Raw genomic sequence first — 72,089 nt, 5'->3', positions numbered from 1 at the left:
TTTCCTACCTGGTGCACAGCTTCCATTCACTTTAACCCTTAATGAATTAATCTTTTGAACATCAAGTACGATTTTCTGGACTTAGAATGGAAATTTTTTTTTTTTACGTTTTTGATGTGGCATGCCGGATCTGGCCATAACTTCTAGGCCGGGTTTGGGGTGCTACATGTTGGATGCTGAATCGGCGATCAAATTTAAGTACCTAACCTGCGCACGGAAAACAAAACTGTACACTGAGTATAAACTCAGTGGTATTTCTATAATTCGAATATTTAAAGATAAGAAATTACAAATATACAATTTAAATATAAACACATATTAATATTTAATTATTACAACAACCATGTCATATTTCATTTGTTTCACAAATATCTCAATTCTCATACTTGCTATATAAATAGCTTTTCACAATTTATTTCAGTTTTCATTATACAATTGCAATATCCATTCCATAGTCATTTCATGAGTATATAACTCATATATTCCATATATTTGCAACATATTTCACATTCTATTTTCAATTCACTATTTCACTTCCATTTCTCATACCGTACCATTTCAATATCAATTATAAAACTTTATTATTCATTTACCCCTATTAACACGACTTGGACTCGGACGGATACACGGATTCAACCAAAACACACTAGTTTGGCACCCAGTGTCTCATCGGATAATTCGAAGTAATAATTTGACACCCAGTGTCTCATCGGCTAAACCGAAGTAAATTGGCACCCAGTGCCTCATCGAATTAATCCGAAGTAGTAAATTGACACACAGTGTCTCATTGACTCGAAGTCAAAAAAATCCCTGAACTCTTCTAATCCTATGGCATGGCATCTATATACGACTCAGCCCAATACAGTTAATAGGGTTTAATTTCGCATTTCAAATATAATTAATATCCAATACTAATTTTTCATATAATCACATAATTACACATATAATCATTTCAATTCAAAAATAAATCCATTCAATATATATATATATATCTACCAATTCAATTCATTCAATAAATATAAATTCAATAAATTTATCACATACTAAATCAATCCATTTCAATTGCAAAACACAATAATTCTCACCTCAACACTTACCATGTATATTAAATTAAATTATAACATTAACAACTAAATTCGGATTATAGAAATACAAACTAGAAATTTCGAGCTATTCGATGTCGACTTTATCTTTCCCCTTTTTAGGATGAGTTTGGATGCCCGATGTGTTTACCTGCGGTTAGTGTAAAAACAGCGGTGACGGTGAGATTAGATACTGTAGCGATATTGTAGCGTGAGACAAAAAGTAAGCTAAACGTACCGCACCACACCGCACCGCACTGCTACACCAAACGAAGCCTTAGTCGAGGATTCCGGTAAGATGTTATCTACGGAATTAAAACAATTAAAATTCATTATTATAACATAATTTAATTTCATATTAAAAATTTCAATTTCTACTCAATATTTTCTTAATTTCCAATTTAGTCCCTAAACCAAAACTAATTTCATTTCTTCACAATTTAATTCTTTATTTTCATGCAAATTCCAATTTAGACCAAATTCAACTCCCTATTTTCACATAAATTCCTAAATTTTGAATTTTTCACTATTTAGTCCCTATTACACAAAATTTACTATTTGTTTTACAATTCAATCCTTTTTCATTTCTAGCTTAAAAATCTATCAATTTAGTCCCTAATACTAAAATTATTCAACATTTAAAAACTCAATAATTTCTAAAATTTTGACATGGGTCGGGTATTACTTAATACCAGAATTCCAAAAACATAAAAATTAAAAGAAAAATGGACTAAATAAACTTACCAATTGAGTTTTGAACAATTGAAAACCCTAAGCCTTGCTTTCTCCTTTCTTTCTTTCTCTTTTTCTTTTCTCGTTTTGCTTCTTTGTTTCTTTCTTTCTATTTCTATTTCTATTTCTTTTATTTAACTATTATAATATAATATATAATATACAAGGCCTCATTTATGACCATTGGCATAATTTCTTCTTTAGTCCCTTTAATTTTTCTTTATTCTAGAATTCAACTTTCACCCTATATGCAATTTAGTCCTTATACCTAATTACTTTTAATTCAAGCAAATTCATTTAATCGAAACCTAATTAACTACACAACTAGCTTCATAAATATTTATTAAAAATATTTACGAGTCTGATTTATGGGAACAGAGTCCCGAGAATACACTTTTTTATTTGATTCTTTTTAATTAATTAACCATCGAAACGTTAAAATTTCTCAACGAAACTTTAATACCACCTTAATGACACTCCGTAAATATTTATAAAAATATTTACGGCTCAGTTTATAAAAACAAGGTCCCGATACCTTATTTTCTATAATCACTTGAACTTAATAAATCACTTATATAACATAAATTATCAAATCAAAAACCTTTTTAAAAATCAAATTTGACTCGTAAATATTAAATAATAATATTTACGAACTTACTCGTCGAATTTGGTGGCCCCAAAACCACCGTTTCATACACCACTGAAAAACGGGCTATTACAATCTTACACGGGACCTTTGCCTATAAATACATCTAGGAATGATGAAGAAAATACCGGCTCTCCAAGAATATGAAGCCTACGTTCTGTTAACCAAGATTCAACTCTCAACTTGAATACTATCTTCACCTCCACTCTCCATAACCTTTGGCTCTTCACCCCGACTGGGTGAATCGATATCCATAACAACCACCACTCCATGTTGTATCACTGTATCAACAATTTGTGTTGTGAGCATATTCAATATGGCTTCACAATCTCAAAGTGGCGCCCCTGCTAACCAAACTAACCAAGCCAACGAACTAGCCAATCAGATCAACTCCTCTACTCCACCTAGCACCCCTCATCCCACCTACCTTAGAAACTTCCCACCTAGCATAGGCAACAACTCTACCCAGACTCATTCTCCATCTACTCCTACAAGAACCCCTGTACAGTACACGAGTATTCTTTTTCCCACCTTAGGATAGTTGATGAAAACTCTAAGGCATCCTCTAGTTTCCAACCATGTCACCTTTGTTGCACCAACAGGAGCCATTCCCCTCTACCCTGACTCCATTAGTTATCACCGTGCCTCAATTACAACCTGATGTGTCCCTTTATGCACCCTTAGACCAAATAAACTTGTTGTTTGTAAGAGGACATAACTAGCTTCACAACCACGCCTACTCCACCAACCGTGACTCTCATTCCTTTAAACTAGGGTTTTCACCAACAGACGTAACATCTTCAACCTCATCCTTGTTGCACCAATATGAACCATTCCCTCCAGTTACTCTGTAACACCCCTTACCCATATCCGAAGCCGAAACAGGATTCGAGGCATTACCGGACTTACATCATAACATTTAAACACATTCGAATCATACATTTTGCATACAATTTAAAACCTTTATCATTCACAATCATATTGTCCCTTACTATGCTCATCACAGCCTTAAAACATACTCGAAAGAGGTTCGGGACTAAACCGATGACATTTGAAACCTTTTGGAAACTTAGAAAATTTCCATCTCTGCGGGGTCACACGCCCGTGTACCCCGGCCGTGTGGAAACAGGGCATGCATATTGACTTGGGTCATACGACCGGCCACACGCCCATGTACCAGTTTGTGTACCTTACACGGCCATAAGACACTCCCGTGTGTCTAGGCCGTGTCAAGTCTGTAAGGTATATTGACTTAATTCGAGAAGCTACCTAGGGGACACACGGTCGTGTACTAAGGCTATGTATCACACACGGTCAAGCCACATGCCCGTGTGCTTAGCCGTGTTGAGTGAAAATAGGCTTGGTTAAAGCCACATTTCTCACCCCCCACAAGCATACCTAAATACCACACTTCATGCCATTTTAATACACACATAGGCAATTACAACATGCCAAATTCATATACAAATCAAGACATTATATCACAAACCACATCACTATTCAAAACTCAATCTTTCATCACCTAAATCATGCCTCTCAAACATATCAATTCATTATCTATACTTCATACTAAAATATGCCAACACAAAAGCATTATAAACATCACATATGTCATTTATCAAACACATACTTTAGGCCAACTTAAATGGCCAATACACACCAACATTTATAAGCCAAATCACTTGGCTAAAATCACAACAAAATACACCATCTTAACACTAGCCTATACATGCCATAAACCAAGCCTCAAAGTGTAAAAATATCTTAAATCAATAACCGGATAGTGTGATACGATCTCCGTTGACTTTCAACCGGAGCAAACATCCGAAACAATACAAAACATAGAAAATAACACAAAGTAAGCTTCACATCTTAGTAAGTTTGTATATGAGCCTAAAATGATCATAACATTTATATAACAGTTTCAAATTAGATAAATCTTTAACAATTAAAGCATCAATTCATGAACTAATTCCAAATTATTCATGTCCTCATTCATAAGTTCTCAACTTCATATAACTCGACACTCATATACACAAGTTCAAAAATCGTATTATAACATCACGTACATGAAATATCCATATGACCGAATATACATGGTCTTGTATACACATATTCACAAACCAAATTCTATAATATTCATATCATTTGATCATAAAACTGAATACACATTTCATAATCACATATATACTTCATTTGCATCACACATTATTTGTAATAAATCATCATGTTACTTACTTACCTTATATCAAATAGATAATAAGTTTATTCATACCTAGCCATTTAGCTCGTTTAATGAATTCAAATACCACATTAGCATGAATTCTTCTAAGCATAAACTTTTAATAATTCACTGGCATAAAGCTTGCTGGGCATAAGCCTGTATTACACACCGGCTCAAGGCCTGCTAGACTTAAAGTCTGATTTTATATTCACCGGCAATAAGCCTGCTAGGCATAAAGCCCAATTACATTCACCAGCACAATGCTTGCTAGGCTTAAAGCCTGAATATCACTATTATAAAGTTGTTTCGTACACAATTCATATAACAAAAACTTCATATATTCCATATCGACCATTCAAACTTTCAATGATATAACTTAGTCAAATTAAACTCAAATACAATATTTCTATTTTTAAACACATTTAGCTAGCTCTTTTATCAGTCTAGAATTTCCAAAACAGCATATTAAACTAAGTTATATTCAAGATAAATGATATTTAATTGCTTAAAAACTTAAACTTTCTTTCTCGACTTAACTTTGCCCATTGAACCATTCGGAATTGTTAAGGATAAACGGTAATCACATATAGCTCGTACAATGCCATATCCTAGATATAGTCTTACATGTTATCACATTTCGATGTCACTGTCCCATACAGGGTCTTACACGAAGTCGATTAACGATGCCGATGTCCTATACAAGGTCTTACACGTAATCACAATACAATGTCACTGTCCCATACAGGGTCTTACATGTAATCACATCTCGGTAACCTAATATCATGACATTTGGATCCTATACTATTCCTAAGGTTTGTAGGTCTTTCGGATGTCACAACTTTGTCAATTCTTGCTCGTATTAAATCATTCGATATTCACGAAAATTCAATGATAATAAACAAGTATTTATAACACAATTTAAGTACGTTTATTAGCATACGAACTTACCTCGACCGTCAAAACGTTGAAATGGATCGATTAGTTCGAAACTTTGTTTTTCCCTCGATATAAACTCGTAACAGGCTTAACTTGATCTAATCAATCAAATTCAGCTATTTCAATTCATATTTTATTCATTTTAACTCAATTTCATATTTTGATAAAATTATTATTTTACCCCTGAAGTTTCACACTTTTACAATTTAGTCCTTATCACATAAAATCACAATTTCATGAAATTAAACACAAACCCAAGCTAGCCGAATTTCCATATATTACTATCAGCCCATATTTTCAATTTATTTCACATAATAACCACTAAATTTCCACATTTCACAATTTAATCCAAAATTGACATTTTTACCAAAATTCACTTTACAAAACTTGTACATTTAAGAACAATGATTTATTTTCCAGCATCAACTAACAAAATACTCATGCATTCAACAATGACAACATTCAAGTACTTTAACAGTTTTGAAATCAGAGATACGGACTCGCTAGAACACAAAGCAACAATCCCAAAAACGTAAAAGTTATTAAAAATCGAGCTCAAAAGAACTTACATGCATGAACATCAATGGCCAAACCATTCCAAGCTTACAAACTCTCTTTTTCTTTCTTACAATCGGTTATGGAGAAATATGATAGCATAAAATAGCTTTTGTTTTATTTAATTTAAACATTATTTAACATTTTACCATTTTGCCATTAAAATAAATTCATTTTTACACAAATGCCAAACCATGACAATCCACTATCTCTTTAATGGTTTAATTACCATTCAAGGCCATCATATTAAAAAGCCAAAGCAATTTGACACCTTTAACTAATAGAATGTAACTTTTGTATTTTACGCGATTTAGTCCTTTTTGTCGAATTAACCACTTAAACGATAAAATTTCTTTACGAAAATTTCACACAACTCTAATATCATGCTAAAAATATTAAAATAATAATAAAATAAATTTTTTATGTCAGATTGTGGTCCCGAAACCACTGTTTCGATTAACTCTAAAAACGGGTTGTTACATACTCTGACTCCACTAGTTATCGCAGTGCCTCAAATGCAACTTGGTGTGTCCCCTCCTAAACCCTTAGACCAAATTAATCGTTGTTTGTAAGAGGACATAACTTGTCTCACAACCATGCCTGCTCTACCAACTGTGACTTGCACTCCCTTAAACCAAGGTTTTCACCAACAGATGTAAGGTATTCAACCTTACAGCTTAAAAGCCAAGGAGAAACTGTAACATTTGGAAGAGCAGTTTTCTCAACAAGAACATCGATTCAAGGACGAGTAGCGTATCCTTGACTAAATAAATGCCTAGAATGAATAGCTCATCACTGAGTTAAGGGTTGCACGGGAATTCCCAAGACGAGAGAATCCAACTCGTTGAGAAGATGAAGTTCAATCCGCCTTCTGCAGAGAGTGCGAGTGTAATAATTTAGAGGACCTTTGTAGGAATAGTGTCGACCTTCTAGAAATATCTCAACATTCCTAGAGTAACAATAATATCTCCATGGAAGAACAACTCAGGGCCTTCAAGAAAGAGCTGATGCAAGAAGTAAAGGAGTAAAAACAAACGATTCTGTCAGGAACTACTCCAATGAATCGTTGGCACCCGAGGTTTTAGAAAACCATATCTCAACATTCTTCAAAATTTCAAAGTTTGTGTACAATAGACCGAGGGATTTGGAGGACCATTTAGCTTGGTATAATAATTATACGACCATGCTAGAGCATTTGATAAAGTTAAATGTAGAGCCTTCTCCATGACTCTTTCGCAAACAGCTCAACAGTGGTATACGTAATTGTCTCAGGAATCTATTCACTCCTTCAAGTAATTAGCTAGATAATTCATAAGCCACTTTTTGGCCAACAAGCTGCTCCAACAGTCCTCGACTTATTTGATAACCATCTATCAAGGGGCAAATGAGTCCCTTTATGATTATGTCAAAAGATTTAGTGCGAGTAATATGATCACGAAATGAGTCACCGACAAATGAGCGATCCAAGCATTCATTGTCAGAACAACTCATTAGCATATCAGATACATCATCATTGGAAATACCCCAAGAAAACTCTCTCATCTCTATAAAATAGTTCAACAAAATTTGCTCTAAAAAATATCTAAAGGCACTATATATATGATAAAAAGTGTCATGTTTATACAGATCATAAGAGTTTTAAATACCTCCTCTTCCAAAAAAATTAAATCTGAGACATCGTCGTCAGATCGGTTTGCTAAAATATTATAATTGCACAATTGATTACCATATTAGGAAAAATAAATGTAGTGATTGATAACTTTAAGACAAAAGTCAACTTTTGAGCTGAAAGCACTGTTTGCCTAGTTAAGTATTGGTAATGATGTCATATTGTTAGCTAAATTAAAAATAAAACCTGTGATGATTGATCAAATAATAAAAGCACAATCCGCAAATGCTAAACTGGTAGAGGAATTAAGCTTGCCAGTGAGTAAAGGTTGAACATCATGTTCCCACTGGGTTGTTTCAACCTATTCCGGTTCCTGAATGGAAATGAGAACATTATTTGCCTCTAGTTGAATTTGTTCATAATAATAGTTTCAAATCAAGCATTTGAATTGATTTCTATGAAGCTCTATATGGTCAACAGTGGAAAACAACTTTATGTTGGTCAGAGTTGAGCAAGAGAAAGATGATTGAACCTAAATTGATGCAGGAAGTGGAAAATGTAGTAAAAATAATCAGAGGCAGATTGAAAGCGGCCTTAAATTGGTAAAAAAATATTTTATGCTAATCTGAAAAAAGAAAGATGTTCAATATGTCGTGAGTGATAAAATATTTTTGAAAGCCTCTCTGTGCAAAAGATCTTGTACTGGGGCCACAATGGGAAGCTAAGCCCTAAAAGTATAGGATCATATGAGATTATTAAGGAATTTAGATCAATTGATTAGTGTTTAGCTCTACCATTGGAGTTTTAAAATATTCACAATGTGTTTCATGTATCTATGCTCCAACAATATCGATCTAGCCCTTCTCATATTATATTGACAGAAACAATTGAAGTTCAACTCGATTTACCGTATGTAGAAGAACGGATAAAGATCTTAGCTCTAGAGTTAAATAGCCAATGGCGCAATCATAGTGCAAAAGAACTACCTAGGGTTTAACAGAGAAAATGAGATCTCAGTATCCCCACCTCTTTCTATGTAAAAATTTCAGGGACAAAATTTCTTAAAGGGTAGATCTGTAATGACCCAAAATTCAGGGGTGTCAAAAAATATGATTTTAAAACCCTATTTTCATAAATTTAATCCATAAATATTAAATAAAAATATTTACAAAGTTATTATAAAAATATATTGAAGAATGGTAGAGTAAATTGGTTGATTAATTAGCTAATTAAAGCTCGGGGACTAAATTGTAAAAGTCCAATCACTATAGAGTTTTAATTAACAAAAGGCTTGAGAACCTAAATAGCAATTAACCAATGTCCCAAAATGGCAATTAAACCATTCCTAAATGAGAGTTGGTGGATGATGATGTAATATTTCATTATGAATAAATAATTGTTAATTTAAGTTAATTAAACCAAGCTTGAGGTAATAAAGTTAGATTAATTAAGTTAATTCAATGTATAAATAGAAAGTATGTGGGAAAATATGGAAAGCATTGCCATCATCTTCTTCCCACTGTCTATTTTGTTGAAGAAAACCTAAACCTTTAGCTTGATATTCAATCATCCATAAGGTAAGAAAAATCAAGTCTCTTTCTTGTAATTTTTATAAATTTGTGTTCATGGGAGTTTGATTTAGCTAGCCGATGAACTAATTTGATAAATTGTTAAAGTTTTAAAAAATTTTCATTGTTGATTAATTGATGAATTAGGCTTGAAATTGATAAATCTTAAGCTTAGATTATGAAAAGGACTATATTGTAAATTATTTTAACTTGTTTGTTAACTTTGTTACATTAGGGACCAAATTGTATAAATGTAAAACTTAAAATTAAAATTATGTTATAAATAGAAATTATAAGGTCCCTAATGAAAGTATATGAAATCAGATTTTAATTCGAACCTAAGAATTAAAAGTTATGTTTATCCCGAGTTCGAGGACTAAATTAAATAAAAATGAAAAATATGTAAGACTTTGTATTTGGATGGGGATTGAATGAAATTTGATATTGCTTTATTGATTAAATTAATGATCGTAGCGAATGACAACGTCAAGCCGTCGAGAGGGAAACAAAAAGCGAGAGTTGTCGATGAGTGACGTGATATATCAATTTTGTGCTTTTATTATTCGAGATCAATTTAAATCTCTGCATTTTCATGTCATTGTGTATGATTGAATTTATTATATAGTATAAATTAATTGTGTGTTGATGATGTAACGACCTAGTTTCTAGTGGTGTCGACAAATACAGTTCTAGGACACCGTTTTTGTAAATTTAGTCTATAAATATTTAATAGAGATATTTAAGGAGTTATTGTATTGATGAATTGAAATTTATTTAAGTGACTTAGCCAAAATTGTGAGTAATTAAGGCGTAGGGAATAAATTTTAAAAGTTTAATCACTATACATTTTTAATTCAATTAAGGCTTGGGGACTCAAATAGCAATTATCTAAAGAACTCAAATGGCTAATAAGCCTATTTTAAATGGATGTTAGTGGATGATGATGTAAAAGGGTCATTATTTTATTAATTAAAGGTTTATGCTTAATTAATCGAGCTTAATTAAAATTAATCTTAGTATGTATATAGAATGTTAGTGGAAAAAGACAATAAGTATCATTTTCTTCAACTCTTCATTTCACCCTCCATGGGAGAAAAACTTTAAAACCTTTTCTGATATTCGACCATCAAGTACAAGTTCCTAGCCATTTTCTTTGATTTTTATGGAATTGAATCATGGGAGCCTGATTTAGCTAGCCCATGTACCAAATTGTAAAAATTCTAAAGTTTTTTAAAATTTTCAGTTGTTGAGAATTGAATGAAATTCATGTGAACTTGTTAGAAATTAAGCTCAGTATGTGAAAAGGACTAAATTGTAAAGCTTAATTTTACTTTCATACATTAGGGTCCAACTTGAATAAAATGAAAAATGGTCATGACTTTTTTATAGGAACATAAAATTTAGGGTCCCTAATGAGTTTTAGTGAAATTGAATTTCAATTCGAAGCCCTAAATTGAAAGTTATGTTTGTCCTAGTTTTAGAGACTAAATTGAATAAAGTGAAAAATATGTAAAATTTAGTATTTGGTTATGTTTAACTTGGAAATTGATAATATGGTACGTTTTGTGATTATTCGTAGCTATCAACAACACTGAATCGTCAAGAGGGAAAGGAAAAGCAAAAATCATCGACAAGTGACACTTAAAAATTTGGTTTGTACTTTTATTTTTCGGGATAGAATTATTTTATTTTGTATGTATGTTTATTAACTGATGAGTTATTGAGATGATTCCAATTGCAATAATATGAAATGTTTTGATTGAATTGTTATGTTTGAGATTGTATATCGAAACATATACTAAATTGAATAGAATAGAAAGTGGAATAATTAATATGTGATAATTGGTATGAAATTGAGTTGAAATATTCTATGTTACATGACAGATTGATGACGAATTGTGAATATGGAATATGAATTGAACATTAATAACCTATGAACTAGTTGGGATGAGTCAGATATAATTAGCATGCCATAAGATTGGATTATGTACAAGTTTATGCGCTTATGGGCCAAGATGCACTTTGTGTTCCAGTATGTGATTTGTGCAGTAGGATGCGCTTCGAGCATCAGTATACATGTTTGGTGCCAGTTTTTCTTGGTCAATTATTCTGTTGATGCACTTCGGTGCTAGTTGGTGTGTTGGTTGGATGATCCATGTATCCGTCTGAGTTAGGTTAATAGGGAGGTCATTAATAATAAGTTTGATAACTTATGCTGAAATGAATTAATACTATGTTTGAAAGTTGAGTATATTTGCATATGAATTGAACTGAAAGGTATATATCTTATTATGCAAAGCAAGTGGAATCGAGCCTTAGGGGCCAAAATGAATGTGAACAAGTCGGTAGAGTCCAAAAACGAATTGAATGGTAAGTATAAGTAATGGAATTAATCATGATAAATAGATTGAAGTAATGCCCTTTTCGTGTATGAAATATAAAGATGAGTAGCAAAAGTATAACTTTGAAGATAATGTTGAAACGTTATGGAAATTGGCTTACTTAATAGGATATGTACACTTTTTTGTATATATATGAATTTATGTAAGTTACAATTTGAGTTCACGTGCTTTATGCCATGGTTTTATACTAATTATTAATCTCTTGAATCATGAAAGTGCCACTAAGCCCTATTGCTTAGTGTACGATTTGTTTTCTCTGTGGGCAGTTTTAGGTACCTCTTGAAGGCCCAGGAATTGAAGCTAGCATCCAGACCTCCGTTTTTTACTCAACTGAGTTTGTTGAACTTATCTCATTTTGGTCAAATGGCATGTACCTAGGTCCTATTTGTTTCAAATGTTTCAATGGTCATGTTGAGAACTACTATTGCAAGTAGTTGAAATAGTCAGTAATTATACATGAAAGATATGTTGATGTTTTGATATATGGTTGTTAATAGGTTAAATTTATAGTAAATGAGAAATTTTAGCCTTAAGGGCATCCATGTATTTAATATAGGCTTGTTGAATAATGTCTGAAGTTAGACCTTGTGGAGTACAGGGGTTATGTTGCGACGTAGGTTCTTCAACGTCATGACGAGGGTTGGATAGAGAGTCACGTTGTGACAAAGGACTCCCCATATCATGACGAGTCAAAACAGTATGTTGCATCATGAGAAGGAACCCCCAACATCGAGACGTCAACTCGAAACTTGAAAACTTTACAATTTGGTCATAATCTGACCTTGGTTTAGTCAAAAAGCTTTTGTAGGCTCAATTGAGCGTGAAAATAATTCAATATCTATTTATGCACATTTTATACTTGTGTTTAAATGTTTTAATCTTCTCAAAATCAAATTTTAATGATTGTAGTTGCTCTGGCAATGTGTGTGATACCTTGTAACTCAAATCTAGCAATTGGGTCGAGTATTAGGGTGTTACAGATGATGAATTGGAATGAAATTGTGAAATTGAATGTGAATTTATCTATATATGATATATATATATATATGAAATGGTTTGAATTGAAATCGATGAAATAAATGATTGTTGTGTAATAAGTACAATGTACAAGGTATGAAATACAAATGTGATCAAATACAATGTATGACAAGTAAATGTGAAAGATTAAAGTATATGAAAAAGTGAATATGGATGATCATAGGGTATAAATATGTGAAAACAATTGCTTATAGTGATTGGTAATTAAATATGTGTAATTGATGCCTATGTGAACTTAGTAAAAGGATAGGATACAAATAGCATGCCAATAGAGTCATATGCGCGCTTGTACGGGATATATGTCTCTACAGAGAACCCGGTATAGGTTTAGCTTGGACGAGTAACCTGACCTAGTAAAATTTTAGCTTGGATGAGCAACTTTGTATACTTTTTGCCTGAATTGGAAACCTTGTGAAATTTTTTCTCTAACGAGAAACCTAGTGTGGTGTAGTTTACCCGTGTATCTAAGTTCGTTTTACTAGGTTTCCACGGGCAAAACTTTACAATTGAAATTGAAAACTGGAAAATGTAAGAATATGGATTCAATATACCAACTTAACATAACATTGGAATGAATTATGTGAAATTGGTATAAAATTATGTTGGAAAAAATCCGGTTCTAAAACAATTTTCTTGTATAGCGGAAAAATAAAATTTTGAACATCGAGTTGGATTGTGAAATTTATACCAATAATTTTTTTCCCAAAATAATACTTGTGCTTTGAGCGAGATCCTAGACGTTCCCGATTTTCAACCGGACGACCTTCTCCACTATTCTCATACCACGATCTGCTTTGAGTGTGGGCTTGAACAATTCTGAATCAAACACAAAACTAGAAATAATTTTCTTAGTTTTAGTAAGAAATTAAATCTCTCTCTCTTAAAGTTGTGTGTAACTTATTATATTTTTAGCCCAATCGGTGCCATCTATTTATAAAGAGAGGAAGTGAAACCGTAGTTGAATTAGTAGAATGAAATTAATGCCTACTTCATAATAAAAATAAAAAAAAACTAATCCCCTTTCTGAACTAGGAAAGAGGGGCAGCTAATAGGGTGTGCCTCCCATCATAGGTATTATGATAGAGATTCGAGCCTCTTATGTATTGGGTCATATTATATGTGTTTTCTGAACTTTTAATCAGTACGTGTTTTTCTATTTACCAAAATATACATTATTTATTAAATTAATTTCAATAAATTAATTTTTTCAATTAAATAACTTCCTCAACCCGATTTTAATTTCGTTAAAATCATGGAAACTTTGCCATAAAAGAATCTATGATAAAATATATTTAATTTATACATTCAACGGATTCACAATGACCAATTAATTAAATTCTATTTTCAAACTTCATTTAATTAAATAATAATTAGAAAAACTTAAATTAATTCTCAGATTATTTCCATACTTAGTGAGAAACCACATTCATTTTTGAATGTAACACAATTCTCTAACTTTATCATTTCTATCTATTTCTATTCATTTGATTCAACATGGAATTCATTTATGATTTCTATGAGCTAGCGAAGGGACCAACTGGATATATGTAATTAGGACCCAAATGATTTATAATTAAGTTCTAGATTTTCACATATTAATTATAAACTCATTTAGTCACGAAGTAATTCCACTAGTATTGTAACTGAGCTATTTCTAATAGCATACCATTACAAAAGCTAATAAACCTAATTTAAATGGATGTTAGTGGATGATGATGTAAAAAGGTCATTAGTTTAGTTAATTAAAGGTTTATGCTTAATTAATCATAATTAATCAAATTAGTCAAGCTTAATTAAAATTAGTCTTAGGATATATATAATGTTAGTGGAAAAAGATGATAAGTATTATCTTTTTCAACTCTTCACACCGTCCTCCATAGGAGAAAAACTTTAAAACCCTTTTTGATATTCGACCATCAATTATAAGTAAGTTCCTAGCCATTTCTCTTTGATTTTTAGGGAAATTGAATCATGGGAGCCTGATTTAGACAGCCTATGTACCAATTTGTAGAATTGTTAAAGTTTTTGAAAGTTTTCATTGTTGATAATTGAATGAAATTGGTGTGAAACTGTTAGTAATTAAGCTTAGTATATGAAAATGACTAAATTGTAAAGCTTAATTGTCAATTTCGTACATTAGGGACCAATTTGAATAAAATGAAAATATGTCATAATTTCTTATAGGAATAGAAAATTGAGGGTCCCTAATGAATTTTAATGAAATCGGGTTTTAATCCGAATACCTAAAATGAAAGTTATGTTTGTCCCGATTTGAAGGACTAAATTGAATAAATTGCAAAATATGTTAAATTTAGTATTTGATTCTGTTTAGACTAGAATTTGATAATGTGATGTGTCTTATGATTATTCGTAGCTATCGACAACATTGAACAGTCAAGAGTGAAAGGAAAAGCGAAAATCGTAGACGAGTGAAGCACGAAACTTCAGTTTGTACTTTAATGATTCAGGATAAAATTATTTTATTTTGTGTGTATGCTTATTGACCGATGAGTTATTGGGATGAGTCCATTGTAGTAATATGAAATGTTTTGATTGAATTGTTATGTTTGAGATTGTATATCAAAGTAGGGACTAAATTGAATATAATAGAAAGTAGTACAATTAATTTATATATGATAATTGGTATAAAATTGAGTTGAAATCTACTATTTTACATGATAGGTTGATGATGAATTGTGAATATGGAATATGAATTGAACGTTAATACCATATTAACTACTCAAGCTGAGTTTGATATAGTTGGCATGCCATAGGATTAGATTGTGTACGAGTTTATGAACTTACACGCCAGTATGCACTTCATGTGACAATATGCTGACCTACCACAAATTGTAGTGGTAGATTAAGTATTTTTTGGCGCTTAGTGAACTTGTTTTCTGGGAATTTTGATATATTTTATTGCATTTTTGCATTTCTTAGTTTAGGATTAAAATATTATAAAATAAGCATTTTTACACATTATTTCGAGTTAGTTGACCTAACCGAGCCAACACCTGCTTTAAAGTGGTTTTGATGAGCTAATTGAGTGTGCATGATATCCCTTTGAAGGTGCAAAAGCATTAAGAATTATGGTTGGGTCGTAACATAAGCTTTTGGTGTTGTAACACAATTGAGCTGATCAAGAAATTCACATTTGAAGTTGTGTGTCACGATACACAAAAGGTTGTGTCACGACACAAGTGTGACATGGGGTTAAAAATATGGTAGGGTGTTTCTGTCTGCACAATACATCTTTTTATGTAATTAAGGTTTTAGGACCGCTAAACTCCTTTCTAAATAGTTAAGTTGTGGAAAGCTTTAGGAGCTTTTTGCCAAAGTAGTTTGAGGATTTATTTTAGTAGATTTATGTTAGTTTAGGTTTTACTTTGTTTTTCTTTTATTCTTTTTTTGCAAACAACTAGAACTTGAGCATTGTCAAAGTATTTTGCTATTCTGAGCAGTCCAGGATATCCTACAGACAATTTCTATCTTTTATCTTTTATATTACTTTTTGTTCTTTGCATGATTGAATTAATTGTAGAAAATATGGTTTTTAAAACAATGAGTGGCTAGATCTTTAGGAAGATTAACGAACGGATGAGGGAGTGATTAATGAAAGAGTAAGGATTTTTCCAATAGGATTAGTTGGTGTGAATGCATGTGTTTTTAAACCCTATGCTTGACGACCTTAAGAAGTAATATAGGTAAACGTATCGAGAGAAGAGATTACCGAGTAAATCATGTATTTATCCCAATTAGGAAAGTGAAGCCGAGAGGTAAGCGTGTACTAGTTGATTAGTTAGGTAGCCAAGAGGTAATACTGTCTAGGTAATAACTAATTCTCTAATAAAAACCCAAGTTCTGAAGTAAATTATAAACACGAAAACAAGTTAATCTTCTGCCTGTTATTCAAGAGATTTTCGTTTCTTAATTTTGTTTCCGTAGTTTTGATTTTAATTTTTTTTTCTCACATTAATTTTTAATATTGATTGTCGTAATATGATTTTTACTAAATACTATTTAGAACTGCTTCTGTAGATAATAATATTTTTAGATTTTATTCAACCTCCTTTGGGTACGATCCTTGAAATACTTCCTTATATTTCGTTGTAACACTAACTATATTACAATTTGCCATGTTCACTTGTAGATATTGTACTAATTTGATATATTTTTATTTGAATGATTGTAACTCTAAACATTCGCACGTTTCGAGACGGTCAAGTTATTGGCGCCGTTGCCGAGGAGGTTTCAGCATTGAATCTAAATTTATTTTTCTGCAGTCAGTAAGATAAATAAGAACATTAAAAATTATAGATACGATTCTTGTTTTATTTATTAATTTTAAATTACTAAAAATACAAAAAAATATTTTTCTCTGATTTCAATTTATGACCCGAAGTGGTGGAAGCACTCCAATCGAGCCATACCCTGAGATGCAGCCATCAATCTATGCAAAACGATCCACCTATGGTAACTGATTTGCCTCAGGATAATCTTTTATTTGATGATCCGCTCAAACCGCAAGTCTAGATCTGTAGAGAGCCACTGATGGCTCAAAGAACATTGCGTGAGTATGAACTACCACACTCAATGTTGTACGAGGAAGAATTGAACGACTAGTTATCAATGCCAATAATTTTGAGAATAAGATTACAATGATCCAAACGATCCAAAACACCTTGCAGTTCCGCGGGAGTATGATGGAAGATCCAAACAAGCACCTGACATGATTCCATTAGTTATGTGACACTTTCAAATACAACGGGGTAATCAATGAAGCGGTATGTCTTTGATTATTTCCCTTTTCTTTATGTGACCATGCTGTTGATTTGTTAAACTCATTGGAACCAGGTTTCATCATTACATGGGATGAATTAGCGGGAAAATTTTTACATAATTTTTTCCTAACTAGTAGATCAATTTAGCTTCGCCGGAAGATCGTCAACTTAAAGCAATTCAAAAGAGAAAATTTATATGAAGCTCAAGATCGATTCAAATCACTGTTGAGGAAGTGGCCCTCCCTATCACGGAATGCAAAAGTGACTCCAAATACAAATATTCTATAACAATTTAGACAACAATCTGAGACCCGCTTTGGATGGTGCATTTGGAGGAGCTTTAATTAACCATAGATATGAGCAAGGCTGTCAAATTATTGACGACATAGATATGAACTCGTATATGTGGCCCAATGAGAGGTTCACTTACAACCCAAAACCATAAGTGACTAATGCCACCCAAAAAGTGGATGTTTATTAAATAATTTTGGAAAAGTTGAACCAGTTGGAAGTGGTAGCTAAACCGACAATTACGAAGTCGGGCCAACACTACGAGAAAAATTTGAATCATCAACCAAATTATGTTAACTACATGGGTAATAGGGGTGGAAATCTCTATTTGAATATATATAACCCCGGTTCAAAGGATCAACCAAACCTAAACTTGGGAGGAAATCAATGAGCAGAAAATCAACTGCAAACCTGAGCAACTCCTCCTTACCAACCTTCACACATACAAAGATCTCAAGGTAGATCCATGGGGAATGACTTTATTGTATGTGGTCAATGATTCGATTGAATAGAGGGAAAGATTCAATTATCAAAAATGGACATCTCACAAATGAATCAAATGATGGAGATAATTAGCAACATGCAAAGGAAAATTGGTCCTAGAATCCCGAGCAATATGGAGAACAATCCTCAGAAGGATGGAAAGGAGCATGTAAATGCTATCGTCTTACGGTTTGGTAAGACTCTTAAAGATATTAAAGCTCCTATTCAAACAGGCGAGGATTTGCAAGAATTCGTTGATGAACCCATGGACAAAAATAAGCTTGACAAGTCGATCGAACAAGTGATTGAATTAGTGGCTGAGTTGGTAATCATGAATTTCGCAACCAAAAATATACTGTAACAACCTACACCCAGTTCGGTCACCAAACCCGAGCTATAATATGTTACATCACTTGTTGACAATAATCACCTATGAGTTCAACATAATTATTCAGTCAAACAAGCATTCAATAATATAAGTATAGTATGTTTTACAACCAAAACTGAGTCTCAATTAAGATTACGAAGCTTTTAAAGCAACTTAGAATCAATTTAGGACTAGTTTGAAGCTTTTACAAATAGATAGGTAAAAAGGAAAAACAGGGGCCACATAGCCTTGTGGCCAGGCCATGTGATAGGCTGATTCTATGTAGAGCTAGATAACATGATCATGTATCTAAACCGTGCAACAAATTGAAGTCGTGTATAAAAGGGTCACACGACCGTGTCGCTAGGCCATGTAACAGACTGAAGCTATGTGGACCTAAATGCAAAATTACTAACAAAAGTCACACAACCATGTCCTGGATCGTGTAATAGGTTAAGGCCATGTAAGCTGGAGTCGCACGACCGTGTATCCTGATCGTGTAACTCATTGAAGCTGTGTACATCAATAACCTCTCAAAACATAAAAACTGCACGTTTGTGCCACATAGAAATATGTGTCACATGGTTGTGCCACATGGCCATGTGTGTCACACGATCGTGTGTCAAACCATGTGTATAAAAAAGATACCTTACAAGGCAAGTTACAACTCCAAACACTCAAATACACTATGACCATGCAACTTGCCATTCATTAACCTATTCAAATACACCAAAAACATGCCAAAATACAACTTAAATCATTCATCTTAAGTGCCTAACCAATATGCCACAATTGACACCTCAGTTCAACAATTAATCATTTATCATTCATTTGTAAACATACCAAAGTTTCATACCTATTTATTCACCAAGAACAACATCAATCCAAAGTGTCAAATTCAAAAAGTAAAGCATAAAACTAACAAATGCAAATGTGCATCTTCTTGATGCCAACCAACACAACAACATCACATTTATACCAAACCTTATAATCACATTAAAATTATCAACTTAAAAAGGTTCAACCACATATATGTATAATTTCATAACACCTATTTACACCCCGCTTATTACCGGGCCAAAATGAACAAAAGTCTAACAAAAAGTTGGTGGGTAGTGTGAGCTCCAAAGATGACCCAATCGACGACACAATTTTCGACAATCTACAAGGAAGAAAAATGAAACATGGTAAACTTACTTAAAGCTTAGTAAGTTTGTATAAACTTAAACACGACATACCTATCATTTCAAAAACTTACTAATTGAAATTTACATAGTAACATAGTATACCTTGACATCTTACACATTTCCTATCATGCCAAAATGGTTAGTCATGATCATTTAAGGAACATCAACACCTTTAGGTAACATAACACATATAACATTCATATTTACCTCATGATTAACAACTTCTATCATTGGCTTTCATTTCAATTCATTTCCATATCTTGTATTGCCCAGAGAACTATAGTAAATTAACTTTAGATACTCAGGATAAGTTTCATACGACAATCTAATAACCTTGTAAATATTAAATAAATAATATTTATAGACTCACACATCAGAATTAGGGTCCCGAAACTATTGTTTCCAACACCACTGAAATTGAATTGTTGCAAATACCATGCTCATCGAGGATTGAGGACAAACAGAAGAGGGATGAAGCTGATTTTGTAAGTTTTCTGAACTTATTTAAATCCCTTAATGTTAATTTGCCCTTGTTAGAATTAATCGATAAAATACTGAAATATGTCTAGTACTTAAAAGAAATTATGTATAGGCATAAAAAGATTAAACAGGGAGAACAAATTGACATCGAAACCTCATGTAGTGCTATTAATGCCAAAAAGATACCCCCTAAATTGAAAGATTCAGGCAATTTTACAATTCTCATAGAAATGAGGGACATTTATTTTAGTAAGGCCTTTTGTGATTTAGGGGCTAGTACTAGTTTAATGTCCCTATTGATTTATAGAAACTTGTATTAGGGAGTTAAAGAACACTTTAATAACATTAAAATTAGTCAATAGGTTATTAGTATGCCCAAAAGGTGTACTTGGTGACGTATAGATTAAAGTGAGGAATTTTATCGTCCCGATCGATTTTGTCGTCCTTGAATTCGAGGAAGATCAAGAGATCCCCATACTATTAAGTAGGTCGTTTTTGGCAAATTTTAGATCAGCCATTGATCTCGAGAAAAACAAATTAACAATGAAAATTGATGGTGAACTAGAAGTGTTTAAATGCAACAAATATTCCCAAGATGAATGATTAGAAAAATAATTAGGGAATGAATGTTTTGCATTATTCTATGTAACCCCTAATTGCCTTCACCAAAGGTATGTTTCGAGTGTTCCGTGTGTAGGAAAAAATGGTACGAGGGAACAAGACAAGTGAAAGGATCTGGACATATAGAACTCCCATGGATAGGGTGCGATGATTGACAAAGGAACAAAAAGTCAACGTAGGATAATAACGGGTTACCAAACGTGTCTAGTAGCCATAATTGATTTCAACATCACATTTGATAATTTTTGTAAATATTGTAATTTTGGATTTCTAAAGATTTTTTATTACGAATTTTTAATTTTACTAGGTCAGGGATTAGGATAGTTAGGCGTTGAAGTGAGCTTAGATGTGTTTCGAAGTGATTAGACACGACCTGAGTAGTCTGAAACATCTAAAAACAATGATTTTACAAAACCCAATGCGTGTTGTGAGACAATACCCCCTGTGTTACGACACGTTACTTCAAACCTAAAAATGTTGAAAAACCCTGTGCATATTGTGACTTAGCACCCCTTGTGTTGCGACACATTAATTCAAAGCAAAAGACATGGAAATCCCCAGGTCGTGTTGCAACACCACACTACTTTGAATCGAAATTGTTGAAAATTTCAAGCTCGTGTTGCGATATGCATAGGCTCGTGACGCGACACACCACTAACCAAAATCTTGAGAAATTAGGGCGGCGTATTACAACACGTATACCCTTGTGTCGTGACACGACATCATTTTTCTGTAATTTTTGACCCATTTCCACTCGCAACCCATTGGATTTCCTATATAAGCCATACAGTTTCAAACCTAAAACACCATATTCCAAACATTCTAAACTTTATTCTTAGCCTTGGTAGCCACCACATGCCTCTTCGATCACACCTACTTCGGTTTTGTGCATCCAAACTACATTTTCATCAATAAACTTCTTCTTTATCTTCCTCTTTGAATTTGTTTGCTGGTATTTTCTATTTTCGTTTAGAAGAACAATGAATTCAAAAACAACTCCAAAGCTACAAAATCGCGAATTAAAGTTAGGGCGTTCCATTCTTGTCAGCTGTTACGCGATTTTGTGTTATTTCGTTATTATTGTTAAATCTAATTGCACCACGTAAGACATGTCGTATTCAAGCAGTGTCAGTCGATTTTGATGCTACTTGGTTTCATAACCCAGAAGTGGAACGTTATTACTTGCAAATGAACGACCGTGCGTTCATTCAGGAATGAAGATTTGATCCATCATTAACCGATTGTGATACAATTTGGTATTAGCTGAACTTCCACCATTAGCACAATTTCTACTTGACCCCAATCGAGCCAGCAGTCGATGCTATCGTTTATGAATTTTACACATCCTTTAAGGAGCAAAAAATCCACAGAAATCTAAGCAATAATTGTAGCCATGTAACAACCTGAGGTAAGGATGCACTAGTAACACCCTAGGAAATTTGTGCCTATTACGACACACCATATTATACCTACGAATTTTTAGATTTGTTGACTTAAATTTTTATCGAGGTATCGATATGGATGCTATTTTACAATATCTCACCCTCGCCAAACCAATTTTAATTTACTGTTAAGTTTAATCAAGCCATTATGTTTCCAATGGCCAAGATGTGGATGCAATTTATTTGCATTTGCATCTCCTCGACTCAAAATGTCTCTTACGTCACCTTGGGATTAGTGTTATCATCATTACTAGAAGAGTTAGAAGTATCCTCACTAGCAGCACTATTAGTAGTTTTCTTCCTGGATGGTCCTGCTTGAGTAATGACATCCTCATGATGAAGAAATGGATTCCTATGAAAGCATCCATAATACAGTAGCCTCCTGAAATAAGTCTGGAACTTCTCTCATTCAGACCCATGGGGGGCAGTATACATCAAAACCGAGATAATGACCCTTTTGGAGCATGTCAAAAAATGGTTGAAAGTTTAGTCCAACAAGGTTTAATGGCCGCCCAAAAGCTACTTGCATGGCAACAAGTACCCTTTGCACAATAATAATAAGGACAATTGCCTCCACTGTATACATAACCTTTTAAGTTTCCACTCACTTCTCCATTTCCTCACTCCAACGCGCCATTTCTTCCCTCAAAGGTTGAGCCCGCTTATGTAACCTCTTAATGGCAGTATTTAAATTGAGCTCCTAGTGACAAATCTTTCTATCCCACTCGTAGATTCGTGCAAATTTTTCCTTTTTTTTCCACTGTTCCCTCTCGCTTTAAAATACAGCTCTCGTTCGAGGAAGAATTTGTGTAACCTCTAAACTAAGTAGTAACAACTCCTGAAGTTTGAGCTAGAACCTGCATCAAAGATCTAGAAAGAACAACCTTAGGCAAAATTTTAGAAGAGGGTTGAAGCTGCTGACTCACAAAAGTAAGATGTTAGGAGGAAGGATCGAGACCTGTAAGATATTGAATGATCACTCCTACAGCAAAAACTTCCTTTCGGGATGATTTTCCCTAAGACGCTTTCTTTCAAAAGCCTCAGTACTTTCCCTAGACCTCTTAGAGCCTGATAAAGGAACAATACCTACACAATACACCCAACAAAAGGTTAGCCCCAAAACGTAACAACAAAAAAAATAATTACTTGATAGAATCAAAAGGTTCTGACGCATTCAAATGATTATCATTGAAAAGTTGAGGAATAATCTGGCTAGTACCTAGAGGTACCTCATATTCACGACCGGGTAGGTGATAAAACTTACTAATGTAGCAAATAGGTTTCAAAGTCACCCCCCGAAGACACCTAGCTATCCTAGATTTAACATGAAAGGGGAAAGCATATGATGTCAGGGGTACGGTTCCATCGTTTTGGAAACCATTCAATATATCCTAGACAGTGTACTCGCTAACACCTTTCTCCCCAAGATAATATTTGAAGACACTTCTCAAATTAATATCAAAAGGAACCACCAATATCCCCTTTTGATTTTTCATCTTGAAATGGCAAGATCTTCTAAGGATATCTTGAGGTATAGACGGTAATAGCATTTCCCAATGGAAGGACGTGTCTACTCAGTGAGAAGACTCCGTAGGTTAGTTTACCGATTTCCCGAATCTGACTCTTTGGTTTCGTTCATTCGATTCTCCTACCAAACTTCAACCCCACAAGGATGTATTTACTAGAGTCAACATTAATCATTATTTTCTTTCTGTAAACAAGTTCTCCGTTTGGGGAGAAGTTTTTTTAGGGGTGAACTCGAACAATCGAGGAAATCTATCCTCATTCAATTCACACAAGAAATACATATATCGGAACAACTAATTAAAAGGATATACTCCCTTCTTGCAGAAAGAGATAAAAAATCCAACAAGTAACAACCAAGAGAAACCTATTAAATTCCTTGGTGCTACATTAAAGCCATACAAGACATCTCAAATGAAATCTAGGAGGGGAAGAGTGAAACTTGCTTCTAGAAGAAACAATGAAAGGAAGCATTCAGGCCTCCCATTAGTAGAATCTACGCCAGACACTTCGCTGATGTGATGTAACCCTTCTAGAATGTTGATTTCATACTTATGATGTTTCATAAGTAAGCCACGACACTGTAGCAAAATTTCATCTCCCAATAGGTTGTGAAATACAGATAGATAAGAATAATAGTAGGCTTATCACTACCTCTTTCGGACCTCGTCACAGTAGCCCTTTCAAACTTTGTCGAAGTTGTTTTTCGACTCTTCACCGCCTTTTTAGTGAAGCATGGCTGTGAAAATAAAATAATAAAATAAAAAATAAAAATAAAAATAAAGAACACATAAATTTTACGTGGAAAACCCTTTCAGGAAAAAACCACGGGCAGAGGAGAAGAAAATTCTCTATGTCAAAAATTTGAATCAATACAAGAGGAATAGACTATGTCTATTTATAGGTTTGTAAAGCCATATTCTAGTAGGATTGAAACACCTTATCCTAATCAATATAAAATAGATAGAGTTTAATAAGGTTTAAAAAACCTTATTCTAAAATAAAATAAAAGAAGTCTAGTTCTATATGGATTTTACTTTTATTTTATTTTCCATCGTATTTTATTTAAATAAGAATTCGAGTCACTTAGTTCTAACAATCTCCACCTTGATACAAATTCTCAAAGAACAAGTTCTTCATCGCGAACTTTTAATGAACAAGTTCTCCACCTCTTCCATAAAACCCCTTAAGGGTTTAACTTCAATAATGACCACCAACCAAGTCTAAGCAATGCTCAAACTTGGTTATAGGAAGTGACTTAGTCATCATATCTGTAGGATTTTCATGAGTACTAATTTTGCTCACAATAATATCACCACGAGCAATAATATCACAAACAAAATGATACCGAACATCAATGCGTTTTGTTCTCTCATGAAATATTTGATCTTTTGTAAGAAAGATGGCACTCTGATTGTCACAGAATACTGTGCTGATTTTAAGGTCTTCATTGAGTTCACTAAATAGTCCCTTTAACCAAATAGCTTCTTTACAAGCCTCGAGAATCGCCATGTACTCGACGATTGGTAGACAAAGCGATCGTAGTTTGCAAAGTGGCTTTCCAACTAATTGCACAACCTTCGATTGTAAAGACATAACCTGTGAGAGATCTTCTTCTCTCAAGGTCTCCAGCAAAATCAGTATCAACATACCCTATGACTCCATATTTAGTTCTTCCAAACTGTAAGCAAACATTAGTAGTTCCTCGTAAGTATCTTAAAATCCACTGAACTGCTTTCCAATGTTCTTTACCGGGATTTGCCATGTATCTGCTAACTAAACTGACTGCATATGATAAATCTAGACGTGAACAAACCATAGCATACATGAGAGATTCCACTGCACTAGAGTATAAAACATGTGACATGTCTTCAATCTCATCATCTGATTGTGGAGACAAATCCGATGAAAGTCTGAAATGAGATGCTAAAGGAGTACTAACAGGCTTAGCACTCTGCATATTAAACCTGCAAAGAACTTTCTCAATATACCCCTTCTGATTTAGGTACAATTTACTTACTTTTCTATCTCTGAGAATCTCCATACCAAGTATCTTCTTTGCTGGTGGGCTTTGACCTTTCTTATCTCTCATTTATCTTTTGTTGCTATCAACATGTCACCAACATAAAGAAGTAGATACACAAAAGAACCATCACTGTTTTTCTTAAAGTAAACACAACTGTCTAAACTACTTCTTTTGAAATCATGAGAAGTCATAAAGGAATCAAACCTCTTGTACCACTGTCTTGGTGACTGTTTCAAACCGTAAAGGGACTTTCTCAGCAAGCAAACATAGTCTTCTTTTTTTCTGAGACTATAAAACCCTCTGGTTGTTACATGTAAATATCCTCCTCAAGTTCTCCATGTAGAAATGCAGTTTTTACATCTAACTGCTCAAGCTCCAAATCATACATGGCCACAATACCAAGCAAAGCTCGAATCGAACTATGCTTAACAACTGGAGAGAACACATCTGTGAAGTCCACTCCTGGAATTTGACTGTAACCCTTTGCAACAAGCCTTACTTTATATCTAGGTTCTTTAATTTTTGGAGTCCCTTCTTTCTTTTTAAACACCCATTTACAAGGAACAGCCTTTTTACCTTTAGGAAGTTTCACAAGGTCTAATGTTCTGTTTTTGTGGAGTGATTCCATCTCTTCTTGCATAGCAAACATCCACTTTTCTGAGTCTTCACACTAACCGCCTCAGAATAATTAGATGGCTCTTGATTAGCATCTATATCTTCAGCCACATTTAAAGCATAAGCAACTAGATCAGCCTCGGTATACTTCTTTGGAGGTTTAATTTCTCTTCTAGTTCTATTTTTGGTGATAGATTATTGTGGTGAAGAAGCAACTTTATTCTTAATTTTTGTTCTGGCTTGAGGAGTTAACTCTGTATTAATCTGATACTCTACCTGCTTTTGATTTTCTTTATTGGAAGCGTCTTTAAGAGATAAGTTAGGTAGCATAGCAGTTTCATCAAAAACAACATATCTGCTAATCACAACTTTTCTATTTTTAGGACACCATAACTTATACCCTTTTACACCAGCTTTATAACCAAGAAAAACGCATTTAATGGATCTCAGTTCCAATTTTCCATTATCAACATGAGCATACGCAGGACACCCAAAAATCTTTAAATCAAAATAATTAGTAGGATTACTAGACCATACCTCTTATGGAGTCTTTTTCTCAATGGCAATGGATGGAGATCGGTTAATCAAAAAACATGCAGTAGAGGTTGCTTCTACCCAAAATGACTTCGGTAAGTTGGCATTTGACAACATACATCGAACCTTCTCTATGATCGTTCTGTTCATTCGTTCTGCAACGCCGTTTTGCTGTGGAGTATGACGAACTGTCAAATATCTCATGATCCCTTCTGACTTACATAATCTATTAAACTCATCAGAACAGAACTCTAAGCCATTGTCTGTGCGGAGGTATTTTATCTGTTTTCCTGTCTGTTTTCCAATCATAATTTTTCAATACTTAAATGTGAAAAACACATCGCTTTTCTGCTTTAGGAAGAATGCCCAAACTTTTCTGGAAAAATCATCAATAAAGGTTAGCATATAATTAACTCCACCTCTCGAAGGCACTCTAGATGGCCCCCACAGATCAGAATGAATATACTCCAATATTCCTTTCGTGTTATGGATTCCTCTAGTGAATCGAACTCTCTTTTGCTTCCCAAAAAAACAGTGCTCACAGAAATTCAGCTTACAAATTTCTTTCCCATCAAGAAGTCCTCTTTTTCTCAATTCTACCATGCCATTCTTACTCATATGCCCTAGGCGCATATGCCAAAGTTTCGTAATATCATCATCTGACAAAGAAGAGGAAGCAACAGCTGTATCACCAGTAACAGTAGAACCCTGCAAAACATATAACTTGGCAATCTTTCTCTGCCATTTCATCACAACAAGGGACCCTTTGGAAATCTTTAAAATCCTACTTTCAGCTATGTATCTGTACCCTTTTGAATCAAGAGTACTCAACGAAATTAAATTTCTTTTCAATTCTGGAACATGTCGTACGTCACTAAGTGTTCTGACAACTCCATCAAACATCTTAACCTTAATTGTTCCAACACCTTCGATTTTACACGAAGCATTATTTCCCATCAAAACAACACCTTCAGACACTGTTTTGTAAGTTGTAAACCAATCCCGATTGGGACTTATGTGGAAGGTGCTGCCTGAATCAAGTATCCATTCCTCACTTACTTTAGAATCATTGACAGAATCAACTAGAAGTTCACCATCGCTGTAATATTCTACAACATCAGCTTCACCGGAATTTTCTGGTTGTTTTCCCTTTTGATTCGCAGCCTCCCTTTTAATCTTGTTCTGCAGCTTATAGCACTCAGATGTAATGTGCCCTTTCTTCTTACAGAGGTTACAAGTTTTACCTCTTTTTGAAGACTTCGATCTACCCTTAGATTTACCATGAGGATTTCGTTCCTGTGTCCTACCACGATCATCATCAGTATTCCGATCTTATCTCCCACGAACAATGAGACCCTCTCCTTGAGAGTCGGGTTTAACCACAAGATGCTTCATCTTATCATACGAGGTTAAAGAATCATAAACCTCATCAACTGTGAGAGACTCACGGCTATATAAAATCGTGTCTCTAAAGGTTGAATAAGACGGGGGCAACGAACAAAGTAAGATCAACCCTAAATCTTCCTTATCATACTGAACCTCCATGGCCTCCAAGTTTGAGAGAATTTCTTTAAACACTGTTAAGTGTTCGTGTACAGACGCACCTTCCTCCAAACGATGAGCATAAAGACGCTGCTTCATATGCAACTTGCTTGTTAGAGTTTTCGACATACATAATTATTCTAGCCTCTTCCATAATGCAGCGGCGGTCTTCTCTTTCATCACATCCTGCAAAATTTCATTGGACAAATGCAGATGTAATTGTATTAATGCCTTTCAATCCTTACACTTCTTCTCTTCATCTGTTAATGTCGAAGGCATTTTATCTATCTCTAGCAGGGCATCCTCCAGATCCATCTGTGCAATAACTGTTTGCATCTTAATTTGCCACAACGCAAATCTGGTGTTGCGATCCAACAGTGGAATTTCATACTTCAAAGATGCCATTACCGTGATCGAGATGAACAACCCGGAAGCTCGGATGCCAATTTGTGAAAATAAAATAATAAAATAAAAATAAAAATAAAGAACACACAATTTTACGTGGAAAACCCTTTCGGGAAAAAACCACGGGTAGAGGAGAAGAAAATTCACTATGTCGAAAATTTGAATCAATACAAGAGGAATAGACTATGTTTATTTATAGGCTTGTAAAGCCATATTCTAGTAGGATTGAAACACCTTATCCTAATCAATATAAAATAGATGGAGTTTAATAAGGTTTAAAAAACCTTATTCTAAAATAAAATAAAAGAAGTCTAGTTCTATATGTATTTTACTTTTATTTTATTTTCTATCGTATTTTATTTAAATAAGAATTCGAGTCACTTAATTCTAACAATGGCCAATGCTGCCACCACCCCTACCCTGAGTTTTACCAAACTATTCATCTCCCTTAGCCATTTTCTAGAAAAAAAATGTCAAAAATAAATTTAACCAACGGAAAAAAAAAAGCACTACAAGGCGAATCGAAGCAAACAAACACTTGAAATGCCAAAACTATTGTAGAAAACCAACAAAGACAATAAAACTGCCAGAAACAGTTGCAGAAATTTCAAAAAGAAAAAGAGGCAAAACAACTTCGAAAAAAACCAAAATATATAGACCTATTTCCCAAAATGCATTATTTCAAAGGACAAGCATTATTTCAAAGAACAAGCATCATTCAATAGCACCTCACCACTTGTTCCAAAAAGTTGTTGCTCATCATTATCACGACTCCTTAGAAATGCAATCCTCAGAGTGAATTTATGACATAATCTTAAAGGTTTTAATATAACATTTCACCAATAAACAACCATTATCTAAATCAATCTATAGAAGAATCGAATTAACAAATCAAAACGTCTTGAAGAAGGTCACTTTATAACCCCCTGACTCGAATAAGGGGATCTTTTTATGCCCTCCTCTACGTAAAGACACATGGCAAACTAGAATGGTGCCCAAATAATAAGCTTGACACTAGCGAACCAGGAGATCACTTGTGAGTTTTCCCTTTTGGGGTGACCATTCAGACAAATGCAAAGCACCCATTGTTCGAGTCTTAAAGTCTTCACCAGGAATGTGAAGTCGTTGGTTACCAAACCCCACATGGGCTCAACTACCCTATTCTATCAAGTCAAGATGAATGGCAGGATTTGTCCCATCATAGACATCCTTGTCCCGTCATAAACATCCTTACACATTCCGTAATTATGACTAAATGGCAAGTTCGACACATTAAAATCATCTTACACGTGACCCTTACTTATAAATACTTCTAGGAACAATGAAGAAAAGATTGACTCTCCAAGAATACCAAGCCTACGTTTTGTCAACCTAGTTGTAACTCTTAGCCTGAATACTCTCTTAACCTCCACTCTCCATAACCTTCAGCTCTATGTCTCGATTGGGTGAACTGACCTCCATCACAACCACCACTCTCCTCTATACCACCTCTCTATTGTATCACTGTATCAACATGGATATAAAAAAACTTTTAAATTATTGTAATATATAATATATATAATACAAATTTAAAGAAACTTTTAAATTAACAAAAATACCTTTTATTGTTCATATATTACTAAATTGACATTAAAATAATTTATTAACATATTACTAATGATAATAAAAAATAATATTAATTAACTATTAAATCATTAAATGTAATTGGATAAATTTCAAACAATTAAAACATTTAAATAATTAGTATATGATAATAACAAAAGTGATATAATCTTACATATGGTATTTTATTTCATTTTTCTTTTTAAATAAATATGATAAAAATATTGTAAATAAAAATAATTAAAATTAGTTTATTAATAGAGTTTTATATAAAAATTGTATAATTTTAATTATATTTATTTTATTAAAATTTTCATTATTATTCTTATATTTATTAACCCTTAATTAGATTTTGGATACTAGTATATCATACTTATTATTTTAAATTGATTATCATAAGATCTTGTATTAGCACTATAAATAGATGCATTAACAAGGTAGTTTCATTCTAGTAGCATTTAGAGAAATCACCGAAGAAATGTTAAAATAAGTTCTAAGTCCCTATATCTCCTTACTTTTATGTTCAAAAATTTAATCTCTTTACTTTTCGGATTTAAAAATGTAAGTCAAATTGTTAACACTACTAGTATTCTTCTGTTAAATTTAGGTCCAAGTGAGTATTTTTTTTAATTTTGAAATATCACATCAACAAATTTAATAAAAGAATCTTAACGGTGTTAACATTGGACCATAGATTTTAAAGGGTAAACTTCATTAGTAGACACTCAACGATGGTTTTTTTTTTTTGTTACCCAACTATGAAAAGTTACAAAATAGTTACTTAACTATTCAATTTTGTCTTTTTTTTTTATCGTCAACTAGCTAATGTAAAAGTGAAAACACCAAAAAATCCAATATAGTTGGGTGACCAAACAAGATAAAATTGAATAATTAGGTGACCATTTTGTCACTTTTCATAGTTGGGTGGCAAAAAAAAAAACCATAGTTGGGTGTCACTCTATTGTAGTTTAGCCAATTTTAATTCTAAAAAGTAGATGGACTAAATTCTTGGTAATAAAAACAGGGGACTAAATTTCAAATGTACAAAGAGTACAATGGCTTGGAGCATATTTTATCCAAAAATTTAACTTTTTAGTATTATTTAGACACAATGATAAATTTAGCCCTAAATGTTTACATCTTTTGTCAATTTGGTCATTTATTCCTTTTTTGAGTTGAACTTGGCCCTCAACTTTGTAAAAAAGAGTCAAATTAGACTATCAACATTTCAGAAAGAGTAGAATTATTTTTTTAATGGAAATACCGACTAAAACATTAAATTTTTAAATATGGTAGCCTAGATGTCAATCCACGTACACTTCATGCTTTTTTTTTTAATTTTTATAAACTTTATTTTTGAATTTTTGAATTTTAAATATTTTTCTAATTTTAAATTATTTATTGATATGACATATAAGACAAATAGTGTTACGTCAATATGAACATAGGCTGCTATGCAGGTTGTCACACCAACATCGTTAAAAATAATAATGTTTTAGTTAGCTTTTATGTTAAAAAAGTGATTTAACTCTTTTTATAAGATTAACAGTCAAATTTAACTAGAAAGAAAAAAAATATATAGGCCAAACTAATAAAAATAATAAGCATTAAGAGCTAAATTTATCACATCATGCATATTTTTGAGGTTTTGTTTTCATTAAAAAATATTTTTATTATTATTTGACATGTTCGATTTTTATTACTCTATTTTTTATTAAATATTTAATAATTTTATTATAATTTGATATTAGCAATATCTTTTCCTTGTGAAGTTTAATAATTGCATTGAAAATTAAAGAGGTTTGACAAGTAAAGAATATTTGTTGATTGAAGATGATAAGAAGAATGGTACATTAAAGAGGAAGAAGATTATTAAGTTGAGATATTATAATGTTTTTGTAATATTTTTACTTTTTTTTATTTTTGAATTAAATTTTTTTACTGCTTTAAGCGTTGAATGTTTTAATTTGTTTTAATATAATTTTATTTAATTGTTTTCAAGGACTTGAGTTTTTAAATTTATATTTGTTTTTGTTTTTAAACTTAATTATAGTTTTTTATCAATAATTTATTAGAATTAATTAAATGATAATATTTTGACATTAAATATAAAAAGTTTATTATGTATTAGAATGTATTGAATGGTTAAAATCTATAATTTTATTTTTAATATTATTTTAATATAATATAGTAATTAATTTTTATCAAAAGTTATAAGTGATTAAATGAGAATTAAGTTTTTTGTTATCTTAAATACTATTTTATTAATAATATTAATTAACAGTATATACAAAATTACTTTAGATAGTCGATTGAGTCTTAGTTAGATTGACATGGATATTATTGTTAATGCAGGAGGGCATGGGTTTGAGTGCGCTAAAACGTTTTATCCTCTTATTTATGGGTTAGGAATAGATTATGAGTAGCTTTAGTCATTATCTTAAAAAAAAGTTATAATGAGATTGTTCAAAAAATAAAAATTTAGATATGACTCAATCAAACTAACAATATTACTCGGCACTTACAATATACAAATTATTTATTTTAGAACTCAAAATAAAATTATTATTTAATTAATTTATAATATAACTAATTTATTTACATTAATTTTGTAGAACCAATAGAAGTCACTCGGTTGTCTAGTGTTATGGTTTAAGGAATTTGGTTAACGTCTTTGGACAACACAACAACAATCCAAAGGCCCTAACAACTTTATTGGCTTTTGTTTCGAACTGAACAATAGAACTTGGGAGACATGCGAAGAAACGATAGAACCTTAAGCGACTTCCAAGCCTCAGATTCTCTGCTTCATGCATCTTGATTCCAAGATGCAACAAGGTGACTTCCAAGCGTTGAATGTGAACAAGAAGGGCATGGAATCTAGACTAGGGTTGCTTCGCTTCAGATTTGAGATGTTGTTCGCAAATAAGGCTGGTTTCATGGTGATTTGGTGCTTTAAGGGTTTTAGCCTCTCTTATTTTTTGTTGTGTTTTAGTTTACTAGGTATACTTGGTTGTTTCAACTTCTCGTTAAGTATATCTATGCAATATCAATGGTTAAAATAACTGGGAGGTCCCTGTATTATAGGGGGAAGACCAGATTAGTCCTCTTATTATTAAATAGATCAATTTAATCCCTATACTATAAAAAAGAATTAAATAAGTTCAACTTGTAATTGGGTTAACATTTACTATAAAAAAACATTTCGAAAATCCCTTAAATTTTGGAATAAGATTACGGTGTTTGGATTTTTACATTTCTCTCATCCCATAATCTCACATTACGGCCTCTTTCTTAGGCAATCTAAGATTATAGGTGGAATCTGAATTTTAAAACAAAATTACTCTCTATTTTTATTATATTTATCAATATAATCCTTTTTATTATATTTTAAGACAAAAAACCAACATATCTCTTTTTTTCTTCTTTTTTTTTCTCTCATGAGTTTGAAAACCAAAATCCCTAACATTCTCCTCCAAATTTTAATTCCACACCCTCTTAGACATTCACCCTCGTCTCCAGTTAGGTAAGTTTAATATTTTCAATTTTAAATTGAATCTTCATATTGCTTTGTGGTGTATTGCATTGAGAGATTATTTATTTATTTATTTATTTTCAATATCTATTGTAGGCTTCGTGTTTGTTGATTGTTATAGATTTTTTTCAATTTATGTTTTAGGTTTCATGTTTGTTGAATTATTGTGTTTTTCTTATTATTGTTATGGGTTTTCTCTTTTATTTTAGAAAAGTTCTCTCTATTGCTATGAATCCTTATTTAATTAATTAAGAAAAGTATATAGAGAGATAGATAGCAATAGGAGACCTTGTACCATGACCACCATTGCCATCTTTTTCTTTGTGTTCTATTTTTTGTAAGTTCAATTAACTTTCTTAAATTTCTTTTTGCTATGAGTTTAATTTCTTTTATCAAGAGCAGTTGCTAATACTTATCCAATTAATCTAATATTATTGTTATAGATTAAAGTCCGGAGGTTATTTGCTTTGTTGTTTGTAATTTAAATTATTGTTCCGATAGAAATTTTCACTAGAGTCATAGCCTTCACTCAAGTTCTTTTTTTCTCTACGGGATTTTAGGTTTTTTTTCCAACTATCACGATTATATCAATTTGATGGGTACTAACTTGCTTTTTAGCACCTGCTTAGTAGTTGACTTAATTATTTGCTTAATTGATCTATATTTTATAATAAGGACGATAGTAAAATTTATTTTTAAGTAATCTTATATTTTGTCTACCAAACATTTGAATTTTACATTCTAGTCAAATGAACTAAATAAGGTAATTTCACATTCCACTCATAACCTTATTTTCTTATAATTTTATTATGGAACGTAACCTAAAATTCAATGAACCAAATACCTCCTCAATATTAACATCTTTCTTTTAATTTTTTTTCCAAAAGCTAGATGGAAATGCTATTAACCTCCTGATTGGAAAAAGAAAACACTACAAATAAAAATACAAAATTTTGGCCAACGGTAAATAAATTTGAAGTTTTCTAGTAAATTCTTTTAATATTTTTTGGTGAAAAAAAATTAATTACAAAGGTCTACTCAAAACTAGATGAATCTCATCAACTAATTGAAGATCCTTATTTCTGTCAAAGGCTCGCTTTGCAATAAAATCAACTTCTAGGTTCATTTCTCGAGAGATATATTCAAGCTTCCATTTACCAATATCCATCAAGTTCTGATGAATACACCGAATAAGTATAAAGGGAGATGCCAATGAGAAGGATTCATGAATAGCTTGAATAGCTTCCTTGCTGACTGTTTTGATAGACATTCTATCATAATTTTTTATCTTTTACTATCTTCAAGTCATCCAGGATATTCCATAATTTCACATTTACTATAGAACACTAACCTAAATTTCTATTGTACCCTATTATCCAACCCCCATATCAATATCTCAATGCCCTTCTTGCAGAAGCTAACTCAGAGTCTAACTTCATAGCATCATTCGTATTCAGACAAACCCAATTACCTTCTTTATTATCTGATATCCTTATGCTCGGTCTTACAAAACACAAAGACTTTTGTGAATAATTACACTATATGGCCCAACCGTAGGAATTTTTAATTATCTCATCAACGCTCCATTGACTTTCTTGGAAACGAGGAGATTTCGATTCTTCTAAATACACACACCATCAGTCTAAAGAAATACTGCCAATCAACATCTCTTAATAAAAGCCTGTATCGATTCTCCAAATTATTTTAATACTATGAATAAGTAGTAGGTATAATGATAAAATACACTGCACCTCAACGAGAGAACACTACAATAGTATTAAAAAAGAAAGACTGAAATTACACCAAAAGTCGAATTAGATGTTTTAATAAAAGAATATTATTGGGCCAAGCCCAGGTCGCTGAAAATATTCAGTCAAGACCTTTCAATCGTCGGTGCAAGAATCTAAACCCAAACATGTTTCAAATCTTTGTCTGAGTCGAATGTTGACTCAACTTTAAGAGCACTCCTCAACCTCACTAACACCCCACCATTTACACTTAACTTTACAACGAAGCGTATATTCCATTTTTTAAATTTCCAACAGAAAAAAAGAACAGAGTGCTCCAGGAATAAAAAGCAAGAGAGATGGCTTTACAGTGTGTCCATCAGATTCTTGTTGAACTGCGTCGGATTTATACTGAATTTATGTACTAAAACATTAAATTATTTTAATATTTTCTAAAATATTCATTAAGTCTTTAAATAAACATTTTAAGCAGCAGAATATTCCTGGCCACATAAATCTCTCAAAATTTAGACCAATCATTGTAGGTTGAACAAACCGTTAGTTTATTAAATAAATTATATTGTTTTTAAAATATATTTAAATCTAATCAAAATTATGTAGTACTTTTATTTAACAAAAGTTATATATTTTAGTTCTTTAATTATAATAATGTTGATTTTTAGTATTTAATTCAACTTTTGCAGTTGATTTGATAAAAGTTTATTATTAATAATATTGAGTTTGAATTTTATTAATAGAATAAATTTAATTTTAATTGTGAATTTATTTAAAATTTATGTTTAATTTATTAGATATAGTCTAGTAATGACGAAAATTTTATTTTTAAATTTTAAAATTAAATTAAATTAATTTTTAATTATAATTTTTATTAAATCAACCATAAAACTCTAATTAAATATTTAAAAAGTTAACAACATAAGTGTCTTTTGCTAAATATGAATACTTACGTTAAAAATAAATAAATTATTTAGTTGATCACCTAATTTTTAGTGCACTTTCATTTTGATCATTTAAAATAATTTTTTTATAATTTTGTCACTCAACTTTTAAGATACTTTCATTTTAGTCACCCAATAGTTGAATCTCTAACACCAATTAACTATACACGTCATATCATGTTCACACTTTCATTTTGATCACACAAAAAAAAATCTTTTTTTTTAAAGTGTTGATTGAGGTAAAAAAATTAAGGATTAAAGTGAAAAAATGATAGAAACTAAAATAATGCATTAAAATATTGTCAAATTGTACTTGTTTATCACGTTTCGAAAGTTCTATTTTTTTCAATATTGAAAATTTAAATTTCAAAACATAAAACTTAAATTAACTAATTTGTTACTTTAATATTAAAATCAATTAAATTAATCTCCTCGTAAATTTTAAAATTTTATTTTATATTTCTATATTATTCTTAATTAAATCAACTCGATATCTCATAGTTAATAATTGTCTATGAAACATAAATTTCTTTTAATTATATAATCTCTAATTTTTCACTAAAAGCAAAGAAAATCATTGTAATTAATTAAATTAATTGCTTGTTATTCGTTTGGGTAAAAAAGTAATAAAAAATTATGAGTTTTGCTTGGCATGAAATATATAATTAATTAATTTAATTAGTTGTAAAGATTTTTCTTTACTTTTAGCTTAGTATGTAAAACTCGAGACCATATAATCAAAAAAACTTGAGTTTCATGTATAATTATTAAAGATGATTTATTTGAGTTGATTTTAATTTAGAAACATAAAATAAGATTTTAAGATTTAAAAGGATACTAAATTAATTTATAGTAACAAATTGTTTTCCATTTTAAGGAATACAAAATTTTCAATAACTTATTTAATGATTTCGATGTTTTGAAATTTAAAATTTCAATATTGAAAAGAATTAAAACTTCTGGCAATGAGGTAAATAAGTACAATTTGACAATTTTTAAAGTATTATTTTAGTTTGTACCACTTTTTCACGGTAATCCTTAAAGTTTTTTTTTACCTCGATCAATATTTTAAAAAATATATATTTATTGAGTGACCAAAATAAAAGTGTGAACATGATGTGACGTGTACAAGTTAAACATTGTTAGAGATTTAATGGTTAAATAACTAAAATGAAAGTGTCCTAAAAATAAAGTGACGGAATTACAAGAATTTTATTTTGAGTAACAAAAATAAAAACATTCTAAAAAGAGGTGACCTTACCCTTAAAAAACACAAATTTCGGATTAAAAAAAAAATTAAACTCAAATATTTAAGGGTATATTAAGCTTTATTTCCCCCAAAAATTTAACTTCACTAATATCAATTATATTCAAAGTTGAAATGACACCTCATTTATTTAATTCAATATATTTAAATGAAAAGTTTAAATAAATTTTATTTTAAGATTTTATTATAGGTTCTAATTATATTTATTTTTAACACAATATTTAAAACTATTTAAAGTTCTTTACTAACTCATAAATAAAATAATAAAATAATATATTTTAGTGTACTTGAATCCATATCTTCATGTATTGATAATAATACCATGTGAATTGAACTAATATTAGATCCAGAATAATCAACAAATTTGAATTAAGTAAAGTTTTAATTTGATTAATTTAAAATATTGAGACGTAATAATTGTCTGAAATTGAATAAAGTGAATAATCCCATTCTCAATAAATGCTGAATAAAATAAGGATAAAGAAACAGGAGAAAAAAACAGTATCTTTTAGCTTTCGTTTCATTTCGTCTCTCTTTCTTTCTCTCTCTAGTGATTAAAGGATAGGTAGCAGCCACAAATATCCACTATCCCAAAACACCAAACCTTCTTTGAGAAAAAAAGGAAACAAAAAATGGATTGATTAATTCGAATCTTTATCGAATTAGGACACTTTGTTACCCCATTTCCGTTTGAATCAATCAGGTAATTTTCTCTCTCCATCGCTATTTCTTTCTTTTCCCGTCGTTTTCACTCTCTTCTCCGGATCGGCACTTTCTTCCTTTTTTTTCTTTAACCCCTCATAAAAAAAATTAAAAATCCCTCCTTTTTCTCTTCAAATCTGTTTGATTTTCTTCACTTTGGGAAATACGTTTTTGAACTACCAAAATTCGTCTACTTTTGTTCCCTTTTGTCTGCAGCGAAAAATTCGCTGTTCTGATCATGTCCTTTATTTTTGGGTTAGGTGATCTGTGTTTGTTTTGGGTTTACGATCTTTGGGTCGTTGGTATCTTTCTGTGATTTCGGAGCTTGTAAAATCACTGGTGAGAGCGGCTACGTATTACTGGAAAACTGCACCTTTCTGATTAGGCTTTCTAGGGTTAAGTTGGAGCTCTCATTTTTGTTTATTGCCTTGATCGTTTAGTTATAATGTTGTTCTAAAGTTTAACTTGTGGGTTTTCTATTCAAGGAATAAAGGAATGTTTACTTTGAACTTAATGATGCTGAAGTTTTGAGTGATAACTATGGTAATTATATTTGGAAATTTGTTAATCTGTTTTATTATTATTGATGGAACTGAACTTCTTTTAGTGGTCCTTATTAAGTTAGGGTATTTTAGAATTGGGAAATAGATAAAGGTAGGAAAAGCTTTGATTTGCTGAAACTTATTATCTTCCAAAAGGGGGCTTAGATCATTGTGATCTGTTTATGGAAAGTATTTATTACCGTGAGAGGATTACTAGAACTCTTTTTGTGGATTAACATTTATTGTTTGGGGATGAAATTTTGTTCTGATTCAAAGTAAATTTGTTGCTTTTGAATTTCTATTGCTTTATTTGTTTATTAACTTATTACTATTTTCGCAGACAATGTTGAATTCTTTGAAATGAAAAATGTGTTTACTTATATTGAACTTTATCTTCCCTGATATTTAATTAATATTTTTGTTTTCCGTTTACCTTTCCCTTTTGCTACAACAAGATTAGAGTACTCTAGAAAATCTGTTTGGTTCTATATTCTCTCTCTACTGCTGCAGTGGGGGGTTCCAATCCTGGCTGATGTCTTTCTCTTTCAGTTTTTTTGTCATGGAAGATAAGCAGTCGGTTGCAACACTCATAGACTCAACAACTACTAAGATACAGCAACTTCAGAAAGCATTTGCTGAACTTGAAAGTCATCGTGCTGTAACACTTAATCTGAAATGGAAAGAACTTGAAGAACATTTCCATGGGCTTGAGAAGTCCTTGAAGAGACGCTTCCATGAATTGGAAGACCAAGAAAAGGAGTTTGAGACAAAAACTAGGAAATCTCGAGAAATGTTGAAGAAGCGTGAAGCTGCTGTTGTTGCTAAAGAACAAGCTTCACTAGTGAGGTTACAAGAAATGAGAGATGCTGCTGTTTTTGCCATTAGTAATGCTCTAGAGAAGCATAGGAAAGTATCACCTGAGGAGCCTGCTGATAGCTGTGATGGAGACAGCGGTGAACTGTCAGTTGAGGAGAAACCACCTGATTCTGTAGCTTCCGAAAGTAACTCAGAGGATATAAAATGTTCTTCTGAAAATGGAAATTTCAGTGTGAAATCTTATCCCCAATTGGTAAAAATTTGTGAAGAGATGGACTCTGAAGGACTACACAAGTTTATATCAGATAATCGCAAGAACCTTGCTGCCTTAAAGGAGGAAATTCCTTGGGCGTTGAAGGCTGCAGCAAGCCCAGCTTATTTGGTCCTGGAATCTTTGAAAGGCTTTTACCTTTTAGAAGCACCAAATGTGGATCGAAAGAAAGATTCAAATCTACTGGGTCTTAGGCGAACCTGTATTATGTTGATGGAATGTCTTAGCTTTTTGTTAAGGAATATGGATATGGTTTCTGTTTCTGCTTTAATCTCAGAAGATGTTAGGGGGCAGGCAAAGTTAATTGCTGAGGAATGGAAACCAAAGTTGGATGCTCTTGACATGGATGCTAGTAATGGTAATTCATTGGAAGCTCATGCATTCCTGCAACTTCTTGCCACTTTTGGTATTGCTTCTGACTTCAATGAGGAAGAACTCTCAAGGCTGATACCAATGGTCTCTCGTCGTCGTCAAACAGCTGATCTCTGCCGGTCCCTTGGTTTGTCTGAAAAAATGCCAGGTTTGTGTAGTATGAACTTACATAGTAACATTGCATAGAATACTTGTTTGTTTGAAAAAAAAAAAAACGGGTGATTCTGAGCAATGAGCTTGAATCTGTCTCCATTCACCATGGGTTTACCTTATACATCCATTATATTTCTTTCGTTCCATTTTTGTAAGACTGATATGACTAACTATTTCAATTAGGCTTTCAGAATTATTAAAAAAAAAAGGTCAGGTGAGACCTTGTAAATTAACTGACTTTTTCTATTCCCCCTAACTTAGGCAACTTCAAGCCATCAGAACCGGGGAAACTAATCTTAGCTCTTAAACTGATAAGCATCTTCAAGTTCCTAAATGCTTTTTATTTTACATATTTTTTAAACAATATTGTTGTTAAAATGCTATTTTGGAGTTCAGTGGACCATCCTTCATTTTGGATGACCGTTTTCTGGCACTTTCAGATATTTATCCAATTGTGTGGGATGAACACAAGCAATGTTAATCTATTATTTTTCCTCCCTGAATAGTACTTCTAAGTCTTAGAACAAGAACTGTGAATTACACATGGAATACTGTTGTAGAAAATCAATCATTTCTTTCATTTATACTGGTTCTGGTTAATTCGTACTTTACTTTTATTTATCTTTCTATATTTCAGGTGTAATTGAGGTTCTGGTGAATAATGGAAGGCAGATTGATGCAGTTAATCTGGCTTTTGCATTTGATCTTACAGTGCAGTTCTTGCCTGTACCTTTACTGAAGGCCTACTTGAAGGAGGCAAGAAAAGCTTCTTCACCTCTTAAGCCTGGAAATTCCTCTTCTACTGCTCAGGTGTGTTCTTTACTCCTCTACTTCAAGGTGATTGGTTTGCCTAATATTGGTTGAATATAGTTTGGTTGTCAATATCTTAACCAAATGTTTGAGGCACAAGTCCTTATTGCTGTTTTTGTCCACAAGGCCATGTCTGAAGCAGATTGGACCAGCTTTCTGTCCTTTTAGCCGTCTAACATGCTTGGATCTTGTTGGATCATTTAGGATGATTTGGCTAGTTAGTTCTTACTTACAGTACCTTTCATAAACCTGAGACCTTTTGGTAGTTAAATTTTTTAGTAATTATTTGGATGTGGCCCTGAGGGCAATTTGTTCTTGCCATTTGAATGCAGAAGAATATTTTTGCTCTACTTCATGCTAGTGAGGCTTTTTTTAATTTTTTGCTGCATATTGGAAAATGGCTGAAAACTTTCTTCTGTATTTTCAGATTGAGTTTAGTGAGCGAGAGTTGGCAGCTCTGAAGGCTGTAATCAAGTGCATTGAGGAGCATAATATTGAGGAGCAATACCCTGTTGATCCACTTCAGAAGCGGGTTCTCCTATTGGAGAAGGTTAAAGCAGACAAGAAGGGATCAACTGAAGCTGCAAAGCCTCAAACAAAGAGAGCTCGTGCCAATGGTGCAGGATATGGTCCACGAGTCACTAATGTAGCTGCTGACAAACCATTCTATTCTAGAACCACTGATAGGTACCCGCAGTACGTTTATGACAGACCCTATGTTTACTCCGGACCTGCTGACAACCACTGCCCCTCTCTTCTTGGTTCTGCCACCTACAACTTCTCTCCAAGTCATGGTAACTACTTCGGCTACCAGTATCAGGTTCCCTATCTTCACTAATTTCCCAAAAAATGGCAAAAAGGTGACTGTGATCCTCTCACATTAACTATTAGCCTTAACCTTCCATGTTGCAGTGTATGAATGAATTTAGTATTAAAAAACCAACAAAAAAAAGAAAAAGAAAAAAATGCCTTGTTAATTTTAATATGTTGTACAAGAAGATATTTTGATCCTCTAATATATGCACTGTGTTTGTATGTATATCTCCTGTCTCGTTCATTTGTACCTTGTTTCTATTTTGGTATGGGGTTGTTTCAATTCTACTCAAGGCTGTGTTTGGTAACACCATATGAAGTCTTGGAAGTAAAGTACGCAATGGCGTGTTCATTATTTTTATCAAATATTAGTTATGGGCTAACTGATGGAAGATTGGGTTTTGATGAACATGAGCTTGAGACCTGAGAGAAGATAAACAATTTCAGTTCAATGGTGGATTACACTCAAATCATGGCGGAAATTGCTAACTGATATCAAGTCAATTATAGTAGGCATGGTCAGGCCCAGCCAGCTCCTTTTAACAACAAATCAAATTAACTAATAAAATAAAATGATTTGTCCTATTCAAGTTGACCTTTTACGTGATGGGAATTCTTTTTGGGGGATTTTTACTATAATAATATTAAAAAAAAACCAAAATAGGCATTTTCAAAATTATATACGAAAATGGGTTATTCCAAGTGATGGAGGGTGGTGTATAGGTGACACCACCCTCAAATTCTTGACATGTACAAGTAAAAAAAAAAATAATAGGTCAAAAAAAATAATAAATAAGGGTTGAGGGCATCCCATAGGCGACACCGGTTGTGGTGTTGCCTATGGTGCCTTTCTGACAGCCTTGATCCCTCCAGTATGTCTCTCACCACTCCCCCCATTTGGCTCCTACCAAATTGAAAAAAAAATTACAGAAGAAGATAAAGAGAATAGAAGAGAAGAAAGAAAGAAAGGAGAAGAAAGAAAAGAAAAGGTAATTTTTTTATTGTTATTTTTAACTAAAATAGATTATGATAAGAAAAATTATTTTGTTAGTATTATATAGTTTGTTTAGTGTTACTTTTATGTTTTGTTTTAAAATTTATTTTGTTTATTGTGATATGTTAGTAAGTTTTATGTTTAGATTAATTATGTATTTATTGTGAATGTTATGTTTTAAATTTTTAAATATATTTGAAAGTTTTATGTTAGTAAAACTATTATAAAGTAATTGTTAATTAGTGATAACAACTAAAAATATTTTTGTTATACATATTGTTAGAAATGGCAACATATTTGGTATTGCCTGATGAGATAATAAGTTTAGCACAAAGGGAGAAAGTTGATAAGATGATGAGAGAAGTGCAAGATTACAGAATGAAACCAGAAGAGATATTGTTCAACACCTTATTACCGTAAATCGAAAGATACAAAAAGTGTTGTGGAAGGGTCATGAAATGATTAGAAACAATAAAGTGCAATACTTAACCCTTAGAGGGACATTAATAGAACAGGAACATCAAATCATTTTAGACGAACTTTGGAAGACATCGGTACCACGAACCTATTGGAATCTAGTTATAAACTTCGCGAAGTTTATAATTTCTTATGGAGCAAGGAAAATAGCAAGACAAAGTATAGGTTCACGAAAGTTAATTGGGAAGCAAAATGTGTTTGACAAACCATGGATGGATAAATTAGTTGTTAGGAAATTACCAAGAGAACTTGTATATTCAATACCCGTTATAAAGATTGAAAAGCCAGAAGATCTCGAGGAATTTCCAAATTGGATTGTAGAAGATGAATATGAAGAGAATCAAGAATTTCTAAATTGGATTGTAGAGAATTTCCCAGATGAAGATACGGGATCAGATATGGAAGAAAATGTAGAACTGAGTTTAAGTGGTTAAATGTAAAGATAAATGTTGTTTATGTACAAAATGAGAACTGAAAAAGTATGGGCTTATGAATGAAAAAAATTGCATATTGATTAATTAATTTTGTATTTAAGTAATTTATTTATTGTTCGAAATTGTTTTCAGAAATTTTGTTTATTTTTTTAATAAATTGAGTATTGAAGATGGATAATCAGTTTTTCGTATGCATTTATTTCGATGGAATCATCTTAACAACAACCGTTGGATGCATATTTGAATGTCGGCAACAAATAGCAATGAGATTTAATAGAAAGGTTTCGTTGGATGATATGAAGGGAAGGATTAACGCGAAAATTGTTAGACGTTGTGGGAGAAGGATCTCGAAACTTTTCTACAAGTTTCTAGTTTCGACAGATCCTATCAAATTCACCGAAATGGAACTTGTAGACGACAAAGACGTGGAGACAATGATAGCTCTTTACTGTGGGAATGAGAGTGACAAAAATGCACCGATTCACTTATTTGCTGAGTTAGCCGATATGAAGCAGAATGAAGATCTCACTGCATATGGTGAAGAATATGCAGCTCAAGAACCGTGCATGGTGGCTCCAATATCGTACGTTGATAGTGAATCAACTATACGTGGGATCGATATCGATCTTAATGTTACACCTGATATTGATGTGATTGGTGATGATGGATACGATAGTAGTGATCATTGTGATGAAGAGGTCGATAGTGATAGTGATCCCGATGTGGACGATGTCCCCGATGATATTGACGATGAAGACGTGAATAACGATAGAAACATCAACGCGTCTTCGGTGGGGAACCAGATGCGACGTATTGTGATACGCAATAATCCTGGTCCACACATGTCGCTCATAGACCCCGACGCGACGCATGTAGCTGAGTTTCTGGAGTACCCTGAAATACTTCCTGCTTACCGGCTGGCTGTAAATTCTGAGCATGAGGAGTTATTGGTAGGCTAGAGATTCGAAAGTAAAGAAGAGTGCTCATTTGCTATTAAGTGGTATAATATGAATATATCAGTGGATTACAAAGTTGCAGTGTCTAAACCGGCATTATATATTGGAGAGTGTTGAAAGTCGGTGGAAGCCTGCAATTGGCAGGTACGAGCTGCATTTATTCAAAAATCATAGATGTGGGAGATATGCAAATTTTTTGGGCCTCACACATGCACATCAACACGTATGATTTAAGACCATGAAAAACTTGATTCCAAAACTATCTCTACGTTTATCATGCCAATGGTGAAGGACATACCGACCATTAAAGTTTTGATACTGATTATCGAAATGCAGGCACGGTTTCAGTATCAAGTATCATATCGAAAGGTGTGGATAGCTAAACAGATGGCAATGGAGCAATTGTATAGGGATTTCGATGCATCGTATAACGAGCTACAGGGATGGATAGCCGTTATGCGGGAGTACGTATTGGGGACTGTCATTGAGTTACAGACACGACCTTATGAAGGCTCGGATGACCAAATACAGCTCGGAAAAAGAATTTTCCATCGGATGTGTCGAAACCATCCCTTCATTTTAAAATTTTTAAATTTAATGAAAAAAATGGGGGAATCGACTTTTGGAAAACAAATGCATGGAGTCGCCACCGATCTTTTGTTTTGGTGTGATCGGATCACCTAAAAATGAGGTTAGTTTAATAAAACATTATTGGTTTATTAAAACAATGATTTTGGTCTACGAACTTTTGAGAAAACGAGTTCGGGAGTCGGTTACGCATGAGAAAGGATTAGCACCGTCACTACGCCCAAAATTGGTACCGAATCGATTAAATACTATCCTTATGTCTAAAATTAAAAAAAGGTTTTTGAAATGTAGTTCTTTTTTATAACGTTTGAGTAACCCGAGTTGATTGTCAAAAATCTTCTTGTTTCGACGTCCGAAAATTTATAATTCGAGAATTACAAGAGGATGCTCAACTATTTAGTCCAACGAAAAATCGAAGCCCAACACAGTAGGGTACGATTCCTTGAATTTCCAAACATTGACCATTGCCTTACCTTATAAAATATGTGGGAAATTCTGAGGAGATATTCGATTGTTTTGGACAAATGAAAAGTACAACCCAGCACGATAGGGCTCGATTCTCAAATCGTCAAATATCAAACATCGCCTTCATTTTGAAAGATCTTAGAAAATGTGAGTGAAATTCGAAGGGATCTTCAATTATTTTGAACCAATGAAAAAGCGCAACCCAGCACGATAGGGCACGATTCTCAAATCGCCAAACATTGAACATCGTCTTCGTTTTTAAATATTTTTTATAAACATGAGTGAGAATATAAAGGAATGTTCGATCGTTTTGAGCAAACGAGAAATCACAACCCAGCACGATAGGGCATGATTCTTGAATTGTCAAATGCCGAATATTGCCTTCGTTTTAAAAAGTTTTTAGAAAACACGAATGAAATTCTAAAGAGACATTCAATTATTTTGGGCAACCGAGAAATTGCAACCCAGCACGGTAGGGCACGATTCCCCGATATTTCAAAATACAAAACATTGCCTTATTTGGAAAATTTCATTATCGAATAGTAACGAATACAATATTCAAACAACGTGTATTATTAATTTGGGTTAAAATAAAGCGATTTGTTGGATAAATGTATTGGGGTCTAATTTGAGGCAATGATATGAAATGAAGTATAGTGCGACATGGAACAGTAATTCATGCATAAAATATTCTACAAGCGCATGGTAATGATAGGAACACGAGTAAGCAGAAACATACACATAATAGTGATAATTTCACAACATACATTATTTATCATTAAGCTTAATAAACATAGAAATGAAGTAATAGTATAAAACAACTTAAATCAAATAATAAGATAATCTTAAATATAAAAATATATATATGTAAAGGGTTTAAAATAAATACTTGTAAAAGCAACTTAAAGTGAATGATATAGTATAGTTTAAAATCATTAATGAAAAGTCTAAAATAAATGGTACGTAAAAAGAAATTTACAACAAATAATATCGTAGTATATAAAAAACTTCTCATAAAATATATATATATATATATTTATATAAAAATAATGTGTAAAGAGTTTAAGATAAAAACATATGAAAATCTGAAAATAAATAATCCATACAAAAGGAAGTTTAAAATAAACATTCTATAAACTTAAAATAATAAGCTATTCAAAAATAATATATAAAGAGGGTTTAAAATGAAGAAATAAAAAGAAAATGTAAAGTGGTTAACATATATATAATAGTTCAAAATGATTTATGTAAAAAGGGTTAAAAATAAATGATATGTAAGGTAATTTAAGATAAATAATGGAAATAAGTTTAAAATGAATATTATGTAGTGAGAAATTCAAAATAAGTAATACAAAACATCTTAAAAATAAATGGTATATAAAAATAGATAATACATATAAAAATTTGAAATTGATAATATATGGAAAAAGAAAATAAAATTTAAAGTAAATAATAAAACAATTTAAAATGAATAATACATAAAAACAAGTTTAAAATAAATAATGTATAAAGCAACCTAAAGTAAAAAAAAACATAAAAAGTTTCAAATAAAGAATGTATAAAAACTTAAAATAAATAATACTAAAGAAGCTTAAAATAAATAAATACAAAAGAAATTTAAAGGTGAATAACATGCAAAGTAGTTTAAATGGAATGCTATATGTGAAGACTTGAAATGAATAATAATTTAAAATAAGGAGTATGGGAAACATTTTAGAATAAATAAAATGTAGAAAGTTTAGAATAAAAAAATGGAATTGAAAACGACTAACATATAAAATAGTATATCTAAGTAGTCGGTATAAAAAAATTGAGAATGGATAATATGTTTATTAAACAGTTTAAAATAAATAGGCATCTAAAAGTTTTCAAAATAAGTGATATATAATATTTTAAAACAAATAATGTATATGAAAGTTAAAAATGAATAATAGCCCAAAATATGTAAAAACTTAGAATACATGATAATAATACAAATTTAAAATACATAATATAAAAAAACAAGCTTTGAATAAATGAATAATAAAATAGTTTCCTAAAAAAACAAGCTTTGAATAAATAAATAATAAAATAGTTTCCTAAAGAATGAAATAATAGATAAATAAATTAAATAGATTAGGACTAGGCTGAAATTGAATTAAAATTAAGGTAAAATTGTAAATAATGAAAAGAAGGCCATCAAGGATCGAAATGAATCACGCTGAAACAACGAGGGACTAGTTGGGAAATATTCCCAGCCTTTTATGAGCAGTGTTTCAAAGGACCCAAATGTAACCCAAACGAAATCTAAAGGCTAAATTAAAAAAAACAAAAGAAAACAGAAAATGGGGCCTGATCGAACGGAGTTGCAAAGGAGAAGGACTAATCTCGCAAATCTCCCATTTAGGGATAATGCACACCCCCACTCCACCAAACGCGTCGTTTCATCATCCATTTAAACCAAAAAACCTTTCCTTTTTCAATTTCATTACCAGCCCCCAATTTTAAACAAAAGAACAGAGAGCTTCTCTACTCTCTCCCCCTCCCTCTTTCTCTTTTCAGCTAGGGTTTCGGAAACCCATTATCGCCGCCGTTATATCGCCGTAGAGGGCGATCGGAGTCACGAAAATGGGGTTTTCAACCTCTATTTTTAAAGTGTTCGAAAACCGCATTTTTTTAACCCCCAAAAGCACGAGAGAATAGACTCCCCATTTTCCTTTTTTGGGAGCCGATTCCAACGACAGAGTAGGGCTCCGATGTTGCAACTCTGAGGTTCGGGTAAGTCCTCTTCTCTCTTCCTTTTTTATTTTTGTTTCAAAACTGATTTTAGAACCCCAAAAATAAAGAAATAAAAAAATGAAATATAAAGAAACGAAGAAGATAACAGAGAATGAAACTCAACCTTTTGTGTTTTTTTTATTGCTTTCTTTTTGTATATTCTCTGCTCGTAAAAAAAAATGTCCCCTTTTCATTATTTGGCTTTCGCTTTTTGTAGCCGAAAGCAAAAATAAAAAAGGAAAAATAAAATAAAAATAAAAAAATGCTCTTCCTTTCTCTATTTTGCTGTTGTCCCTTTTGTATGTATTTGCTGCTGTGGTTTGTTCTCTTTCGCAGTGCGGGGCGTGAAAGCGTCTTGGTCATCTTTGGCGCAGCAATCTGGAGGTAGCTGGGGTTCGGCTGTAGTGCGAGGAGAGAACCCTATGGTTCCTGTTCTTGAAATGTTTCGGGCCTATCGGGCCTTGGAAGTTTGGGTTAGATTTAGCTATTGGTTTTGGGCTGATGGGGTTGTGTAACTGGGCTTGTTGTTTGGGTTTTGGGTTTTGGGTTATGGGTTTGCTTAGGTTTAGGGTTTAGTTAACTTGTTGGGCTATTGTAATATTTGGACTCTTGTGGACTTTTGGTTTAATAATTGATTATTTATTTTGTATTTATTTTGGGTTTCTAGTGGGCCCGGACGAATTTGGCCCGTTACAGGATGTTCTGGACGTTTGATCCATGTGTACGCACATATTCCCACTGCAAGCAGTTTGTGCAAGTAGATGGGACCTGGCTATATGGAAAATATACACAAATCTTACTTCTTGTGGTTGCTCAAGACGGCTATAGGAACGTGCTCCCGATAGCATTTGCCATCTAGATAAGGAGAACATGGAATCGTGGGAATTCTTCCTTACCAACCTGCGGAGGTATGTTATTAGCAACGATAACATTTGCATCATTTCCGATAGAGGGAAAGGATTAATTGCCACCATTAGGCATTCCAGTGTACCATGGAGATCTGTTTACTATATCCGGTACATCGCGGCTAACTTTCATCGAGATTATAAGAATGCAAATTGGAAGAGACAAGTTGTGAAAATGGGTAAATGATTACCTTATCTTTTCAACATATGTTTTAATGTTTTAGGGCAATACTGTAACTTATCTTTCCTTAATACATATACAGCGCAAGAGCTGGAGCCACATATTTTTCGCCAAGGAATGACTCGACTTGAGAGTGATATGGAGCGTCAAACGAACACATCTTTCTGACAGTGGTTGGGTACTATAGAGTAGTGGCAATGGGCTCAAAGTTTTGAGGAGGGCTTTCGTTATGGTCAAATAACCACAAACTTAGTGGAGGGGGTCAACGCTGTGTTGTTGAAAACACGACATCTTCCGATTTCATTTGTCTTTTCGGCTATATTCTACAGGTTGGCTACCTTGATGCCAAGAATGGGTCAGCAACAAGTCAACCAGATGGAGGCAGGACATATGTTTGTCGAAGATGTCAGGGATGAAATGGTTGCAAATCGTCAGATGGCGAAGTCAATGAATGTAGAAATATATTCACGACACCATGAAACATTTCGTGTTACGGAGACCATTGGTCGTCAACCCGGTATACCACCTAGGTCCTATGGAGTTGATCTCCGGAACAGACATTGTGATTGCAGGAGGTTCTAAACATTTCATTATCCATATGCACATGTCGTGGCAGCGTGTGCTAAGGTGAACCTTAATATTGAACAATTTGTCGATGATGTGTACACACTCGAGCGCACGTTACGTGTCTGGGAAAATGAGTTCCCCATCCTGCCTGACTTGTTTACGTAGGAGGTGCCTCCGACGACTTTCGAGCTTGTCTCAAAGAGAGGGCTACGCAGGAATCCGAGAGGTCATCCGCAATCATCCAGAATCCGTAATGAGATGGACATTAGGGAGAAATCCTATGGTACGCGTTATGGATTATGCAGGTTACCTGGTCATAATCGGAGTAAATGCCTGCAGCGAAACTATCATGTTGGACAATCGTCACGATCGGGTAGGAATTGAGCCTATGTTGTAATGTATTTAATTTATATAAAAAAATTATATTGCAAAGTTTATTCCAATTAGATTAATGTTGTAATGTATTTAATTTATATTACAAGACTAAGTTTGTTAAGTTATAGTGTTTTAATGTTCAAAATGTCCAAATTAATCTAATTTACGTTATGGTCAAATTTTGTTACAATTTTCAAAGTTCCAATTAATCTAATTAAATATATACAAAAAAATACAAACTTTTTAATATCAAAACGCAAGAAACCCCTAAAGTTGATGGTTCGATGGTGTGGTCCTAGGGGTATACCTATTTGGAGGTCGACATTCACGTTGTGGGTGATCGAGACGACCAATATCCTCTTCAGTCGCAGGTGAGGGTGTCTGATACATGGAAGAAAAATCATATGGCTCGAATGGCATCGATGAACTTGAGCAGGGAGGAATGCCATGCTGCAGTGAATACAACCCAGGAGGAGTGAAGTACTGCTGTGGATATGGGCAAGGGGTAGTGCTGTACTGCGGTGGATACAGGCCAAGAGAAGTGCTGTGCTGCGATAGATACGACCCAAAGATATCAAACTCGTAATGGTATCTACCCTCTAACGAGCCAGTGAAATAGTCATTGCCCATCAAATCTGGATGATAAGAAGTATCAGCCGAATGTGAATGCAATCGCTCGGACTCAGCCTCCGACTGTGCCTCGGGCTCCATCTCTCGCTCGGGCTCAAGATCTGGCTGTGGGTCGGGCTCTATATCGGCCACTGGCACGTATGCCCCAGGTCGCTGCACGTGCGGGGGGACTACAGTCGACTGGGCACTAAGTAAATATGGCATTCCCATACTAAAGTACCATTGCATGTACTCTGACGATGGTTGCAAATCGGAAGACATATCCATCCGAAGTCTTCGACCCATCCGATTATCCCACACCACAATATATCTCCGGTGTACAACCCCCCAATGCATTCCATGTTTCCCTCTCTTGTTGATGCCGTGAACCTTCCCCACCTCCATTGGCGGATTTGGGATATACTGGATGCAACCAAACTGTCGTAGTACTCGATCCCTGTGGTACCACTCGACTACATTGAAACTGATAATTGGTGCATTAGTGCACCACAATTGAGAATGAATGTAGGCAGACGATGGTATAACAGCCGCAATTTCTGGTCTACGATATGGCATCCAAATAAACTGCACGATTAATACCATGGTTAAAATTTCACACGGTTTGAGTAAGATATTGTAAAGACTCGAATTTTACCGTTACTGAAAAAGTGTATTTTCGGGTCTCCGTTTCTGAAAAACGGATTCGTAAATATTTATTAAAAATATTTTAAGTAAAATGAGTGGTTAATTAGAGTTTAATTAAGTGAATTTAAATTTAATTAAGAGTAATTAAGTAAAAGGACCAAATTGAATAAAGTGTGAAAGTTGAATTATAGATTAAAAGAAAATAAAAAGGACTAAAAGGAAATTATACAAAAGTATAAATTGAGGCGGTTTATCGTGAAGAAAATCTAAGATTTTTTTATGTTTAGTATATTATTATATTATTATATTATTATATAATAAAGATACTTCATGTTTTAATTATATTATATTATATTATATTATATTATATATATAAACTAAAGAAGCAAATGAAAGGAAATAGAAAGCAGAATGAAAGCGAAGCAGAGAGCGGGGAGAAAAGAAAGAAAGAAGGGAGAAAAGGGAAAATTGAAGGTTTGAAGCTTTAAGCTTTAATAGGTAAGTCAATCAAGCCCTTTTTACTTAATTTTGATGTTTTAGAAGTTTTAGAACAAAGTTTTGATGAAATTAAGTTGATATTTTGAAAGTTATTAGATTTCTAGATATTGTCCATGTTAAATAAAATGATGAATTAAGGGCTAAATTGATAGAAATTCAAGTTAGAAATGATATAAGCATTGAATTGTAAAGTGATTCATAAGTTTTATGCTTTAAGGACTAAATTGAAAGAATTTTGAAATTATGGTTTTATGATGAAAAATAGATAATTATGTCTAAGTTTGGTTAAAAATTGAGTAGAAATAAAGTATGAATTAAGATAGAAAAGTAAGTGAATTTAGTTAGAATTAAATTGAAATTAAAGTAAATTAACATTTTGTACTAAGACTATTTTGGACAACAGCAGTAGTCTAAGTTTGAAAAATCACCAAAAATTGTAGAAATTGAATTAGAGGATGAATAAAATATGAAATTAAAGATGATTGAGTCTAGTTTCTTATAGAAGAAACGATATAAGCAATTGAATTGTAAATTATGAGATATAATGAATTTTGTGAGACAAGGTCAAAATGAATCTATTTTCAGGAAAAATCAACGGGAATATTATCCGAGTTCTGTACTGTGAGATAATTAATTTTTAGTGAAGAAGGGACAAAGCTGTCGGACAGCGAGAATAAGGGTGAATTTAAAGAATAAACTGTACTTAATGGCTAAACCAAAAATTCTGAAAATTTTATTGTAAGAAGATTTGTGAGTCTAGTTTCGAGGAAAAATTAGCGGATCTTAATTTAGAATTCATGGCGAAGATATGAATTAGTAATGTATTAATGATTATGAATTGTATTAATTTCAGTAGTCAATGTGGGACCGAAAATCTCGGCTAAGAAAGGACAAGACAAAGTCAACGGAGTTAGCTCGAAAATTACGGTTTGTATTTCTATAATCCGAACTTATTTATTATTTGTTATATTTATATACATATGGCAATTGTTAGTGTTAGAATTATGATGTTTTACAATTGAATTATGATGTTTTACAATTGGAATGGATAGATTTTGGTATGCGATGAATTTATTGAATTTATATTGATTGAAATTATTTTGATTGAATTTATATTGATTGAATTATATAATATATATGATTTATGTAGAAATTTGAATATTTGAATGAATATTATATTGAAAAATATATTGATTAGAAATATGAGGAAATTGATATGAATATATGAGATTGTGATATTTGAGTATTTGATATTGAAAAGTGAATTGAATTGTATTGAATTATGAATTAATGTGAATAATTGAAATATATTGTTGAATTGAATGAAATTGTATGAATTGTGAAAATGGGTGAATATATGTGATTATCAAAATGGTATATTGATGAAAGAATTATTAAATTGAGAAAGTGAATGAAATACCCTATTAACTAGTCGAAATTTGAGTCGGATATAATTGGCATGCCATAGGATCTGGAAGTGTACGGGAGTTGCCGGCTTTATCGATCGGCACTTTATGTGTCGTATTTCAGGCACCTCGTGTGTCGTATCAGGCACCTCGTGTGTCGTTTTAGGCACTTTATGTATCGTATACTGATCAGGTACTATGTACCGTTTTAGGCACAATGTGCCATACTGGTGTGTTTAGGTTGGAATCCGTGTATCCGTCAAAGTCTGGGTTTGTTAATAGGGGTAAATAAGAGAAAGATAAATCGAATAAATTTAATTGATCAAGCTATTGAAATGAAACGAGAAATTGAATTGAGAATTGAAAATTTAGATATGAAATTGAAAATATGAACCAAAGGTTCATGAAATGATTGGAGTTCGAATTGATGATATATGATGCCACTTGATGAATTGAAATGTGATTTGAGTTATATGAATCGTATGTATATCTTGAAAGCTATCGAGGATAGTAAGTTGATATGATATAAATGAAATTGATGTTATTGAAATGAATTAAAATGGAATATGATTGATAAGTGTATAGTTGAATATAGTTTAATGATATTGAATTGTGAGTAAATTAAGGAAAGCTATACCGAGTAGTAAGTGAAAGAATGGAGTAAATAATAATGGATTTAGTTAAGAATTGAACAATTATGTTATTGTGTTTATTATATGATTTGTATAAAATTTATATGGTAAGTAGTTAAAATTTATCTATGAATAAATAATTGAATAATTGTAATTGTTATTATGATCTTAAGTATTTGTTATATTATTAATTGTTCGGATTGTAGAAATACCACTGAGTATACCATATTCAGCGTACGGTTTGTTTCCGTGCGCAGGTTAAGTAAAGATAGTACGTTGAATCAGCATCCCAAGATGATCCCGAATTCATTAAGGTAAAGTATGTTGAGTATTGATAATGGCATGTACCCAGGATGTTTAATAAGAGTCATTTAGGTTGTAAAAGTATTGATGAAATGAGTAAATTATGGTTGGCAACGGTATGTAGTATGAATTTTGAAATTTACAAAAAATTCGTAATGATTCTAAATTAGTCCCGAATTGAATTTACTGTTCATATTGGACCGCGAGGGCCCATTAAAGGGACAACATCTTAAAACTAGGATGTGTGTGAATATTTATTTTAATTAATGACCGAAATTGGACTGTACTGACTGGTAATGTCTCGTAACCCTGTTCTGGTGACGGTATAGGGTTAGGGGACGTTACAAATTTAGTGATATCAGAGCTATTCAGGTTTAGCCAATTCTCGAACTAAATCGAGCTCGAAATTGAGTCTAGAGCTACATGCCATAATTGAGTCGAAATTGAGTCGAGATCGGATGCTGATATATTTGTTTGGTACTGTTTTATAGTGAAAATGTTAGAGGAAAATATCGATGGTATTGATTATGAAATGTGTCTTGAGACGAATAGTCTCGTGAATTAGATGAAAATGAATCAACAACACGGGTATAAACTCAATGGGTAATTAATTCTTGAATAATGGTGATGAAATAATAGAAAAGAAATGATAAATAATTATTTAGAATTATAAGCGATGTTCTTGAGTGAGTAGAAGAAATTGTATCTGCTACAGTATCTATCCCTCCTGTTTCTTACTCGGTTCCCGAAGTGCTTCAAGGTATAGAGCTTGTCTGAACGGGTAAGTTATCTGCTGTTAATGATCTGTACATGTATATATATAGTGTGGATGAATTGAGAATTACAGTTGAGAATGATCTTGAAAGAACTGAAATCTGGTTAAAGAATATTATCGGGATTGTAAATGAATTGTTTTGTTCACCGATTAAATGTTAGAAGGGTATGATATTTCTATTAAAAGATTTAGGTTATCAGTGGTAGAAAAATTGATTATGTTGTGATTAAGAAAGGGTTATTTGGAAATTTTTTGAGATGAGTTCGAAAGAAATATATATATATCGATCGAGATTTCTTGATCGAAACATCTGAAATTCTTGAAGCTTAAACAGGATCATATAACATAGCTGTGTATGAAGGGAATTTGTTTGATTAAATAAATATATCGGAGGTATATTCCGATAGAAAGCTGTATGATACAAATGGTTTGAAGATGGTTTAAATGAAGATGAAGTGAAGAATATAGAATAAGGAATGAAATATGTGTTAGACATGATTCTCCGATTATTATCTTAGTGATTGCTTGAAGAAAATTGAAAAAACATTATTCGAGTTCAAGACCGATTAATGTAGTTAACAGAGGTAGGTTACCTGTAATCTCGAAATACGAGTGAAAGCGAAGTGTGACAAATGACTTCTTTGTAAAATCTAGAGAATGAACATCACCGGGGTATATGTTAATTGTATATGAGAAGATTTATCTCTACGGATGTCATTACGGTACTTTCTTCTTTATTGACACTAATATGATTATTTTAAATTGATCTTGGTTTGACTATTCCTATGATTACATAAGTTCAGTATCTATTAAAGATTTGTCTGTTGAGTTTGCTGAAATTTTTGGATTGAAGCATTAAATTTTTCAGATTAGTATTTATGGGTGATAAGATCTGCAGGAACTGTTTGATAATGATACTCTTGTTTTCGATCGATTTGATGTTCTTCTTGTTTGATATAATATCAATAATGGAATGGTTAATTCGCATGATATGGTGGTAAATTATAAGCGAAGTATAATATGTTGCAAGATCAAGATGATGAAATGTTTTGTTGAATCAGAGAAGATTGAGCTAATTGTCTATTGTGATATTGAACATGCCAACACAGATATATGCCGGAAAGGGGTCATGGTATTTACCTTGTTTATGTATTGAATATTAAAATATTTAAGTTAAGGTTTAAATCAATGGCAATAGTGCAAGAGAATTCTAATGTGTTTCCAGAAGAGTTGCCCGAACTACTGTTGATTGAAAAAGTTGAATGTGCTATAGAATTTTTATGGAATCTAAGTTGGAATTATCTCTATTTTTGAAAAAGAATATGCGGAGCTGTTTGATTCGTGAAATTGAAGAAAAGTGGAAGTAATTCGAGATAGACTGAAAGCAGTTTTGACAAATAAAAATTATATATAGACTTGAAACGTTGGGATATTGAGTATTTTGTTAGTGATATGGTATTTCTTAGAGATTCACCTTGGAAAAACATTTTGAAGATCGGGTTGAAAGAGAAATTAAGTTCTTGTTCTGTTGAGCTATGTGAAGTTGTAGAAAATTTGGACCGGTAAAATATTGTTTGGTTTTGCTTCTGAAGTTACAGAAAGTTTATGATAATTTTTCATGATTTAAAGCTCAGAAGATTATAGAGATCAAATCTCTTGCATGTTATATCGACAAAGGATATTGAGATTTGATGTAATCTATAGTATGAAAAAGAGCCGATTGAGATACTAGCCTGAGCGGTAATGTCATAATATTGAGGAAGCAATATGGGAACCGAGAGGAACAATGAGATCTTTGTACTTATACCCCACCTCTCTCGGGTAAATTTCGAGGATGAAATTTATAAAGGGGAGAAATGTAACTACCGAATTTTACCGTTCTTGAAAAAGTGTATTTTTGGGTCTCCGTTTCGAAAAGCGGATTAAGTAAATATTTATTAAAAATATTTACTAAGTAAAATGAGTGGTTAATTAGAGTTTAATTAAGTGAATTTAAATTTAATTAAGAGTAATTAAGTAAAAGGACCAAATTGAATAAAGTGTGAAAGTTGAATTATAGATTAAAAGAAAATAAAAAGGACTAAAAGGAAATTATACAAAAGTATAAATTGAGGCGGTTTATCGTGAAGAAAATCTAAGATTTTTTTATGTTTAGTATATTATTATATTATTATATTATTATATAATAAAGATACTTTATGTTTTAATTATATTATATTATATTATATTATATATATAAACTAAAGAAGCAAATGAAAGGAAATAGAAACAGAGCGAAGCGAAAGCAGAGAGGAGGGAGAAAAAGAAAGAAAGAAGGGAGAAAAGGAAAATTGAAGATTTGAAGCTTTAAGCTTTAATAGGTAAGTCAATCAAGCCCTTTTACTTAATTTTGATGTTTTAGAAGTTTTAGAACAAAGTTTTGATGAAATTAAGTTGATATTTTGAAAGTTATTAGATTTCTAGATATTGTCCATGTTAAATAAAATGATGAATTAAGGGCTAAATTGATAGAAATTCAAGTTAGAAATGATATAAGGATTGAATTGTAAAGTGATTCATAAGTTTTATGCTTTAAGGACTAAATTGAAAGAATTTTGAAATTATGGTTTTATGATGAAAAATAGATAATTATGTCTAAGTTTGGTTAAAATTGAGTAGAAATAAAGTATGCATTAAGATAGAAAAGTAAGTGAATTTAGTTAGAATTAAATTGAAATTAAAGTAAATCAACATTTTGTACTAAGACTATTTTGGACAGCAGCAGTAGTCTAAATTTGAAAAATCACCAAAAATTGTAGAAATTGAATTAGAGGATGAATAAAATATGGAATTAAAGATTATTGAGTCTAGTTTCTTATAGAAGAAACGATATAAGCAATTGAATTGTAAATTATGAGATATAATGAATTTTGTGAGACAAGGTCAGAATGAATCTATTTTCAGGAGAAATCAACGGGAATATTATCCGAGTTCTGTACTGTGAGATAATTAATTTTTAGTGAAGAAGGGACGAAACTATTAGACAGCAGAATAAGGGTGAATTTAAAGAATAAACTGTACTTAATGGCTAAACCAAAAATTCTGAAAATTTTATTGTAAGTAGATTTGTGAGTCTAGTTTCAAGAAAAATTAGCGGATCTTAATTTAGAATTTTGTAACTCAAGATATGAATTAGTAATGTATTAATGATTATGAATTGTATTAATTTAGAATTCTGTAACTCAAGGTAAATACATGATATGAACCCTGTTATTGTTCGCATCGGGCATCAATACACCCCCTATAATATGCATAATGTACGCTCGAGCTGCGCACATCAACTCTTCTTCAGTGGCATTAACTGATAAATGCTTAAAATTTGCTTTCAGCCATGTAAATTTCAAACCCAAAAAATTAGACTCATCATCGCCGGGTGAGGCTCATAGTAGGCTTTAACAAAGTGCAGCCGGCTCAGCTATTGCACTTACGCCTGTTACGGCACTCCCGTCAATTGGGAGCCCAAGTTGCAGTGCAACATCCTCCAGAGTGATTGTGTACTCCCCACACGGCAAATGAAAAGTGTGGGTCTCCGGGCGTCAACGTTCGACCAATGCGGATATTAAATCGTACCATAAATCAAACGTCCGGATCAATGCTGCTGACTCGAATCCAGCTAGCTCCAAGTAGGGCATCAGTCGTGCATCTGGAGAATATCCTAAACCATTCACCTTGCCCCTTAATACGCGGTACGATCCCTGACAATGTTAAATCGTAGGAAATAGTTATAATAACATAATTTATTTCCGTAAATTACATAGATCTTTTTTTAATGGAACCCATGAGTAACAAATAAGAATATATTACCATATTATTAACTGTGTCAGCTACGTAAGGATCTTTCTTAATCAATGAAGCCATTGCGATGCCTGCAATTTCAAAATAAATTTCGGTTATTAATTTTAATGTTTGATGGATTTTAAATATTTATCAAAATAACTAAATTTTCTATATTGCTTTTAATTACAAAAAAATACCAAACCATTTTTCCGACAAACAGATTTTTTGCCATACTACTTAAAATAATAAATATATTCAATTCAAATACAAATATTATTATTATTATTTTAAAATGATAATAAGTAAAATATTTTGGTTTAAATTATAATATATATAATATACCCGCATGTAGTTCAATATATTTTGGTATTTATTTTATTTACGGATTTTATTTATTAAAATATACTATTTTAAGTATTTTATTTTTTATATTATTTTAGTACTAATGTTTCAAATATATTATTTTAGTGTTTTTATATTAATTTAGTAAAAACTCTGATTTTGGCCCTTTTTTATTTTATTTTCGAATTTTATTTTTAAAATATACTATTTTAAGTATTTTATTTTTTATAGTATTTTAGTAGATAATGTTTCAAATGCATTATTTTAGTGTTTTTTATATTAATTTAGTAAAAACTCTGGTTTTGGCCTTTTGTTTTTATTATTTATTTTATTTTTAAAATATGCTATTTAAGTATTTTATTTTTTATATTATTTTAGTACATAATGTTTCAAATGTATTATTTTAGTATTTTTTATATTAATTTAGTACAAAACTCTGGTTTTGGCCATTTTTTTTATTTTATTTTAGTATTTTATTTTTAAAATATTCTATTTTCGTATTTTTTTATATTATTTTAGTACATAATGTTTCAAATGTATTATTTTAGTATTTTTATATTAATTTAGTAAAAACTCTGATTTTGGCCCTTTGTTTTTATTATTTATTCTATTTTCGGATTTTATTTTTAAAATATCCTATTTTCGGATTTTATTTTTATATTATTTTAGTATATAATGTTTTCAAATATATAATTTTAGTTTTTTATATTAATTTAGTAAAGAACTCTGGTTTTGGCCCTTTGTTCTTATTTTTTATTTTCGTATTTTATTTTTAAAATAAACTATTTTTGTATTTTATTTTTATATTATTTTAGTAAAAACCCCCAAAGACACCACTTTCTCCAAAAAATTATTATTTTCGTGTTTTATTTCTTTCCATATTTTATTTTTTCGTTAAGATTCTTTTAATATTTTTATACTATTTTTGTAAAAAACCTCATCACATAAAAAATAAAAAAATATAATCAAAATATAACATGCCAAATAAATTTAATAAAAATATATCCAATTAACCTAAAACACACTTAACAAATAAATTAAATAAAATAATAATAAAATATTTTTGTACATAACATAAATAGGATTTTTACTTCAATAAAATTAAAAATAAATTATGAATATATATAAAAAATAAAATAAATACAAACATACCTTAATATCTCTTTTAACCAAATTATACCTTGCAAAAAATAAATTTAAAAATTAAATCAAAATCAATCAACAATATAATAATAATAACAATTAAAATAAATAATTTATTTCCTTAAATTAACAACTAAAATTATTTCCTTAAAAAAAATTACCTTTTTTCCTTCCTCCCTCTTCTTCTCCTTCTCTTTTTCTTTTTCTTTTTCTTTTTTCTTCCCTCACCGATGCTGCCTCCTCCTCCTTCTCATTCTTCTTCTTCTTCTCTTCTCCTTCCCCCTTTCGTCTCCTTCATTCACGTATAGAAACAGATTGGGGCCATTATAAGGTCCCCAAAGACATAAGAAAACAAAACATGGGAGCATTGATGTGTCCCATCAGTACAGGGTGTCGCCCCTGGCAGCCCAACCACTGGTGCCGCCTATAGGATGTCCTCTACCCTTGTTTTATTATTTTTTTGACCTATTATTTTTTTTTTACCTGTACATGTCAGAAAATTGAGGATGGTGCCGCCTATGCACCACCTTCCATCACTTGGAATAGCCCATTTTCGTATATAATTTTGAAGGTAGCCTATTTTGGTTTTTTTTTTAATATTATTATAGTAAAAATCCCTTTTTTTTGGTAAAAAAGAAAGCCAAAAAATGGGACATTTTACCCAAAAAGGCTATTTAAAAAAATATAATTACTGAAATGGACCGTTTATTGGGTTTTTTTACCGAATTAGGCTGTTTTCCACGAAAACGCGTTCACATAAGCGCTATTTCAGAGTACGTGTCAGCAAAACGCTTCCCTGGGAGAGCGTTTTGTCCACGTCAACAAAAAACGCGTCCTTGAGGGCGCGCTTTGCGGACGTGGACAAAGCGTTGCCTTAGGAAAGCGCTTTGCCCTTTTTTAAGGTTATGATTTTAATTGATTTAGGGTTGGGGTTTTTTAGGTTTTAGGGTTAGGTTTTTTTAAGTTAAGGTTTTTTAGGGTTTTAGGGTTTTAAGAAAAAATTAATTGAATTGGGGTATAAATTAACTATTAATTTTAAATACTAAATATTAAATTACAGTTTAGAGTATTAGGGTTAATTGATTAAATTAGGGATTAATTTAGGGTTTAAGGTTAATTAATTAAATTTAAGGTTAATTGATACATAATGGTTTAAACATACTATTTTAATATTTTATTTCTTATAATATTTTAGTAAAAACTCTTAAATAAGCATTATCATATAAACAACAACTTGATAATTCGATTACTTGAGCGTTTAGGTTTTTTTCCCTTATCAATGGCTTAGATCATTTTATTTTTTATCACCAGATAAGTTTATTTTACTTTGTAACAAGCTCATTTCTGATTTTTTTAATTATTAATTTCCAATACACATACACGAAAAAAAATTCTCAAAGATAACATGATTGCAGCATATATACATACTGGTGCTATGCTAAGTTTAGGGTTTCGAGAAAAAAATAATTGAATTAGGATTTAGGATTTTAGGGTTAATTCATTAAATTAACTATTAATTTTAAATACTAAATACTAAATTAGAGTTTAAGGTATTAGGGTTGATTCATTAAATTAGGGTTTATTTTTTTAAAATAAATTTGTTTTAGGGTATTAGAAAAAGCATATAAGCAATATAATTTTTTTTGTCTTAGGGTTTAAGGTTTAGGGTTTCTGTAAGAATAATTCCGATCAGATGTTTCTGAACAAATATTGTCGAATAACGCTTCAAGCAATATGCATTGTCAACAAAATTTCTGGAAAAAGCTCCCACATGGACACTCTTTTGCTACAGTAGTTCGTAGAAAAATAATTTTGAGTAGACATTTCTGAACAAATAGTATTGAAAATGCTTCAAACAGGATGCACTGTCAGCAAAATTTTTAAAAAAAAGCTCTCACGTGGACGCTCTTTTGCTACAGTAGTTCGTAGAAAAATGAGGCTATAAATGAGCCAAATTTTATTCTCATGTTGCATAACTTACAACAAAAAAATTAGAGAGGCTAAGAAGAAAAGAAATTGAAGATGAGTGAACGTATTAGTGCTGTTATTTACTATGATGGTGAGGTCTGTAACACCGAGAACGGTGTTGATTTTTTATCAGAGAACACAGCGAGACTGGTTTTTAACTAGAACATAGATTTGACAGAACTTCGTAAAAGAATTAGGCGCAAAATCTTTGGAACGACGCCAATGAAAGGTTTGTCTATTAAGTATCGATTTTGTGCTTCAGTTGATCCTGTGACATATGACTCATTCGACATCAAAGACACTCGTAGCTTGGACGCAATGGTGTAGACTCATCTCGCCAGTGGATCACCCTATCTTGAGTTATATGTACAATTTTCATCGCCAAATGATGCATTTGCAGCTTTAACATTTACTGCTGGTCAAGAGGAATACACCACCCCTGCCCAACACTCCGTTAGTAGGTGGAAAAACACGGAAGTACTCGTGTTTAGTAGCAGTATATGTAACGCCCCCTTACCCGAGACCGTCGTCGGAGTCGAGCACGAGGCATTACTAAACTTATTTGAGCACTTAAACAAATTCGGACAAGCTGTCCAACTGCGTCATAGTTGCTTAAAAATTCATATCTCAAGTTCCGAAACTCGAAATCAAATTCCGTAAATTTTCTCTTAAACTAGACTCATATATCTATCTACTAAATTTTTTTCTAAAATTTTTGATTGGGCCAATTAGTACAGTTTATTATTTAAAGTCTCCCCTATTTTAGGGTTTGACTGCTCTGACCTCTGTGTATTACGAATCAGATATCTCCCTGTACAGAGTTTCAATGACTATTCTGTTTGTTTCTAATAAAACTAGACTTAATAAGGAATCTGTATATATAAAGCATGGCTTCTAATTATCTTTGTACAATTTATGGTGAATTTCCAAAGTCAGAATAGGGGATCCAGAAATCGCTCCGCCCTGTTTCACAAAAATTTAACTTCTCATAAAATATAACTCATATACTGTTTTGTTCCATCCATATGAAAATAGACTCATAATTCTTCAATTAAATTATATCTCTACTATTTTTAATAATTTTTCAAACTCACGTCCTTCTTTCATGCGAATCTATTTTATGGTAAATTTTGCCTATTTCATGGTTTCCATGGATTAGCTAGCAATTTAGCATACATAACACCAAATATGATCATGATTAGCCATTCCAATGGCTAATCATTACCAAGCATTTCCATACCACTCAATATCCATATCATAAGACCATATATACAAAATGATTATAATGCTATACATGCCATACTCAAAACATACAAGCCATTATGCCAAGATGGTATACGGATAGTGTGAGTAGGCCTCCGACCGTTCGATTTACGAAGTGGCTTGTCAAAACTACAAGGAATGAAAAGGAGGAGTAAGCATAAATGCTTAGTAAGTCCATATGAAATTAATAAGCAACTACCAACATGCTTTTAAGATAAAACACCACAATTGTACAATTATACATACTCAGCTTAAACTGTTTTATCGAGATACATTTACTAAATAATTTATTTCTGGAGCTACGAAACTCTAAATTAAGTTCCGTTAATTTTCCTTGAAACTAGATTCATATACCTTTCTTCCATAAAATTTCCATAATTTTTGGTTTATCCATTTAGCACAGTTTATTCATTAAAGTTTCCCCTGTTTCGCTGTCCAACAGTTCTGACCTCTCTTCACTAAAAATTATTTATCTCATAATTCGGGACTTGGATGATGTTCCCGTCTATCCATATTGAAAATAGACTAGATAAGGATTTTAAATATATAAATTAAAACTCATAATTATTTTTGTACAATTTCTAATGATTTTCTAAAATCAGAACAGGGGATCTCGAAGTCATTCAGACTCTGTCTCACAACAATTTAAATATCTCATAACATAAAGTCCAATTGCATGTACCGTTTCCTCTATATGAAACTAGACTCATCAGGCTTTAATCTCATATTTTATTCAGCCCTTAACTCAATTTCCAAAATTTATGGTGAATTTCAAAAGTTACACTATTGCAGTAACCCAAAACTGCCAAGGCCATATTTATTCATTCACCACTATTATTCACTAAATCCATACAATATCGTTTCATCCATCATGGTAAGAACACATAATTATGCTTCATAAGCATAGATCCATAATCTCAATGTCATCAAGTATCAAGAACTTATTCCAAATCGTGTCATTTTCATAGTATTCACCAATTCTTAATCTTTTCGGGCCATTTTACATTTTCGTTCATAATCAAATTAGGGAACGATTACGGAATTGAGGACCTCATTATCACAATGCCATAGTAAAACTATGGTCTTGCACATAGTCACATATCACATACCGAGGCCATAGCCCAGCCATGGTCTTACACGGATCACATATCACACCGATGCCATATCCCATATATGGTCTTATCTGAGAGCACATATCACACCGATGCCATATCCGGATATGGTCTTTATCTGAAGCACATATCACATTTCTCCGAAGCCATAGCCCAGCTATGGTCTTATCTGAAATCACATTTCACATGCTGCCATGGTCCAACCATGGTCTTTTCAAATCAATTCGTCTTAGCCATTGAATGAAAGTACTCAAGTCCGTTGTTCCATTTAATTTATACTTTTATTCAAATATCATTTTACAATTATCACAATTTAATGACATTTTATATGCAATAATATACTATATCATTCATGAAATTTTCATTTCAAAACATTAAATTACACATTGCATTATTAAAAATCATATGAACTTACCTCGATATAAAATATTAGCAATCGAGCCTATTCCTCGTAAACTTTATTTTTTTCCTCGATCACGACTTGAATCTCGTTTCTCTTGATCTATAATATAAATTATTTCTACTCATTAGCATTTATTTGATTTCTATTTCACTTCACAATTTATGCTGTTCAAATTTCGAAATTACACTTTTACCCTAAAATTTCTGCTTTTACAATTTAGTCCTGCTCAATTCACCCATCAATTGAACTATTTTTTTTCTCAATTAACACTTTATTTTATTATTATAAATTATTTCACAACCCTTGATATTCTCAATTTCAACACCAACATCTAATTCACAACTTTTTTCACAATTAGGTCCTAAATACCATTTTCTATCAAAATGACTTAATAAAACAACCTTAATATGAAATTAGAACTTCAATTTCATAATAATTCATCATATACTGCCCTTTCTCAGCCAGGGTAACTTCCAATTTCACCCACCAAATCAAAAACTAATGAATTAGATGATTGGACCTAATTGTAAAAGTCACAAAAACATAAAAATTACTAAGAAATAGTAAAAATTGAACTTACATGGTGCAAAAATATGAAAAACCAGCATAGGAGACCTGCTACGGCGTTTTGGCTGAGAAGAAGAAATGTCTAGATTTTCAATTACATAATTTTTTAACTATTAACTTTTATGCTAATTCCAATTTTGTCCCTTGTTCACATTGTTTTCTTGCTTATTTCATACCCAAACCGTCCAGCCATTAACCTTTGGGTCTAATTGCTCTTTAAATCCATCTTTTTAAATACTTAAGCTATTTAATCACATCTCACAATTTTGCACTTAGTTCAATTTAGTCCTTTTCACCTAATTAACTCACAGAAATCTTAAAATTTCTTGTGAAACTTTAATACTAACTTATTTACACTCCATAAATATTTGTAAAAATATTTATGGCTCGGTTTATGAATTTGAGGTCTCGATACCTCGTTTTATTCCGTTTATCTACAACTTCCTATACTACATAATTTCATTTAATATCCAAATGACCAAAATGCCCTTACTACTAAACTTTCCAAAAATTCCATCCATGTCCAAATTTTTTTCCATAGACTTAGAAATTGGTCAAATTGCTATTTAAGACCTCCTCATTAATATTCTAAAGCAATTTCATACTAAAAACTTCTAGAATGCAAGTTTTGCAAATTATTCGATTTAGTCCCTAATCTCAACTTAAGCACTTTATGCATAGAATTTCGTCACGAAATTTTCACACAATCATTCAATCATATCATAAACCTCAAAATAATTATAAAATAATTATTTCTATCTCGGATTTGTAGTCACGAAATCACTATTCCGATTAGGCCCTAATTCGGGATATTACAGTATGGAATACCCAACCCCTGCACGACACTCCGTTAGTAGATGGGATATGCACCTCAGTGGGTCGATATTTGATGCTAGAAATACGTACTGGGGAATGACATCAACTTCTAGTGGTTGGCAATCCACATCTGATCGGAGATGTTGTAAAATGTCCATAAGGAGGGATGATGTACTCCCTACGATGTCTACCAGCGAGGGGACCTTCTACGTTGCACATGGTGATGGGTCAGGTAATGAGTGCGATGCGGATCCACCTCGAGAGGCTAGCTCCGATGGTGCAGAAGTTGCATTATTTTCTAAACTAGAGCTTGTTCCAACCATACCTGAAGATGTTGAAGGGGGTACAGATGATGAAGAAGAAGATCCGCGATTCAGGGCGTACACGCCTCTAGCCCACATGCATAATGTCGATATATCTCAAGATGATGCGTTGGAGTTTCCAGATCTACCACACAGAAGGCGTGACTGTACAAGTTCCTCATTGAATTCAGGTGAATTAGAAGTTGGTAAGGAGTTTTCCAATAAAGATAGTTTTCTTGGTACATTAAAACAACATAGCATCATTAATGGGGTTAACTACAACGTAGTTAAATCCAAATCCAATAAGTTTGAGGCCAAGTGTGCAGTGCAAGACGGTACATGTTCATGGAAAATCATGGCCTCGTTGAGGAAAAAGATAGGCTTAAAAAAGTACAAAGGTCCACATACATGTGCTGCCGGTACAATATCACTAACCGTTTAGAGTTTTTTAATAGTACTGTTGTTACATACTGTTGCATTTTTTAATGTACTTCGTTGACAGGTGTTTCAGAAGATCATCCCAAGATGAATTCAGATATGCTAGCTACCTTAATACTACCGATGGTAAAGGCCGATCCTAGAACTTTAGTGCCGGTCTTAATTGCCAATATTTGTAGCCAGTTAAGGTACACGTCCTCTTATCGCAAGGCTTGGATAACTAAGCAGAAGGCGTTGGAAAAAATTCATGGTGGGTGGGACGCTTCATATAATAAAGTGTTGCAGTGGTGTCAGGTGCTAGAGAGATATGTCCCAGGTTGCGTAATAGACGTTGAAACGGAACCTGCGTACTACAACGACCGATTGCTCCATGGATGTCAAGTATTTAAGTGCCTGTTTTGGAGCTTTAAGCAATGCCAAGACGCATTTCTATATTGCAAGCCATTGGTACAAATTGACGTTACCTTTATGTACGGTAAATATACCCATCAGCTATTGCTAGCTGTGACACAGGATAGCAGTGAAAGAATCCTTCCAATTGCGTTTGGAATAACACTGGGGGAGTCAGCTGATGACTGAGAGTTTTTTCTTTCTAGGTTAAGGAGGCATGTCTGCCCCCAACCTAATATTTGCATCATATCGGATCGGGATGCTGGAATACTAGCCGCAATTGAGCGACAGGGAAGCCAGTGGCATTGCACACACCACCGGTATTGCCTAAAGTATGTTGCGTCCAACTACTATGGGCAATTTCGATTTACAAGTGAAAAACGACAAGTGACCAACATGGATATTTAATATCTATTAATGTAATTTCGTTTATAATATTGAATTTATTTTAAATGGAAAAGTGGTATGTAATTTTCGCTATTAACTTATATTAGCAGGGTATGAGATAAGTAAGGACCGTTTTCATGAGATGATGTCGGTTTTGCGTTCAGTTAATGAAGAAGGCGCAGACTACCTCTGTAACATTCTTTTTGAATAGTGGAAAAAGCATACGACGACAGCCTACAATATGGTCATATGACTTCAAACCTAACTAAATGCATAAATTCTGTTTTAAAAGGAACACATCATTTGCCGATAACATCGGTTGTTCGAGAGATATATTTTCGTTTAGCAGCACTATTTTCGAAGTAAGCAATGAGTTATAAAGGCCAAATACAAGGATGCCGTGTATGGTGCGCAAATGTATTGCAAGAAATTAACAAGGCCAAGGCGTGGGCGAACACCATGCACACAATCTGTCACAATCAAGACAACCTATGGTTTCGTGCGATGGAGTTTGATAGACTGCATGAAGGTATTATTGGTGGGCAATATCGTGTACACTTGACAAATAAGACTTGCGACTAAGGAAGGTTTGACGTACTTTGTTATCCATGCGCTCATGTAATTACAGCTTGTCAAATTCTCCATCTAGATCCCATGAGCTACGTCGATGAAGTGTACAAACTAGAAACCATGTACAACGTGTGGAAACACGTATTCCCACCTGTCCTAAATGAACGTAAGTGGCCACTTGTATCACTTGCTTCATTTAAGCTGTTACCGAATAAAGAATTGCGTCGCAAACCAAAGATTCGACCTTGCTCGACTAGAATACGTACCAATATGGATATCCGAGAAACAACCAATCATCAGAAGTTGTGCGGATGGTGTAGGAACCCAGGCCATACAAGTAGATCATGTCCAAATCGAAATAGTTGATAGTTGTCGTAAAAAACTATGTTGTTTTATTTATATTTTATTAAATGAAACTATGTTGTATTACAATTGTCTTATTTAAAAGAACTTTTATTTTTATTAAATGAAACAATATAAAAAAGTTTGTACAAATATTTTAAAAATATCAATTTCTGTGGCGGTCAGAATCAGTGCCACATGGGGGTCGTCAACGGGTCCGTGCTGGATTTCTCCTTCGATCAGCTTCCAGCGGGGGTTGTGGTTCCTGCGGCAGGAGATCTGGTTGTGGGTGTTAGGAGGGTAACCTACTTTGATAGAATAATGATTGCGGTGGTGTTTACATCACCCATGGCAGAGGTGTTTGAATCCCGTAAGGTAATGGGGATTGGTAGAAAAAAGAGCTCTCCGATGGCACCTTGTGCGATCCCTCATGCGACGGCAGCCTATAGATTGGAGGTTGACTCAGATTAATCGGGAACGGAGATGAACTGAGCCATGGATTCCAACCTTCCATAGGACTAAAAAAAGGAAATATAAAAGGGTTAGGATACATATAAGGGCTAGGATACGCACTGGCATAATCTGAAAAGGCTGTGATGTGGGTGTCGTCGGTTGAACTGTTGGGCTTGATGATTGTGTGGGCGTTGTTGATGGGCCTGCGTCGTTATCCCTTCTTATTGGATTTAAAGGGCCTCATCGTTTCCTTTGGGCACGAATTTGTCATCGTCTCTCTTCTTCCGACAATAAATATGGCTTGACATGGATCCTAAACCATGGCATGTATTTTGATATGCATGCTAACTCTGGAACAATGATCGGTTCCCGAGTAGGTATATAATCATACCGATTTTCCCACATTTCGATATAGTATGACCAGAATCTCAGCCAATCCGTATGTAGTTACTGTAAGTCGACTTTGTGCTCATCATCAAACACCTCGGGTGCCACGGGAATATGTTGTCGGAATGCAAATTGCCGCAATACTCTATCTGACTGGTGCATCTCCATGGTAGCATAGTTCACCAATGGGACCTTCACATGCCAAACGTTTGGATTTTGAAGGAATTCATTCGAAATTACTACCCGAATTACCGGATCTTCGTATGGTGTCCATTGAAACTATATGAACATGATAAAAATATTACTTATATACATAATGCATAATACTAAATACTAAATACTAAATACTAAATACAAAATGACTATTTTATTATGTATATATATTTTATTTAATACTTACTTTTGCTTCCGATCGTTGGTCAAATAGAAGTCGTATATCTTCGAGAGAGGTAGGTATTCCGACATAACTCGCCGAATGGTTCCACCTAATTAAATAAATTTTTAGCATACAATTATATTCTAAATCTACGTAATAATTGTAAAATCTAATATAAAACTTACCTCGTTATGAGTGGAAATGTATATGAGTGGTCCACTCGAGGACGTAAAAATGGAAAGTGAAACCGTGCCCATGATTGCAGTAGTGATAGGCAACCTCCTATTTTGGCTTTGTTCGGTCGCGTCACCCCGCACATTTCCTTGTACAATGTTGCCAACACGGCAGACCCCCAACTCAATTCGCCGGCTGCTCTAAAGTCTACGAGTTTCAGCAGCTATCTTAGATGTACGAGGTTTCGTGACAAGTCCAGCATCAGATAACCTCTAATCATTTCAAGGCATATTGTATTCTTTTGAGTTCAATCGAATCATTATCTGACTCTGGGAATGTGTCTCGTAACCATTCCATCTCGATTCGACCTCCGTTAATATTATCCGGTATAGCACCCAAAAGCTCGTAGCATACGGCTCCCCAATCAGTAGATGATGCGGACCCGGTGACTGCGGACCCGGTGACTGCGTACCCATCTACCGGCAATCCCAATTGCAAATGCACGTCTTCTAGAGTGATAGTACACTCTCCGCATGGAAGATGAAAAGTGTGCGTCTCAGGTCTCCACCTCTCTATCAATGTACTGATTAGTTTCAGGTCCAACTTGCACCTCC

The 72,089-nt window shown here is 32.6% G+C and overlaps 2 protein-coding genes across 5 annotated transcripts; both read left to right on the top strand.

Moving 5' to 3' along the window:
- The first annotated feature begins 38,626 nt into the window (after positions 1-38,626).
- Positions 38,627-42,885, top strand: LOC108452440 (FRIGIDA-like protein 3). Of its 4 annotated transcripts, XM_017750246.2 has the most exons (5): positions 38,627-38,883; positions 39,143-39,221; positions 39,974-41,031; positions 41,674-41,846; positions 42,274-42,885. In XM_017750246.2, exons 3-5 carry the CDS (start codon positions 39,984-39,986, stop codon positions 42,682-42,684), a joined length of 1,632 nt encoding a protein of 543 aa, XP_017605735.1. In that variant the 5' UTR covers positions 38,627-38,883; positions 39,143-39,221; positions 39,974-39,983; the 3' UTR covers positions 42,685-42,885. The 4 variants fall into 4 exon arrangements, with proteins under 4 accessions (XP_017605735.1, XP_052886490.1, XP_052886489.1 ...); XM_053030530.1 differs by lacking the exon at positions 39,143-39,221 and having other exon boundaries at positions 39,935-41,031; XM_053030529.1 differs by having other exon boundaries at positions 39,143-41,031.
- Positions 42,886-67,659: 24,774 nt separating this feature from the next.
- Positions 67,660-68,975, top strand: LOC128295383 (uncharacterized). Its single transcript, XM_053030946.1, has 2 exons — positions 67,660-68,377; positions 68,461-68,975. Exons 1-2 carry the CDS (start codon positions 67,660-67,662, stop codon positions 68,973-68,975), a joined length of 1,233 nt encoding a protein of 410 aa, XP_052886906.1.
- The last annotated feature ends 3,114 nt before the right edge of the window (positions 68,976-72,089 follow it).

The sequence above is a fragment of the Gossypium arboreum genome, chromosome 7 (assembly GCF_025698485.1).
Source record: "Gossypium arboreum isolate Shixiya-1 chromosome 7, ASM2569848v2, whole genome shotgun sequence".
NCBI classification, from domain to species: domain Eukaryota; kingdom Viridiplantae; phylum Streptophyta; class Magnoliopsida; order Malvales; family Malvaceae; genus Gossypium; species Gossypium arboreum.
This window is presented reverse-complemented; position numbering and strand designations above follow the sequence as displayed.

Coding starts and splice junctions, on each gene's coding strand:
- LOC108452440 (XM_053030530.1), top strand. CDS start 39,957: ATGTCTTTCTCTTTCAGTTTTTTTGTCATGGAAGATAAGCAGTCGGTT. Junction 41,032..41,673: donor TTTGTCTGAAAAAATGCCAG/GTTTGTGTAGTA, acceptor TCTATATTTCAG/GTGTAATTGAGGTTCTGGTG. Junction 41,847..42,273: donor ATTCCTCTTCTACTGCTCAG/GTGTGTTCTTTA, acceptor CTGTATTTTCAG/ATTGAGTTTAGTGAGCGAGA.
- LOC128295383 (XM_053030946.1), top strand. CDS start 67,660: ATGGAATACCCAACCCCTGCACGACACTCCGTTAGTAGATGGGATATG. Junction 68,378..68,460: donor TCCACATACATGTGCTGCCG/GTACAATATCAC, acceptor CTTCGTTGACAG/GTGTTTCAGAAGATCATCCC.